At 51.5% G+C, this 70,007-nt stretch overlaps 3 protein-coding genes across 3 annotated transcripts in view; all 3 read left to right on the top strand.

Moving 5' to 3' along the window:
• Positions 1-232, top strand: part of LOC115640702 (collagen alpha-1(III) chain-like) — a 6,389-nt gene extending 6,157 nt beyond the window's left edge. Inside the window, exon 5 of the mRNA XM_030543577.1 lies at positions 168-232. The gene's annotated coding sequence lies outside the window, so the exon portion shown is untranslated. The remainder of the gene's footprint in view (positions 1-167) is intronic.
• Positions 233-2,594: 2,362 nt separating this feature from the next.
• Positions 2,595-7,147, top strand: LOC115640871 (killer cell lectin-like receptor subfamily B member 1). Its single transcript, XM_030543949.1, has 6 exons — positions 2,595-2,679; positions 3,556-3,645; positions 4,388-4,537; positions 5,415-5,569; positions 6,234-6,346; positions 7,024-7,147. The coding sequence occupies exons 1-6, from the start codon at positions 2,595-2,597 to the stop codon at positions 7,145-7,147; spliced, it is 717 nt and encodes a 238-aa protein (XP_030399809.1).
• Positions 7,148-34,953: 27,806 nt separating this feature from the next.
• Positions 34,954-46,696, top strand: LOC115640768 (L-amino-acid oxidase-like). The gene is made up of 7 exons (XM_030543750.1): positions 34,954-34,983; positions 37,847-38,070; positions 40,660-40,766; positions 41,392-41,593; positions 42,392-42,445; positions 44,821-44,951; positions 45,848-46,696. Exons 1-7 carry the CDS (start codon positions 34,971-34,973, stop codon positions 46,659-46,661), a joined length of 1,545 nt encoding a protein of 514 aa, XP_030399610.1. The 5' UTR covers positions 34,954-34,970; the 3' UTR covers positions 46,662-46,696.
• The last annotated feature ends 23,311 nt before the right edge of the window (positions 46,697-70,007 follow it).

Here is a 70,007-nt window from a genome sequence, read left to right as displayed (position 1 = left end):
GCTGCAGAGAGACGGGGGCCGGATGGGGATGGATGGATGGATAGAAGGGTGTCTATGGGGAATAGTTGCATGGATAGATGGGTGTGTATGGGGATAGATGAATGGGGATGGATACTGAGTGTGTATAGGGATAGTTGAACAGACAGACAGACGTTCTTGTCCTGAAGTTGTTGACAACCTGGATTCACAAGAGAAGAGCCTGACAGCATGTCTGGTCACCGGCTGCCTGTCACACACTCCCTGCAGGAGTTCATAAAGGACCTGACAAAACATTCACATTTGTTCTGGGTCGGACTGTCTGTCTCCTCCCCGGAGAAGGCCTGGACCTGGCTGGACGGTTCCTGGCTGGATCAGACCCAGTGAGTGATTCCTTGAGTCAAACTCTTTCCCCCCATCTGTGGGCAGAAGGGGTCAGTGCCAGGGATGGAGGAGGTTTAGGGAGAAGGTCGGGAGTTCAGGGGGAGCCGTGTTCAGTGCCAGACGATGCTGAGACCCCAGGAGGGCGGCTGGGGAGCCCGGCTGAGAGAGGGACTGGGTGGGAGCAGACAGGGCCATGGGGCAGGGAGAGATTTGCGCATCCCCCAGCACAGAGATGGTGGCTGGAGCCCTGGGGGTGGGGGAGGTGGCCCAGAGTCGGGGTGTGGAGGGAGAAGAGCAAAGGGGCCAGGCCAGAGCCCTGGGGATCCCCCAGACAATGGGGCAGGGGGGAGGGGGAGACACAGAGCAGCCAGAGACTGGAGGGGACCAGGAGGGGGCAGCGTCGGCCCAGCCCGGTGGGGAGGAGACACGGAGCAGGGGAGGGAACTGGACAGGGTCTAGCCCGCAGGGAGGAGGAGGCTGGAGCAGGTCCCTGGGATCTGGGCAGGGAAAGGCCGTTCGAGACCCTGGCCAGGGCCCTGACAGTGGGGAGAGGGGGCAGCCCCCAGGGCAGAGCTGGAGGAGACGACGGCTGCGGATCCTGTTGGAACAGCAAAGAGCTGCAACCGACTGCGTGTGATGGACCCACACGTGCTGACGGGCCTTCTCCTTCATCCCGCAGGTTTCTGGTGTCAGATCCGGTTGAGAACAGCTGTGGGGCGGTGTGGGGGAAATGGATTCATTCTGATGCCTGCAGCTCTGGACTTCACTGGATTTGCCGGAGAGACGCCGTCCCGCTCTGAACGGGGCATCCAGGGCTCTTTACTAACGGGAAGGAACCTTTCATCAATAAAACCATCATGAATGATCTTTAACACTTCATGTGGTGCCTGTCATGTGAAGATCTCAAAGCACATCAGTGCTCAGTGCCTGACTTCATTACTGGGCAAACTGGTTGAAACTACAGAAAAGAACAAAGTGGTCAGACAGGTAGAGGAACACAGTTTGTTGGGAACAGTCAACATGGATTTTGTAGAGGGAAATCACGCCTCACCAATCTACTAGAATTCTTGGAGGGGGTCAGCGAGCATGTGGACAAGGGGGATCCAGTGGATATAGTGTGTTTAGATTTTCAGAAAGCCTTTGACGAGGTCCCTGACCAAAGGCTCTTAAGCAAAGGAAGCAGCCATGGGATACGAGGGAAGGTTGTCTCATGGATCAGTAACTGGGTAAAAGATAGGAAACAAAGGGTAGGAATAAATGATCAGTTTTCAGAATGCAGAGAGGTAAATAATGTTTCCTCTACACCCACCTCGGCCGCCTTTGGCTCCAGCCTGTCAGTTGCTGGCCCATGTGTGCCCAGGAAATCCCAACCTGCAGCGGGGTTTGCAATGCGAGGGGGCTGACAGGAGCTCTCCCAGGGGCTGTGTAAGGGGGACACGGGGAGCTGATGACTTGGCCACGTAGACTGTTCAGGTAGATCCTCAAGACCCCCAGCCCGGTGGTGCATCTGCATCCATTTCCAGCTGCCTGATCGACCCCTCACCCTCAGATCATACCCGGCTCTGCCATTCCTGGGAGCAGCCTGGGAAACCTCCCACAGAGCATCGGTGTCCAGGGGGGTTAGGAGCCTACGTGGGGGGACAATACGGCTGAGACCCAAGGGGATCGAGGGCAAGTATCAGACGTCAATGCAAATTGTCACACCGGAGCCGCACACCCTGTGCTCTCCCCCACCTAGGGGTTCAGCTGGGAACTGTAGGCCCAGCGCAGGGATCGGTCTCACCCCAGCGCTCTGAGCTGTTTCCCTCTGGCTATAAGGGGTTTTCAGGCACTCGCTGGGCCCGATCCCGGCCTGGGGTCGAGCCCTGTGGAAATCTACTCGCTCTCGCACATGCTGGGCCCCATCCCGGGCTGGGTCGATCAGTGGGACTGATTCTGAGCGGCACCTGCTGAGGCTCTGACCCTGTTCACAGAGCTCAGATTTTTGACACTGCGCCCCTCACCCTGGTGTCAGGGCAGCTGAGCCCCACAGGGAGTGGAGGATGCTCACTGGAAGCTTTCATGTGACAGAGCCAACATCTGCCAGAGCAGAGAGAGGAAATTCAGGATGGAGCCTCTGACCGTCGTCCCATTAACCACAAGGCTGCAGCCCAGCGGCTCAGCTTCCTGTGTGATCTCAGACCAGCCACTCACCCCCTGCCCATGCCTTCCCTGCATCCTCTCACTCGGGCACGATGGAGGACGAGGAGGGCTACCCGGCATTGAACCGGGGTCCCAAGCAGGGCGGCTTGGGTGGCACATCCTCAGCCGGGAACCAAGGTAGTGATTTCAACCCCCTTCTCCCACCTACGGGCGCCATGTCCTGGCAGCAGGGGCAGAGCCGGGGATGAGACCCCAGAGATGGGCCAGGGGACGGCAGAGTCTGGTCATGTGGTTATATCACAGGGTGGGGTAGCGCCATGGACAGGGGTAAAGAACGTGGGGGATCCCCCAAGTGACAGAGTGAGAGTGGGGGTGCTCATGGGAAGGTTTCCCCTCTGGAAGCCAAAAAGGTGAGTCAAATGGGGGAAACTGAGGCACAGATCAGGGAAAAAATCTTTCACAAGGACACACCCACTACACCCCATTCTCCTCCCCCAGCTGGAAATATAGCCCAGGTGTCCTGGCTCCCAGCCCCCTGGTGATCTGACCCACTAGACCCCACTGCCCTCCTAGGGTTGAGACTATAATATAGGAGTCCTAGCTCCCAGACACATCCTGCTCTAGCCACTAAACCTCACCCTCTCTCCAGAGCCAGGGATAGAACCCAGGCATCCTGGCCCCCAGTCCTACGCTCCAACCTACTAGACCTCGTTTCCTGCCCATATCTGGTAATAGAAACCAGGGTTTCAGGTGGGGTTTGCAGAGCTTCCAAAATGGAGGTTCTTGCAATTCATGGAGCAGAGCCCTGCTCTCAGAGTGATTGGTGCAGGCTCTCCGCAAACTCGGACAATGTTGTTGTATCAGTAACACCTGGGGGGGGGTCACATTTTCAATATTTTCTCCCCCTCCAGGAGAGCTGAAAACTGCCGTTCTCTTTTAAATGAAAGCTGAGATCCTGGTACAATCACCTGACTCCTGGAGCTGGGGCCTGAGGCCAGAATCTAGAGTGGCTGAGCCTTAATTCAGCCCGGCTCTGCTTGTGTTTTGTTACAGGTTCCCGTCAGTGTCCTGGCTGGCTTCAGGTCGCTCTAGGGGCTGGGAATCTCATCCTGGCAGTGGCTGTGCTGTTGCTGGTGCTTTGTGGTGAGTCACCAAAGGCTGTAGCTTTATCTGTCCGGGTGCGTCAGTCTTCAGTGTGGATGTGACACCGGGGGAGGGACACTGAGAGGCAGCATATTGAAAACCGATGCTTAGTCACAACGAGCCTGTGGAACTCATTGCCACAGGATCTCACCGGGGCCATGAACTTAGCAGGGCTCAGTGAAGGATCAGGACACGTTTATGAGGAAAGAGACCAGGCGGAGGGCCAGGAAATACCCAAGTGTTTTGGCAGGGGCTATAAGCCCTCCTGCTTCAGGGCATCAATCAACCTCTAACTGATGGTCAGGAAGGGTCTGACTTGGGAGACAGGTTCTCATTGTCCCGTAGGGAGTGTCTTGCTCCTTGCTCAGAGGTAGCTGGGTCTGTCCACCCTTGGAGATGGGATAGCGGGTTAGATGGACCCCAGGTCTGACTCAGTCTGGCCAGCCCCTTGCAGCCAGTTTTGGGGGATGATTTGAGAGTGAGAATGGGTTGAGACACGGGCTGGGTTTACAAAGAAACCCAAGGTATTTAGGCACCTAATTCCTAGTGATTTTCAATCTGACACTTTTTCAGACTGTATCCCTTTGGGGCTGCTCCGAAGCTCATTGGAGTCAGCGGCGATGGGGCTGAACAGGCTTTGGGGCAGGCCCTGTGTCCCCGCATGGCTCTGTGCTGGTGCTTTTACCAGCAACTCCCACAACATTGATCGGGCGCCCTCACTCCCACCGACGCTGTTTTGCAGTTTCCCACTTGGTGTCCGAGAAGGGACAGACCCCGGCGGCCCCTGGGAGCGACGGAGCCGGGAGCAGAGACCCCAGCACAGCAGAATGCAGCGCCCGCCTGGAGCGTTTCCAATCCCAGCTGTGCCCCACGGCCCAGCCCGGCCCAGCAGGTAACCCCAGCGCGTGTGTCTCTGAGCCGCCCTCCACCCCGGGCACGGCCAGTGGGAACCCAGCTGCCGTCCCAGCCCCTGGGGATCCTGCAGGGCAGGGACACGCCGCCCCCTGCTGGCTGCACCGATCTGCCACCAGCCCCGCTCGGTGCCAGGCCACGAATGTACCCGCCTCAGCTGGGACCGGGCCTGGGGCAGCGCCATCTAGAGGCTGTTCAGGGTCATACCCAGCCATGAAGATCATAACAATGTCATACAAAGCTGTCTAATTTTTTTCTCTGTGTGTGTGTGTGTGTGTGTGTGTGTGTGTGTGATGTATTGTTAGTGAGATTGTCTTATGGTCCCACCCCCTCCTGTTCCCTGGCATCTGGGCCCCATGTCCCCTCCCAGTCCCCATCACCCTGGGTCCCAGCCTCCCCTCCTGTTCCCAGCTTAACACCAGCCCTTCCCCCAGTTCTTCCAAGACCCCTCTAGGCTGTTCTGGCCCTTTAAAGGGGCCTTAAAGTGAGACTCTCCCCTGTAGTGGGGGGGTGGGGGCTCTCCAGCTGGAGTGGAGCTGGGGTAAGGGCCCTCCCCCACCCTGTTCCCAATCCCCAAAATGGGGGGCAGATTGGCAGTGTGGCTAGAGTGCAGTGCACTATGGGTCTTCTCTGCTCCCCAGAGCCCATATGGGAGCACTGGATAAGGCAGAGCAGCCCCAAGGCTGTTATAACTGAAACCAAGAGCCAGGCAGGACCTGGCCCAGCCCCAGATTTCAGGGAGCACAAAGGGGACTGAAACCCATTTGAACCTCGTTCCTTCCCCAGTCACAGAAAGGGAATAGCCAGGAATGAGGCCCAGAGGGCTCAGAGCATTAATGACGCCTGTCTGTCTGCAGGGGGCTCCAGGTGCAAACTCTGCCCCACGGACTGGCAGCTGCGCGGGGACAAGTGCTACTGGGTCTCCAGAGGCCTTAAAACGTGGAGCGAGAGCCGCACTGATTGCATAGCGAGGGGCTCCCAGCTGCTGGTGATCCGGGACCCTGAGGAGCTGGTAAAGGGGTGATACCTTCCTGCTGGGGCTGCCCCTGCAGGGCTGGGCCCTGGGTGCAGAGTCCAGGGGCTCATAGGCTGCATGGTAGGGCTGGGATTGTCTCAGCTGCCCTGGGGATTTGGACACCTTGTTCCCATTAATTGTTGATAATGGAGTGTCCAAACCCTCTGTGCAGCTTTAACAATCCCAGGCTAACTCACTAGCCCCAGGATCAGAGGCACACAAAGACGGCTTAAAGCCATCAGTGCCTCCCCCTCCTGGGGTGTGCCCGATACAGCTCAGCTAGAGAGAGGGGCTGGGGGTGTGAGGATGGGGGCTACAGAGAGAGGGGGGATGGATAGGGATGGATGGATGGAGAGAGGGGTGTGTATGGGGGATGGATGGATGGGTGTATATGGGGACAGATGTATGGGGCTGGATACTGGGTGTGTATGGGGACAGATGTATAGGGCTGGATACTGGGTGTGTATGGGGACAGATGTATAGGGCTGGATACTGGGTGTGTATGGAGATAGATGAATGGGGATGGATACTGGGTGTGTACAGGGATAGATGAACAGACAGACAGACATTCTGGTCCTGAAGTTGTTGACAACCTGGATTCCCAAGAAAAGAGCCCGACAGCACATCTGGTCACCAGCTGCCTGTCCCACACTCCCTGCAGGAGTCTCTAAAGGACCTGACCCACAGTCCAAATCAGTTCTGGATCGGACTGTCCGTCTCCTCCCCGGAGAAGGCCTGGACCTGGCTGGATGGTTCCCGCTTGGATCAGACCCAGTGAGTGATTCCTTGAGTCAAACAATTTCCCTCCCCTCTGTGGGCAGAGGGGGCCAGGGCCAGGGATGGGGGAGATCGGGGAGAAGGTTGGGAGCTCTGGGGGAGCTGTGGTGTCAGACGATGCTGAGACCCCAGGTGGGTGGCTGGGGAGCCCGGCTGAGAGAGGGGCTGGGTGGGAGCAGACAGGGCCATGGGGCAGGGAGAGATTTGCGCATCCCCCAGCACAGAGATGGTGGCTGGAGCCCTGGGGGTGGGGGAGGTGGCCCAGAGTCGGGGTGTGGAGGGAGAAGAGCAAAGGGGCCAGGCCAGAGCCCTGGGGATCCCCCAGACAATGGGGCAGGGGCGAGGGGGAGACACAGAGCAGCCAGAGACCAGAGGGGACCAGGAGGGGGCAGCGTTGGCCCAGCCCGGTGGGGAGGAGAGGTGGAGCAGGGAAGGGAGCTGGACAGGGTCTAGCCCGGCAGGGCGGAGGAGGTTGGAGTAGGTCCCTGGGGTCTGGGCAGGGAGAGGCCGTTCGAGACCCTGGCCAGGGCCCTGACTGTGGGGAGAGGGGGCAGCCCCCAGGGCAGAGCTGGAGGAGACGACGGCTGCGGATCCTGTTGGAACGTTGAACAGGGAACTGACTGCGTGTGATGGACCCACACGCGCTGACAGGGCCCCTCTCCTTCGTCCCGCAGGTTCATGGTGTCAGGCTGGGATGAGTGGACCCGCTGTGGGAAGCTGTGGGGGAATCAGATTCATTCTGACACCTGCAGTTCTGTACGTAGGTGGATTTGCCAGAGAGACGCCGTCCCGCTCTGAGCGGGGCATTCATGGCCCTTTAATAAAGGCAAGGAGCCTTTCATCAATAAAAGCATCATGAGAGATCTTTGATACATTACCTAGCATCTGTCATGTGAGGCCCTCAAAGCACCTCCCAGCGCTCAGTCAGACTCATCATCCCCATTACATGGATGGGGAAACTGAGGCACCCATTGCAGCTTGACCTGGGTAGGGTTGCGCAGAGAGTCAGTGGCAGAGCTAGGAATTATTCTCCCAACACTGGACTCCCAGTCCCCCTGCTCTAAACCCCCACCCCTTGCGTAGAGCAAGGAGACAACCCATCCCCCCAGCTCTGACTCACTAGACCCCACTCCCCTCCCAGAGCAAGGGATAGACTCCTACTGGAACAATGGGGCAGCTGCCCCCTCTCGGCACAGTTGTCTCAGGCTCTTGGCAAACTCAGGAGCGTTGCTGGGTCAGTTCCGCTCAGGGCAGCTCACACCTGTCAAGGCAACTGGCTCAGGCTCGCCGCAGACTGAGGTGCTAATGGCCTCAGGAGCTGGGGTCCTGGGCTCGGGGGCCACACGGGGGCCCTGGTTACACTCTCCTACCTTTGGAGGTCTGGGCCTTGCTTTCCTGGCCATGTTAACACCCTTCTGGGGGGACCTTGTGGGGGCAGCTGCACTGAGCATGGTCAGGCTTTGGGGGCACCAGCAACCTCAGCTCCACCGTAAGGTGGTTTCTGAAAGGCGCAGGACTCGGAAAGGGCAGATTTCGGGGTGCGGGAGGGCTGCCGTGTGACAATCTGCCTGGGATCAAAGCATGAAATAATCCCTGCTGCTGTGTAAAGGGGACGACGATCCCTCCCTGGGTTGCAGAGGCTCAGGCCATTGCTGTGGGCAGATGGGCTCAGAGGCTCTAGTGATGGACCCCAGATAAGCCCTTAGACAGACTGTGCCCCTCACCCCGGTATCAGGGCGGCTGCAGCTGAAGGGGGGTAGGGTGTCTGTGGCTGGCTGTGAGCGCTGTTGTGGCTGAGCAGCATCCTCCCGAGCAGGGGATGGAGCTGAGGCTGGTGGGGCTGACCGGCCCTCTGCCACCCACACGTGTCCAGGGCAGTGACTCAGTTTCCTGTGCAATCTCACACCTGGGCCCCTCTCAGAGGTGTGGGCGCTTCTGCTCCAGCAGGAAGGCAGCCCTGCCCCACCTCCGCTGTGGGGGGAGCTCGACTGCTGCTCTGCCTGAGGACGATGCAGGATGAGGAGGGTGACATGGGGCTGGGGACCCACAGCTCCATAAGGGCAGCCTGTTTGCAGCTGGGAACCAAGGTGGTGACTGTAACTCCCTTCCTGCATCTTCCCTCCCCGCCATGGGATCCATGTCCCAGGAGCAGGGGCAGGGCTGGGCTGTCACTCCAATGAGGGGTCGCGGGCGGGGGGGCAGGAGGGTCTGCATGAAGCTGGGATATTATGGGCATAGGAGAGACTACCGGGTTTGCGCCTACTGATCCCTGCTCCCCTCTGAGTACCAGATTCCCAGCTCTCCCTGCTCTAACCCACTGCACTCCACTCCTCCCTCAGAGGTGGGATAAAATCCAGCCCCCTTGGACCCCCCCAATTCTACCCACTAGATCCCACTTCTACCACCAGCTCTCTATTGAAATTAGCAGGATCACTCCCAGGAGTCAGGGCTCCAGGATCAGCCCCTAAAGGTGCAGGGACCCGGCAGAGGTGTGAGACTAGGGGTGCCGTTTGTAGGGAATGCAGAACTAGCCTGAGTTCATGGCCAATGAGCAGCTGTGTGTGTGGAAGGGAAGATTAGTGGTCAGAACACCAGGCTGGGACTTATGGGTCCTTCCCTGGCTGAGCCACACACCCCGGGTGACTTGGGCCAAGTCTCTTCATTTCTCGAGGCTGCAGCTCCACATCTGTAAAATGGGGGTATAGATCCTTCCTTCATCTAGCCAGTTTGTGCGTGGCCAGGGGCAGGGTACTGTCTCTCACTGTCTGTCTGTGCAGCGCCCAGCACAATGGGGCCCTGATCTCAGCTGGGGCAGGGACTGTCTGTCTGTGCAGCGCCTGGCACAATGGGACCCTGATCACAGCTGGGGCAGGGACTGTCTCTCGCTGCGTGTCTGTGCAGCACCTGGCACAATGAGGCCCTGAGCTCAGCTGGGGCAAGGACTGTCTCTCCCTGTGTGTCTGTGCAGCACCTGGCACTGCTGGGCCCTGGTCTCAGCTGGGGTCTCTCACTGTTGTAATAATGAAATTTGTTTCCCCCCTTCAATTTAAAAGAGCTAGATCTGCAAGTGGTGTAAATCAGGATAAATTCTTTTGAAGTCAATGCACTGAGAGTATTTCTCACACCTGGGATCTGGCCCCATGGACTGCAGTGGGGCTACAGCTGGCTGACAGCAACTGGGATCTGGCAAGGAGCGTTTAAGGCTAGAAAATGTGTATCTGTGGAGCATGGTTGGTTGATAGCAGCTGAGGATCTGCCTCTAATGCTAGCAGTGAAATAATCCACCATGATCCTTCCCCCGCAGCTGCTGAGCCTGCCTCCATGACTCTCACTGTTCCAGCTCCCTGCAGGCACAGACACTGCTTAGTGGTGCTGGGTGCCAGGCGGGTCACTCTGACCTTGGCTGTGATCGTGCTGAGCCCATGTGGGTAAGTGCCTGGGAACAGACTCCCTGCGTCCCGGTCTCTGGGACAAGAGATTACCTCAGATCCGGTGTGCCCCATGCCCCCTGCCTTGAGCTCTGCCTGAGGAACACAGGATCGGGCCTTGCATGTTCTTTACTCCCCCAGCGTCCCCTGTAGTCACTGGCCTCACGCCCCCGTCACGGCTTGGGGAAGTGTCCCATACACTGGATCCAGCCATCAGCTCTGGTGAGAGACTCAGAGCATCCAGGTGTGAGATCTTTCGCTCTGACAGGGGCATGTTCCACATACTTCACTTCTCAGGCTGTTAATGAAGTAACCAGCAGGACTTGGTGTTGGTGCTCTATGGTTTACATGTTTCCAGGAAAAAAGTATTTGAATAGAAAAATGGCCTGTTTTCTAAACTGAAAATTTTGGCAAAACTTTTTATCAAAATATTTTTGGAAATTTTTCTTTTATTGTTTATCACTTTTTCCTAATTTTCCTTTTTAATATAATTTCTCAATACCCTTCCCCCCTTTTTTAAAAATCCCTGTTTCTTTTTGGAAATGACATGCAAAAAAGGAAAGCTAGGGAACAAAATACATAGGAAAAAAGAAAAACAAAAGCACCAAAATAAAATATGGCAAATTTAAATAAAACCACAAAAGCCCTTTAAAAACACTTTCAAATTAATAGAATGAAAAACAAAACAAAAACCTCCAAGCAACTCCTCCACAAAACACAAATCAACCCTCTCTCAAAAAATTAAGTAAAAAAACAAACAAAAAACCCTTGAGCCTCTCCAAATCTCCCCCGAAATATCTAAAAACAAAGGAGAAAAAATTAACCAACCAAAAAAAAATGAGTAACAAAAAATCCCAAAAGACAGAAAACCCCAGTGAACACAAAGGAAGACCTTTGCCCCTCAGCCCCCCAAGAAACTACAAGGAAGAAACTTTTAATAAAAACTTGAAAATTGGATCCATTTTATACTCTGCAAAAATGGAAACAATTTCAGATTTTTTGCCCAGCTCTGTTACTTTGCTATTCCACATCCAGGCAGCAGGTGAGCCCAAGCTAACTAAGGGCTTGTCTATCACAGAGGAGCAAACTTCCCTGCTCTTCACAACAACCCTCTTGCGGGAGGTGGCTGCTACATCCAGGAACGATTCCTGGCTATCGGGGCAGGTTTGCCTGAGCAGTGACGATGCTTCCACTGGAGCTGGTGGCCCGTTTTGTCAGTGACAGCAATCGGAGCAGGACGGGGACGTGGGCGCAGAATTTGCCTGCAATAGAAAAGATTGAATGTTAAAATATGGTATCCCTGCCCTTCACAGGGCAGCGCTCCGCTCACAGCAGGCTGCAGCATGAGGTTCCCCCCTACCCCCCCGTTCCTTTCCAGCTGGTAGTGGCCAAGGGAAAGCTGGGAAATGTAATTCTTTCCCTGCTCCAGGGTTGGCCCTATAGGCAGGGAGCTAACCAAGGAACTACAGCTCTCATGCCGCTCAAGCAGGCGCTTGCTTTGCTGGTGCCTAGGGCCGCCCCTGCCCGCCCCGCCCCTGTGCAGATCAGCTATCTCCCTCCTGCTGGGAGACGCAGCTGATCGGCCAGGTATGCTGCTAAGCCGGAAAGGCCTCTCCGAGTCCTTCCCCTCCCCTCCTCTCCCTGCCTGGTGATCAGCTGTCTCCCTCCTGCTGGGAGACACAGCTGATCAGCGGGGGCGGGGTATGATGAGGCAGGCTGGGGGAAGCCGGCCAGGCCGTTCAGAGCGGAGCACGTGAGGTGCCGCTTTTTTTAAAATGTGGGGAAGGGAAGCAGCTGCTTCTCATGCATCCCACTAGCTACGCTACTGCCATGAACCCCACCCATTCCCAGTAAGCAAAGGATGAATCCTTACTGTGGCTGGCAGAGATGGGGGGAGCCAGCCCCCTGAGCACCCGGACAGCAGCTTACAACAGAAGATCAGCACAGCCGCTGCTAACCCAGCCCCCCAAGGCAGGCAGTTAGAACGGAAAAAGGAACTGTTCCATGGGCACCTCTGTCGCAGTGCCATGTCCCTCCAGGGTCCCTTCCCCCAGGGACAATCCAGCAGCTCCTTGCCAATACTCCAGACAGAGCTCTGATTTGTGTCTGTGGTCTCACGAGGGCCTTTCTGCAGCATCCTCCTTCCATCCCACATGTATTTGCCCCACTCTGCCCCACATCATGTCACTGCCGCTCCCACCCCATCCATAGCATTCCCCATCTCCTTGTGCAGCTCTCTGCTAGCTACATCCTGTCCCTCCAGCTCAGAGGTGTCAAACCCATTCAGAGGAGAGGGCTGGGTTCACAGAACCATAGGGTTAGACAGGACCACAAGGGTCACCCACTCTAACCCTCTGCCAAGATGCAGGATTTGTTATGTCTAAACCATCCAGGACAGATGGCTCCAGCCTCCTTTCGAAGACCTCCAGCGAAGGAGCTTCCACCACCTCCCAAGGTGTCTGTTCCATTGCCCTGCTGTTCTTCCAGTTAGGAAGTTTTTCCTGAGATTTAATCTAGACCTGCCATGCTGCTGTTTGAACCCATTGCCTCTTGTTCTGCCTCTGTGGCAAGACAGAGCAACTTTTCTCCATCTTTTTTATGGCAGCCTTTCAAGTACTTGAAGTCTGCTCTCAGATGCCCCCTTCTATCGTCTTTTCCAAACTAAACATACCCAGTTCCGTCAGCCTTTGCTCACAGGGCTTGTGTTCCATCCCTTGGGTCATCTTTGTCCTTTGCCTCTGGATTCCTTCCAATTTCTCTACATCCTTTCTACACATCGGTGACCAAAACCGGACACAGCCCTCCAGATGCCACTGTGCTGCCTTGGCCTCACCCCTTTTCCCCACCCCTCTTCATTGGAGAGCAAATTTGGGGCAAAAACTGAACATGCTTCAGCTTTCATCTGATTTTGTTTTCTTTTGGTGTACAGCGGTTTTTTAGGGGGAAAATCAATATCAAATAAAAATCAGTTTTCTGTTGCCAACCTAAAAAACAAAACATGGTGGGTTTTTCACAAAACATCAATTTTTTCCCCTTGAAAATTTTGACAAAAATTATTTTTCCCTGCAGTTTCATGGGAGTTTTCCCCAGAAGAGGAAAGATTTCCTGCTAGCCCTAGCTGCAAGCTAAAGTTGTGTGTGTAAGAATTAAATTAAATCATTGTCAGTGTTGCCAACTCTCACAATTCTATCACAAGCCTCACAATATTTGGTGCTTTTCTTAAAGCGCCAGCTCCTGGAGTCATGTGATTACACAAGAATCTAAGCATTCCTTATATAAAGCCAATTCCTTGCTGTAGTGAGGCAGCCTGGCTCCCAGCTGCCCCAGAGAGGGATGAGCCCCTCCAGATGCCAAAGTGGGCAGAGCCACTGGAGCCTGCGCCCACCCCCCCAGAGCTCAAAGCGTAGGACTGGAAGTACAAAAGCCCAACCCCAGGGCTCAGAAGCTGCCAGGCTGCCAGAGAGGCCAGACGCTGGTGGTCTGGCTCCCGCCGGGCAGACTCCTGCACCTGTGACCAACCCAAGGACTGGCCATGCCAGTCAAGGCCAGATGCCGACCAGACGCCGGAGAAGCTGGTAAGCCTACCTGGGAGAAGCGACCCCAAATTGCTGCCAAACCTGCTTGCAGAGTACCTTGAGGAGCCCATAGTGCTTGATGCCGTGGAAGACGCCGACCAGACGCAGGTACTGCTAGAGGAGGAGGTAGGAAGTAGCCCGGGGGCGGCCGACTCTAGCCTGGCTGTGGCACACCCAGAGCCGATGTCAGTGTGTTGCGGCCAGGATCCTCACTGACCCAGCAGCAGGCCGCTGTTAGGGCCCCGGGCTGGGAAGCAGTGGAGTGGGTGGACCTGCGTCCCCTCTACCACCCCACTCAAGGGTGGCATCTCCCCCTCGCCCCAGATACTATTGCCTAGGAACCTGGGTTTTCTTCCTGAACTATTTGCCCAGCCCCTGCCTGAGGGTCTGAGCCCTTGACTGTTCCCCGCGCCCCCCCCCCCAGGCTAATTCCCCGACGCATCGGACCTAAATAGTGAGGCGGCCTGGCTCCCAGTCACCCCAGAGAGGGGCAACCCCCAGCCGAACCCCTCTACACTCGCCTGTTTAGTTCCATAGGATAGCTTGAAAACATGACCAGAGTGGGCCCTAAATGCTCAGAAACCATACGTCAATTAAAATACCCTCTGAAATTTATTTAAAAAAAACCCTCAAACTTTTGAAGCCAATGTCATTATCTGGGGACCTGATCCATGATTTTTAAACACTTGGGGTTGACAATACTGATTATGGGCTGCATCAATATGTGGTCTGGTTACCTTCAATCTGTACTATAGCAGTGCAATCAGTCTGAGCATGAAGCCAGCTCCCACAGGACAATATAACGAGATTTCAAAGCCCGACATCATGTTTGCTTAGCAATGGGGATTCCCATCCTCCGCTCTCTGCACTGGCTCCCTAGAGAATATGAGATCAAGCCTAAGATCTCCCAACGCACTTCACAAATTGGGCCCAGGGCAGCGAAAAGCTCAACTCCACATCTGTGCTGCAACAAAGCTCCCTGAAACACAGGTTCCGAATATACAGCTGGGTGAAATTTTTCACACAAACCATTTTTCCCCTGAGATAAATGCAGATCCAGTGAGACCAGAATATTTGGCAAATTCATCTCGGTTTTGCCAAGTTATCTCAGTACAAATAACAAACCAAAACTAACTTCAAAAAAGTCAAAATGTTTCATTTTTTGACCTTTTTACAACAAAATGTTTGGAAGGTTCAAAGTGACTTGTAGCTTCAAAAACTTCCTTTCGTTTTATTGAGCAAATGCTTAAAATGCTCAGAAGAAAAAACACCACGGTTCATTTTGAATCCAACAAAATATTTAATTCGACCCCAAATTATTTTTTTCAATTTTTTGATTCACCAAAACTTTCAAAGATTTTCATTTTTCAGTTCAACCCAAAATAAATGTTGGTATTTTTCAGATGGCCAGCGCACCAAACCAAATCCATTATTTCCCAGCTTTATCTGCACCTCTCTGTGCAGAAGATAGAGGTTTCTTGGGGTAGGTTTGCAGTGCAAAAAAATCCTGCAAAGCCCTGCAGCCACGAGTCTCAGTCCCTGGGTCTACAGACTGAGGTTTGTGGGCCTTGGGCCACGTAGACATTCCCACTCAAGCTCTGAAACCCAGCTCGGGGCAGCTCTCAGACCCTGAGCTCCAGCCCAAGCGGGAATGTCTGCACAGCTATTTTTAGCCCTGTAGTGTGAGCTGGAAACTTGCTACCACGTTTGGGTTTTTGCAGTGTAGACGCACCCTTGGGGGCCAGACAGGGCTGTGGAACGAAGTCCAGCAGGCTCTACGAGCCTCCCCAGGCTCAGCACTCGGGGGGGACTTTGACCTGCCTTCACTAACGCAAACGGAAGCCCGGCTGGTAGAAATCACCCTGGAAAGTTCCCCTCTCCGGCAGTAGGGGGCAGCGTGCGTCCATGCGGTGCCCGTTCACACCCCTAAAAGCGATGCAGAGGGTGCTGAGCGTTGGCAATAGCCGGACTCTCTTAACTCCCTGAGATGCCCCGTGAGCCAGGTGATAACTTTCCCCAGCGGCAGATGACCCGATAGCTGCAGGGACGGCCCCTTCCTCGGAAGCAGCTGGCGCCGGCCACCGGCAGAGACAGGATACTGGATGAGGGGGACGTCGGGTCTGATCCAGCCTGGCGGTCCCTGGGAAGCCAGAGGTTACCTGCCACTAAGTGATTTGTGTTCTCTGGCTGAATCTCCTCTGCCCCGACCCCCACTCCCAGCCCCCCAACGGCAAGAATTACAGGCTGTGCCTGGAGTGAGTGAGCAGCTGAGACACGGGGTCATTCTACAGGGCCTGGGGGATTTCCCATGTCTGAACGAGCTCTCCCCTGACATCCAGCGATGAGCTGGGGAGAAGATCTCAGCACCGGACGGTATTTGCATAGACTCACCCACTAGCGCAGGTTGTCAGCAGATGCAGCTGGGTCGCCAAAGTGATCGGTTCCGGCTGGTGCTGGGTTACAAACCCCTTTAGTGCTGAGTGCGGGAGCACTGTGAGTGCGATCGTAGGCTGCGATCCCTCATTGGGACTGATTCTGAGCGGCACCTGCTGAGGCTCTGACCCTCTCAGATTTTTGACACCGTTCCCCTCACCAGGGCCGCCTGGAGGATTCAGGGGGCCTGGGGCAGGGCTGGGTCTTTGGTGGCAATTCAGCAGCGGGTCCCTCTCGGAGGGAAGGGCCCGCCGCCGAAGTGCCATCGAAAACCTGGAGCGGCTCGTGGGGCCCCTGCAGGGCCCGGGGCCTGGGGCAAATTGCTCCACTTGCCCCCCCCCGGGCGGCCCTGCCCCTCACCCTGGTGTCAGGGCAGCCGAGCCCCCTCAGGGAGTGGAGGATGGGGGGTGTCCAGGGCTGGCTGGGAGCTTTTGCTTGACAGAGCCAATATCTGCCAGAGCAGAGAGAGGAGATTCAGGCCGGAGCCTCTGACTGTCGTCCCATCAACCACAGGGCTGCAGCCGGAAACCCCAGCTCAGGTGTCTCTGAGCCGCCCTCCGCCCCGGGCATGGCCAGTGAGAACCCAGCTGCCATCCCAGCCCCTGGGGATCTAACCACACGGCTCAGCACGATCACAGCCACGGTCACAGTGACCCGCCCAGCGCCACTAAGCAGCGTCTGTGCCTGCAGGGAGCTGGAACAGTGAGAGGTGGGGACGCAGGGTCAGCAGCCGCCCCTGAAATTTTGCTGCCCCAAGCACGTGCTTGGTTTGCTGGTGCCTAGAGCCGGCCCTGCTTGTAGGTACAGAGACCAGAGCCCCTCAGTCAGGTCCATCTTGGGGAGCAGGGAGGCCAGAGCCCCATCTGGGCCTCCCTCCATTTCCCCAGCCAGCTCCAAACTGAAAGCCCCTCCAGCCTCTCCTCTGCCTTTGTCTCTTTCTCGGGCCAGGAGGCCACTTGATCTCTTTGTTCTCCAACACCTTCAGTTGGCACCTTGCAGGGAAGGGGCCCAGGCCATCAGTTGCCAGGAGACAGGGCGTCGGCCATTCTCTGCGCAGACAGGATCACACTGGCCCTCTAGGGTTCTGCAGCAATCACACTCCCTTATCCCACCACCTAGATACTTAAGAACTGCATAGGGGAAACTGAGGCACCCACAGAGTATTCAGAGAAAACATTAAGAACTGTTCCACTTTGTCACATATTTGTATTATAATAGGCCCTACAGGAGATCAGGGTCACATTGTGCTGGCCGCTGCACAGACACACAGTGAGGGACAGCCCCTGCCCCAGCTGAGATCAGGGTCCCGTTGTGCCAGGCGCTGCACAGACACACAGCGAGAGACAGTCCCTGCCCCAGCTGAGATCAGGGCCCCGTTGTGCCGGGTGCTGCACAGACACACAGCGAGAGACAGTCCCTGCCCCAGTTGAGATCAGGGCCCCATTGTGCCGGGCGCTGCACAGACACACAGGGAGAGACAGGCCCTGTCCCAGCTGAGATCAGGGCCCTGTTGTGCCGGGCGCTGCACAGAAACAGTGAGAGACAGTCCCTGTCCCAGCTGAGAACAGGGCCCCGTTGTGCCAGGTGCTGCACAGACACACAGGGAGAGACAGTCCCTGCCCCAGCTGAGATCAGGGCCCCGTTGTGCCAGGCACTGCACAAACACACAGCGAGAGACAGTCCCTGCCCCAGCTGAGATCAGAGCCCCTTTGTGACGGGCACTGCACAGACACACAGGGAGAAACAGTCCCTGCTCCACCTGAGATCAGGGCCCTGTTGTGCCGGGCGCTGCACAGGACCACAATAAGAGACAGTCCCTGCCCCTAAATGTTCGCAATTTAAGGTCCTTATAAAAGCCAGTGAAGCGAAGACAACGCCAGGTTGATTTCAATGAGCTTTGGGTCAGGGCCTAAATCGACAAGGCCGAGGGCGGGTGGCAGGTGTGTAGATTGAGGAACTGAGACACAGAGACAGCTTGGCATGTGCAAGGTCCCATAGGGAGTCTGGGGCCCTGAATCTACCTCTCCGGAGTTGAAAGGAAACATGGGCCTTTATATAGACACTTGTCTCTGCCCCTAAACCCCCTACACTGAGTAATGGGAGCAGGGCTGGTTGGGAACGAAGACACTTCGGTGCTGCAGCCATGGGGTGAGCTGGGGCAAGTTGCTAGGGGACAGGCAGAGATCCTGCTACGTTCTCACCCCGCCTGTGCCACCAGTGGTGAAGTGTGAGTTGGCCAGTGCCGCTGTCCCTCCAATGGGAGCTGCGTCACCCGAGGCCAAGCTTGACATTGCCAAAGGCCTCGTCCCTCAGCTGCTGTTTGTCCGTCTGCAGGAGCTGGGCAGGGGCGGGAAGTATCAGGTTTAGAAGTTGACATTACTTCCAAACGGGATCGAAACATGAAGAGTTTCACCCTTCTCAAAGCCAATCGCTTTGACTTTTTCTAAATGAAACTGCATCGGAGTTGGTCTGTTCCTGCAGAACATTTTGATTTTGTCCAACCAGCATTTTCCCATGAAAAATTGCTCCATGGGGAAATTTTCAACCAGCTCTACTTAATAGCTCTTGTGCATGTGCAAAGTGCGTTGTGCTGCGAATGGGAACAGACTCCCATGGGCACAAAGCAGCATTTCCTTTGTTGTGTTTTAGTTTTGCAATTGTTCACTGTTTCAATCCATTCATCTATATGTAGAAATATCTTCGGCCACCCTTGCTTTGTGCAAGGCCACGCCGCTTAGCAAACGTGAAACCACCAGTTCTGCACCAGTTAACCATGTTTCTTTGCAACAACACCAGCTCAGTCTCCAGATAACAACCTACTTCTGCAAACTGCTTTCCATGACCACACTAGGAGGTCACTTCATGGTTTTCGAGCACCAGGCCAGTTTCTTAGCTCCAAATCCTGCTCTCCTGAGCCCAGAGCAATGGGTGTATTTCAGCTCAGCGCTATAATGGGACTGTCTGGCCTTGGTTCTCTTCTATGCCATTGGCCTGGGCTGTCGCTTCACGCACACTCAGAGCAGGGGGGCGTCACTGCAGTGATGACGTCAGACTGTGACTGGGAGATGTAAGATCCAGCCTTGGCCACAGTTACTCTGCTGCTGGCTGGGAGACAGACCCGGCTCTTCCTCCGTGCTCCTGAGGAATTAGCCATTGCTCCAGAGACAGCCCTGCCCTGGTGGTGCTGGGGGATGTGATCAGCTCCTCCTCAAAACTGGTTTTGCTGCTGTGTTTGCATGTGAACAGGACCAGGGATTTTGCACACAGGGGAGGTCTGGCGTCCGTAGAGCAGGGAAATGTTGCAATAACCATGCAGATGTTTCTCCATTGTGAAGCTGGACTCTCCAGCCCAGCTGCAGGGTTCGTTCTAGGTCTCAAGTCATTTGAAATTGTTTGTTAGTTAGGTTTGCAATGGCCCTTGACAAACTAGCAAACAACAGGCCAGGTCATCAGCAAGTGTAAATTGGACCTACTGTCCATTGATGCCAGTGGAGCTACGGCCGATTGACACAAAGTGGGGATCTGGCCTGGGGCTGGTTTGAGATCAGGACCAAGGAAGTGTAGAAAAGAACATTCGTTGTCCCTGCGGCTTTGCCCACACTAGGAAATGTGCACATGCCGGATAAGGAGTCTGAGCAATGCAGGCAGTTGCATCTGTCACCATCAACGGGTGAATTTCCCAGAACAATCAAGGCACCTAGTGAGAGGGTCTTAGCTGAACAGACGGAAAACAAGGGCAGCTAGTTGTGGAGATACAGTGTAGCCAACTCCCCATGATTAACACTGCTTATTACAGTCTCCCCCCCTCAGAGGAAGCACATGGGGCCTGGCTCTTGGTCACACAGTTCCTGAGGTTGGGAATCAATACGATGCATTCAATCAATAAGGAAGGTTCAACAAATGAAGAGGTTGCGCCTGTGCTCCCCGTGTTCTGGGGGTCTGCATGGGGCCTTCAGCAGAATTTAGAGCAGCCTGAGGGCTGCTCTAATTTACATTCTGCTCCCCATAGGCCCTGGCCTGCCTGGGCTAGCCATAGGGCAGTGTGCTCTGGGCCCCCCCTCCAAATTAACCCCCTATTCGGGGGGCCTGAGAGCAGGGTGTTTGCAAGGTCTTTATAACAGCTCCACACCAGCCACAGAGATCCCTAGCATAAGGGTTTCCAGGGGGCTGTTTGCATCCCTTGTAAGGTGCATTTATGCTTCCAGAGCAGAACAAAGTGACCGGATTGTGATGGAGAATCAGGCCTCAGTGACACCTGTGCACAGAGGGGGAGGGGAGATTCTGCTTTGGGAATGTCTCAGTCTCACTTTGCACAAGTGTAAGTGGCTTTGACAAGGCGGAGAGCAGGGAAGACAGACCCCAAGTGTCAGCACGAATGATCCAGCTACCCTGGAAGGGGCTGGTGGGCTGAGAAAGGCTCTGCAGTGACCAAAACCGCAGGTTTCCACAGGTTCTTAGAATGTGTTCAAACCCCCTGGGCTAGAGAAAATTCTCACTGCCCTAACATGGGGGGTGCGGTTCTGCACAGATCCCAGGTGAAGGACACACAGGGGAAGGTTGGTCTTGTGATTGAGCTAACGGGCTGGGGATCAGGAGATCGCATTTCAATTCACGGCTCTGCCACTGAGTCCTTGGGTGACCTGGGACAAGAATTTGTGCCTCAGTTTCCCCAGCTGTAAAATAGGAACAAGGCACCTTCCTTTGTCTGTTTTCTCTGCGTCAGCTAAACTCTTCAAGGCAGTGTCTGTTCCTGTCTACACATAACAATATTCTCGCTTATGCCAGGAGATCCAGCGAATGTGTGTGTGTGTGCATGTGTGTGTGTGTGGAATCAATGGAGTGTGTTCCATACCCTGACATTTCCCCTGCATCAGAGGCAGAAGGAGCAGACTATCGGCATAGTAACCCAGCACCTCCTGCTTTACACCACCAGGACAATTCTCCGCTGGTCATTTCCGGCCAGAATCCAGATCCTTTGTGCCACCCGAGTGGAGCGACGGGGACAGACGGACCCTAACCGAGAATCCAGCGCAGCATCTCCATGCCCATGGATGTCCCACATGCTCTGAGACAGCTCAGCTGGGGAGGGAACAGACTTCAGGTTCCAGGTGGTGGTTCGCCACCCACAGTAAGTGGTCACTCAGCTTCTCACTTGAGCAATGAGAGAGCTGGGGGCCAGCGTCCCCAAACAGGGACCCCCGAATTGTTATGTGTAGCTGAGATCAGGGATAGCTGCTCTACAAGCTTCTAGTCCCGCAGTCTAGAGGTTTCCACAACCACATGTGTGCCAGTGAGCAGTAGCGGCCGTCTGGCATAGGGGTGGCAGGTCGCCCAGCACAGGAGGCGCCAGCAGACTAGACTCTGATGTTAGGACTGGAGTGGGTAGAAAGGTTTTGAAATTCAAAATGTTGATGAACATTTTTAAATGAAAACTTTGATGCATTAGAAGGGACGAATTTTGGGGCACATTTTTCAGCCTGCTCCGATGTAAACCTTACAAAGGAATGTAGATTTCTAACAAACCTTATAATGCACAGGAGGCAGAACAAGATTCAGGACATTGACACTAAGTTACTGTAAAATGTTCCGGAGCTTTCACGCCTCCCTTGCTAATAATGGACGTCTGTTTTGTATCTGACGTTGAGCTAACTGAGAACGGAAAGCACCTGAAATCCTTGCTCCTGGTAGCGCTCTGACATAAGCCAGAAACCACAGCAGGTAACTGCACAGATATTCCCAGTGTGAAACTGAATGTATCGGGCAAGGTGACAAATTTGAAGCCACTCAGGACGAATGGCCTTCGGTACCACGGGACATCCTCTGACTCAGAACTGTCTGGGATCATTTAGGAGCCTAGGGGCTAGTCTGCACCAGAAGCTCTCCCACCAGTGGTGTAACATTCATTCACGGGGATGCAGTGGGTCCCACCCTGGAGCAATGTACCCAGTTATACCGAAGTAAGTGGCAGTTAGACAAGGTCTCTCTGTGACAGAGCTGACAATAGGACAGTTCTAAAAAATCTTCATGGATTTATTTTACCTACATGGGTAAATGTCACACCCAGGTCTTTATTACATGCCACTAACGTACTCCCATGCTTGGAACTTTTCCATGTGTGGAGAGATGGGATATCGTAGCAATAGTATATTTATTATTATTATTGTCCCTTTCAGGGCCGCCTGGGGAGGGGGGAAGTGGGGTAATTTGCCCCAGGCCCTGGGCCCCACAGGGGCCTCCATGAGAGTTTTTTGGGGCCCCTGAAGCAGGGTCTTTCACTTGCTCTGGGGGCCCTGGCAAACTCTCGCGAGGCCCAGGTCCCCGGAGCTTCTTCCGTTCTGGGTCTTCAGTGGCAATTCGGCGGGGGGGGGGGGTGTCCTTCTGCTTCTGATCCCGCCGCCGAAGTGCCCCAAAGACATGCGTCGGGGGGTCCTTCCACCCGGGGACCCGCCGCTGAAGTGTCAGGTCTTCGGTGGCAATTCCCTGCCGCCGAAGACCCCAGGCCCCCTGAATCCTCTGGGCAGCCCTAGCCCCTTTGGCCTGAGAGTTTTGCTGGTATTGAGGGCCTTGCAGGGTTGTTTCCATTAGAATGAGAAATCGGTGACATGAGTCAGGTCTGTTCTTGGTGTAATCTCGTGTATTTCAGAAGAACGTCCACAGAGTCCTTGTTTCCATAAACACAACAGAAAGAAACAACCAGAGGCCTTGTACTTGCTCCTGTTAGACGGGCTGGAAAAAGCATCCACAAAACAGTTATGCCAACCTGACTGAAGTCTGGCTAACCGGGGTTTCTGGGTAGCCCCTGAGTGGAAAAATACCAAGGTGTATGCTCACAGAGAGCGGGAACAAGTAAGAGAAAGAGCTTTAAGCTGCATTCTTGTGTGCACTGTGCTAACAGTTTCTTTAAAGAACTTTAAGGAGTCTCTCTGTTCTCATTCCCTGGTTCTGCTCTCTGTCTGTCCTACACTCCCTCGTCCTTAACATCTGGTGCTTGACGCCATACCGATATGAGGTTTGTTAAGATGTCATTAATTGCTTAATGTTGTAGAATGTAGGAAAGTAGGTATGCGTGTATATAAAAGGTTTTAGTTACAAGGGGATGGGAGGAGTTGTATAAATGCATAATCTATGCCGCGATGGAATTGTCTATACAAACTCACATTAGTTGTAAAGAGTATGCTGGTTCTCTCTGGAGACGGGCTGCTCTCTATTGTTGTGCATCCTTTAATAAAGAGCTTTTGATCGGACCTTGCTGGTGTTGCCTTTCTCTCTGCGGTCAGACAACAAACCTCGCCGTCTGGGTTTGAGTCCCCGACAACTTTGGTGACTCCGCCGGGACCCGTCTGACTCTCCAGCGTGAGGCCGGACTCCGAGGCAACGCAGCGCGCACCCTCCGGTTTAGAGGGGCCTTGCCTGGTGATCTGATCCCTGCGTCGGCGATAAGGCGTGTTCTGTGAACCAGCTGAAGCTTGTAGAAATCCAGCAACGTCCACCTACCCATTGAGTAGGGTCCAGGTTGTCTGGGTTTGAGTCCCAGCCTGGATTTGAATCCCAGGGTTGCGCAGGATCCAGGTAGTCTGAGTTTGAGTCCCAGTCCAGGTGTTCGAGTCCATGGAAAGGTAAGCAAGCGCTCGACACGGGGAGGTGAGGTTAGAGTCCCCTTATTAAAATGGGACAATTTGGCAGTAAGTGCCCGGGGGATGCCCCGTGGTCTCTGATACTTAGAGATTGGAAGGGAATCGATGGGACAGCTGGCTTGGCTAAATCTAAAATGAGAAATTTATGTCAAATTCAATGGCCTTCCTTCACCGCTCATTTGTCCTCGACTGGAGATGGGCCAAGCTGCGGAACTCTTTCCACAGACAGGATGAATTCCCTGGGGGATATTCTGGTTGATCTCAGACCGGGACAAATGGACTATTTATTTGTGTGGTATAATTATAAGCCAAAAGAGGGACGTACAGCTTTTGAAGCAGTATGTTTAGAAGAGTCTGTTAAAACTCCTCCATCCTATGCCCCGGAAGCTCAGTTAGAAGAAGAAGATGGAGTATATCCCAATGACAATCCCCTTGCGGCAAAGCCCCAGAGAAATGGCAAAGGGGGACAAGACAGGAGTGGAGGGGGATGTCCGAGGAGCGGGTCTTCCTGGATCCTTGAGAGAATTCTCTGGAGGTTTTGTGGCACCTTTTGGTTCCCCTGCAAGTGCAGAAATAATCCAAGCCCCTTTGTGAGCTTATCCTGTGCTTCAGAATAATGGGCAGCCTGAGAGGGTGCTTACACACACGCCGTTTACAACTGCAGATGTACTGAATTGGCAGCGTTCTGTGCCATGTCTTCGGGACAATCTTGAGGCTGTGGAAAGAATGTTCCAGACTATTTTTTCTATTCATTTACCAACGTGGGCAGATGTGATTCAGTTGCTAGATACCCTCCTAACCGAAGATGAGTGTCAAAAGGTTAAGGAAAAGGCTGCTGCATATTATGGGACTCAAACTTGGGGAGCCATGCCCACTGCTGAGCCAAACTGGGATCCGAATGTGACTAGAGACAAGGAAGAATTCAGTCAATATTGACAGGCTGTTTTGCATGGGCTGAAGGCAGCAGGAGAGGCTCCCCCAAACTGGAGTAAGGTTACTGCATATGTCCAACTTCCTAACGAGCACCCTTCCGATTCCTGTACTCGGTTAACGAAGGAGGTGAGAAAACACAGTCATTTGGGCTTAGAATCGGACTCTGGAAAAGAAACGATTAAGCTGGTGTTTATGGCACAGTGTGCAGAAGATACTGCAAAAGGGTTTAGGGAACATCCGGATGAGATGCAAGGAAAAAGTTTACCCGAAGTGCCTAGTATTGATACTCGAGTTTATAATGGGAGAGAAGAATTAAAAGAAAAAGAGAGAAAGAAAGAAAAACAAAAGGATCTGAAAGATCAGATATTGCTGTTGGCCGTGGCCATATCGGGAGGCAGAGGAAGAGGCTGTGGCTGGAATTGTGGTTCCAGGGAAGGACGAGGAGGTGGATTAAGAAGGGGATATGGACGGGGGTGGGTGGGTGTAAGTCCCAGTTATAATGGAGGCCACTATTGTGGTGAGGAGGGACATTGGCAAAGAGAATGCCCCCGCAGGCTAAAACCTGGCTATAAACCTGAGGTAGTGGGTCAGTTTTCCGTGGAACAAGAATGAAGGGAGGCGCCACTCCCTTGGGGTCCTGAGGTTTATGAAGCTGGAATGATACAGTTTAAGTGTGATGCACTATTTCCAGTGGTTCCCCTGAAATTAGGACAAAAAACTTTTCAATTACTAGTGGACCCAGGGGCCACTCATTCGGCTATACCTGAGGGAGCGGCACCAAAGGGCAGACCTGAAAAATGTGTGATGGGAGTTACTGGGAAGCCTGAACGACATTTCATGGCAAATCGTTGCATGACTACTCTAGGTCCTATTTCAGTTCAGCATTCCTTTCTGTTAATGAATGGCCCAGTGAATCTACTGGGGAGGGAGGGATTTGTTATGTAAACTGCATGCCCGAATCTTCTGTACTCCTGAAAGTATTTCCCTCTGAGGCCCGGTCCACACTACACTGTTAAACCGATTTTAACAGCGTTAAATCGATTTAACGCTGCACCCGTCCACACTACACTGCTCTTTATATCGATTTAAAGGGATCTTTACATCGATTTCTGTACTCCTACAAAACGAGAGGAGTAACACTAAAATCGATATTACTATATCGATTTAGGGTTAGTGTGGATGCAAATCGATGTTATTGGCCTCATTCTTTTACAGTAGCTACCCACAGTGCACCGCTCCAGAAATTGACGCTAGCCTCAGACCACGGACGCCCCCCACCGAATTAATGTGCTTAGTGTGGACGCGCACAATCGACTTTATAATATCTGTTTTATAAAATCGGTTTAAGCTCATTCGAATTTATCCTGTAGTGTAGACGTACCCTGATTTCCGGTGGAAAAAGCTTACCTGCTAACGCAGTTAACTGATAGCAGTTGTGAAGTGTTTCCCCTCCGAGTCCAGCATGAAGTTAGCTCTATAGTGTGGGGAGGAAAGCATGATGTGGGTCTGGTGAAATCAGCCTCGCCTCTAAATCCGGTAATAAAGGCTAATATGCCTCCCCCAGCTCAGAGACAATATCCCCTTAAAATCGAGGCCATACATGGACTTGAGCCCTTGTGCAAAATTTCAAGAACAAAGGAATTTTAGTGCCGTGTGTCTCGCCCTGTAACACCCCCATTCTGGCTGTAAGGAAGCCACAGCCTGGCCCTGATGGAAAACCTGTGTATAGAATGGTGCAGGACTTAAGACTCATTAATCAGTATGTGATGCCAGAACATCCTGTGGTGCCAAACCCAAGTACTATTTTGGCAATGGTGCCACCTGAAGTGGAATGGTTTACATGTATGGACTTGGTAAATGCTTTTTTCTCTGTACCAGTGGCCCCAGAAAAACAGTACCTCTTTGCATTTACTTGGGGGGGGGGGTCCCTGGCACAGCGGGAAAAGGGGATAAAAGGTTTGGACGCCTGGGACAACTCACTTGGACCAGAATGCCTCAAGGTTATATGGAAACCCCGGGCGTGTTTGCCAGGGTTTTAGCAGAGGACTTAAAAGATGTCCAGTTGCCAGCTGCCTCTGGTCACCCTGGTGACGTATGTTGATGCTATTTTGGTGGCTTCCAGGACTCGAGAGGATAATGAAGTTGACTCTGTCTATTTACTCAATCAATTGGCATCGAAAGGACATAAGGTCAGCCCTACAAAGTTGCAATGGGCTGGGCAGGAGGTAAAGTACCTCGGGTATAAATCGGGTCCTGGAATACGTAGTCTGGATCCCCAACGAATTGCAGCTATTGTTAACATTTCATTTCTTACCACTAAGCGCGGCATGTGGGGTTTTATCGGCACGATCAGATTTTGTTGCCCTTGGATTATTTCAGATGGAGCCTGGCTAAAGCCTCTATCAAGTATAATTCCCAAATCTGGACCTTAGCGTCCAGGATCTGGGTACTAGCATAAAGTCCTCTAAGCTTAATTACCAGCTTAGATTCTGTAGCGCTGCCACCAATCAGGAATTTTTAGGGCCTGATACCCTCTGGTCCCCCCAAAACCTTCCCAGGGGACCCGAAGACCCTTGAGTCTCACAACAAAGGGAAATAAACCATTCCCTTCCCCCTCCCTTCTTCCTCCCAGCTCCTTCCCGCCCTGGGAACACTAGGAGATCGCCTGATTCAACTTCTTGAATCACCACACCAAGAGGAGTGTTACCTTCCCGCTCACCCAAAGGCACTACAGATTCAAGCTGTGTGAATCTAACACAAAGAGAAAATTTATCCTTCCCTTCTCCCCACCAATTCCCTTGAACCTTAACTAGGAGAAAAAAATTAACAGGTCTTACAAGCAAAACTTTTAATAAAAAAGAAAGAAAAAAAAGTAAAAGGTTTATCTCTGCACTTTAGATGGCAAACAGTTACAGGGTCTTTCAACTTATAAACAATAGAAAGAAACTTTCTCCAGCAGAAACACAATTTAAGCTACTTCCAGCAAGTACACATATGTAAATGAAAAAAAAAACAAATTAAAAGACTCTGACCGCCTTTTCTTACTCACAATTCTGAATAGATAAGAGACTGTAGCAGGGAGATTGGCAGAAACCTGGCTGCACCTCTAGTCCCGTCCAGGACCCAGAGAGAACAAAGCCAAACCCAAAACCCACAAACAAAGGCTTCCCTTCACGAGATTTGAAAGTAGCTTTTCTTCTGATTGGTCCTCTGGTCAGGTGTTTGCAGGTCACTGTTTGTTAACCCTTTATAAGTGAAAGAAACATTAACCCTTAGCTATCTGTTTATGACAGCCTATACATAAGCTAACTAAGGAAGAGGCTGAAGAGCCCCTACATCCAAACCCTGAGCAAATAAAAGCCTTTAAAGCACTAAAAGAATCCGTCATTCAAGCTCCTGCGTTAGGGCTACCCAATTACAGTGAGCCTTTTGATTTATACGTACATGAAGTCAAGGGAGTAGCATGGGGAGTACTAACGCAGTCATTTGGAAATGCTCCCAGGCCTGTGGCATACCTTTCGGGACAGCTGGATCCAGTGGCTAAGGGACACCCTGGCTGCCTTAGGAATGTGGCAGCGGAGGCACTGTTAGTAGAAAAGGCTCAAGAGATCATGTTGGGGCATCCTTTAACAGTACCCACTCCCCACGCAGTAGCAAGCCTGCTAAACTCACAGCAGCACAAACATCTAACTAATCAAAGACTGTGGAAATAGGAGGTGACTCAGTTAATGACTCCTGGAGTTACCCTAAAGAGGCGTGCAGGTTTAAATCCGGCTTCCTTGCTACCTCATGAAGATGGTCAGGAAACAGTATGTGACCGTTTGCAGGTTTTAGATCAGGTCTCTACTCCGCGACCTGATCTAGCTGATATTCCTCTACTAAATCCAGAGTGAGAGCTGTTTGTAGATGGTTCTGCCTTTGTGAGAGATGGTGTTAGACGTTCTGGGTATGCAGTTACGGATGGTCGTACAGTATTGATAGGTAAACCTTCGTCACCAGCGACAAGCGCCCAGTCGGCTGAATTTCAGGCTTTAACTGCTGCCGGTTTGTATGCTAGAGGAAAAAGGGTTAATATTTATACTGACTCTAAATATGCCTTCGGGGTGTGTTATGCTACTGAAGCCATTTGGAAGGAGAGAGGATTCATTACTTCCTCAGGGTCACAGATTGCTCATGGAAAAGAAATAGCTGAGTTGTTGCAAGCTATCCAAGCTCCTAAAGAGATTGGTATGAGCCCTGCAGTGAATAACTGTAAACAGACTGATCCTGTGTCAGTAGGAAACTGGTTCGCAGATGAAGCTGCTAAGACAGCTGCCCTACAAAACACTCAGTTGAATGTGGGTTTCCCTCTTTTAATCTGGCAACAGCATGCCCCAGAGGGTGAAAAAACAATCTGGGAGAAGTGGGGAGCTAAGCCCAACGTGGCAGGACTTTGGGAGTGCGATGGTCTTTATGTGTTGCCTAAAAGATACCAGAGTGAGGTGGTGCAACAGATTCACAATAATACACACTTGGGGGCAAATAAAATGGCCTAGATTATTCTAAGACAGTTAGTTTCTCCAGGACTTTATGAGGTAGCCAGGAGAATAGTAGAGAAGTGTGCTCTGTGTCAGCAACGTAATCCAAAGGGTGTGAACAAACAAGCACCGTCGGGGGGGGCGCAGATGGGCTCACAGGCCTATGCAACATTTACAGATTGATTTTACTGACTTACCTCCTTCCAAGGGGAAGCGGCATTTGTTAGTTATGGTCAACCAGCTACTGCAGCTAAAGGCTGTAAAATTTTACTTAATGAAGTGATCCCAAGATTTGGCCCTCCTGAAGTAATTGATTCTGATCAAGGTTCCTCATTTCACAGCGCGGATTTGTAAAGAACTTACTGAAGCCGTAGGGACAAAGTGGGCCTTTCATGCTCCCTGGCACCCCCAGAGCTCAGGCCAGGTGGAGCGTATGAATGGAACCTTGAAAAATCTCTTGACAAAATTGTGCCAAGAGCTCAAGTTGAAACAGACTAAGGGTCCGCCTCTTGCACGCTATACAATCCAAACAGCTCCTAATGCTAGGACTAGGCTGGCTCCCTACGAACTCTTGTTTGGACCTGTGCCTCCAACTTTCGCCCCTTTGATATCGATTCCCAGTGATTCTGATATAACAAATGAAACAGGTACAGCGCCATCTGGTGACATTACAGCAGTACTCTGCATTTTCCCAATTCTTACCACCGCGGGAAGCAGGTCATTCTTTTTTACCAGGTGATTCTGTGTGGGTAAAAACATACAAGAAGAATCTGCTCCAACCACAGTGGCTAGGACCCTTCAAAATCCTTCTGGTGAGCCCTACCGCCGTCTGAGTGAAGGAGCTACCTACCTGGATCCATCATACCAGAATCAAGAGCACCGCTCGGGACCCTGATTGGTAAAGGGCTCCCCAGAAGCAGACGACATCGGACTTCAAGGGTGCCACGCACGTTCACCCCACCGGGAACTGGGTGAACCAGAAACAGACGACATCCGTGCCCCAGACAGATGGACTGTTACCCCTGTGGGCGACCTGAAGCTTTGGCTACAACTGAAGAAACCGTAATTTGGTGTTCCTTTTCGAAAGGATGGTCCCGCTTTGTAGCATGGGTTCTTGCATTTTTATTGTGTTTATTGTTTGTTATCCTTCTTTCCTGGGGGTTTGGCAAATTGAAGCTATGGAATCCCATAGTTCCAACACATTTATACGCCTTACCCATGAAATGACAGCTCGCACGCCAGCTTTACATAATACTTCACGCTGGGTGTGCTCGTGAACGCCAGCAGATAGTCAGAAAGGTCTCCCCATGGTTCCTATCCCCCTTAGTGCTATGAACATGACATGGACCCCATCTTGGAAGGACGTATCAGGTGATTTAAATATTACCTGGGCTGACACTGGTATTTCCGAAAACAGGTACCTCATTGTCTGGAAAAGAGTTGGCCAGTGATGCATTCTAAGGGAAGGAAAAATAGCACTAGGTAATAGTGAGTGCAAGGCCTATTACAACGGCACTCATTATGGGACTAAACGTGGTCCTAACATATCCCTCTTGGACGGGGCAATGTCTTGCTCCTTTGCCTGGTACAACTTTCCTGGTAATAAGTGTAATATACATGGAGAGGAACACGTTCTGTATGAAGGTGACAAATTAGTAGAACATTATGTTATTAATTGCACGCTCAAGTATAGCCTATCGAACTATACCATGTGTTTGTGTACCACCCATTCTTCCTCAGCTAAATTCTCCCTTCTCCCAGCTTGGACCGGATGGTACAAAATAACGAACCGTTCCTGGTCCAAAGTTCTCCCCACTCTTTTTGGAGTATACTGCGTATGCAGTAACAAGGCATATGTAGCCCTCCCTCCTTTGTGGAGTGGATCCTGCTATCTGGCCTGGTTGGAACCCCCTATAGTTTACTGTGCCCATCTACCAAAAGGAAAAATCCGGAATGTAAGGGGGGGCGGAGTCGGATGTTAAAGAATCTCCTCCCCTTACTTGGCGAACTCTAAATGATTGGACAGGTGCCTGTGCAGGATTTGTTTTTGCTTGTGGGGGGGGGGGGGCCTTGGCAAATTGGAGAAGGAATGATGAGACTTCAGGGAGTTTTAGAACTGATGGCAAATACTACTGTTGACACCCTGGTGGATTTGGCAACCGAGCAAAGAAAGCTGAGACAGATGGCTCTCCAGAATCGCTTAGCATTAGATATCTTGCTTGCCTCCCAGGGAGGCACATGTGCATTAATTAAACAGGAACGTTGTGTCTATGTTCCCGATGTGTATAACGCCACTTGGGAGAGGGCAAATCACCTCATACAAGTGGCAAGGATCATGGGGGAGAGTGGGTTGATTCTTGGTGGAGCAACCTGTTTAACTGGTTTCCAGACGTAGGTGGATGGCTTCACAACCTGCTCCGCAGCACTGTTGTGATAATTTGTGGTCTAGTAGGTGGATGCCTTCACAATCTGCTCTGCACCGCTGTTGTGATAATTTGTGGTCTGGTAGTCTTATATGTCATGTTCCGATGCAGGTGTTGGATGGGTACCCGGTTATGCCTGCCCAAAAGTAAGTAACTTGTTGTCCCAAGAGTCCCATGAAGGTCCTCTAGGGACAAAGAGGGGACTGTTAGATGGGCTGGAAAGAGCATCCACAAAACAGTTATGCCAACCTGACTGAAGTCTGGCTAACTGGGGTTTCTGGGTAGTCCCTGAGTGGAAAAATACCAAGGAGTATACTCACAGAGAGCTGGAACAAGTAAGATAAAAGAGCTTTAAGCTGCATTCTTGTGTGCACTCTGCTGTGTTAACGAACAGTTTGTTTACAGAACTTTAAGGAGTCTCCCTGTTCTCATTCCTTGGTTCTGCTCTCTGTCTGTCCTACAATCCCTCATTCTTAACATCTGGTGCTTGACGCCATACTGATATGAGGTTTGTTAAGATGTCATTAATCACTTAATGTTGTAGAATGTAGGTATGCATGTATACAAAAGGTTTTAGTTACAAGGGGATGGGAGGGGTTGTATAAATGAATAATCTATGAGGAGACGGAACTGTCTATATAAACTCATGTTAGTTGTAAAGAGTATGCTGGTTCTCTCTGGAGACGGGCTGCTCGGACCTTGCTGGTGTTGCCTGTCTCTCTGCGGTCAGACAACTAACCTTGCTATCTGGGTACTGCTCCCCGACACTCAGAAATCCCTAAGTCTGACCCTCCATTGAGCTCTGTGCCCAAAAAGCACAGTCTCTCTGCTTCCTCTCAGGGCCATGCTCACAATTGCTTCCCCTGGCTTCCTGCCTCTAACTCACACCAATTGCAAACCAGTCTCCTAGCCCCAGCATTTGCAATCAAGGAAACCCCTCGGCCCACGTGGCTTAGCTCTGCCCTGCCATGTGCCTTGGATGGTCCCTCCATTATCTCCAGCTGCCTTTACTACAGAACAGGGGTTTAATGGCTCCTTCCATTGGGTTGGACAGCGAGTGCTTAGCCACCCATGGACCCCGCCAAGGTCTGCGGCTGTCGTAGGAGCAAAGACTCACTTGATGGCTTCCATCATCATCTCCCAGCATAGTGGTATTTTTGTGCAGCATCTAGCACAGTGGGGCTCAATCTAGAGGCTTTTGTTGCTTTGATGCTTTGTTTAGTAATAATAATTTCCCTGTGGAAGGATTTAAAGAAGAGTTGGGAATGATTTAGGCAGCAGTACATCCAAACTGAAGAAGAGAAATGTCCCATCTGGCTGACTGATGTTTTTTTCATTCATTAGGGTCATGGGGTAGTCAAATGCAATTTTCTCAGTGTAAACTGAGACAGGGCAGGGTTGAACTGAAGCCCCAGGGGTCTGGAGGCCTCAGCAGTTGCCACAGAGAGGAATTGCTTCATGGGTCATTGCCCAATCACATTGGCAGGGGAAGCTGCTCAACTGAAGAGGTGGTTGCTTTAGCTCTCAATCCAGACGTTTCATAACTCAGGAATCACTGCAGAGCAGAGCTGGTCAACATTTTTCATTGCAAGACAGGTGTTTCTGCGAGAAAATTTCACCTTTGACAAGATTTTGGGGGAGTTGCATCAGAAACCAAAAATGTTTCCATTTTCAGCAACCAAACTCCTTTTTTCTTTAAGTTATAAAGCAACTGAAAAATTTCAACCAATCTGGTAAAAATTCTCAACACCACCAAAACATTTTGGCCAAAAATTTCATCTGGGCGTACCAGCCAATCCTCACAGGGGTGTTTATGAGTATAACTAGATTCATGATTGTGAGGTGCTCAGATGCTATGCTGATGAGGCCATATAAGGAGACCGTGGACATCTTTGTTAATGTGGATCAGGAGGAATTCATTTATTAACAAGCTGCTCTGGGATCTGCATCAACAACAGAGGCTACATTCCAGGACATGAACTCCCAGAGTTCTTTGTCTTTCCATTGCTAGAAATGACCAGAATGTGTTGTCACAGAAAGGTGGGTCTTTCACACAGTGGCAGAGGAGAATCCCATTGAAAAACATAGCGAACGGCTGTAAAATGACAGAAAATGAGATGTGCATTCAAAAGCAGGAATAGGGACTGACATTGGTTCTCTCTCATATTGCAATAACCACTGTTACTTACACCTTGTCAGCTGTCTGAGATGGGCTGTCCGGATTATCACTACAAAAGTTTTTTTCCCCCTTTTGCTGATAATAGCCCACCTGAATCGATTGGTCTGGCAACCTCCATTTTTTCCATGTTCTCTGTATGTGTTGTGACAGACCCAGACCAGTGGTGTATAGGAGTCTGGTAGAGGGCAAATATACTGGTCACTGGGTGAGTAGTTTTCTGTTCCCTGAGTGACCAGAGCAGGGGCTGCACTAGAGTAATCGGGAACCTGCTAGAACCAATTAAGGCAGACAGGCTGATTAGAACACCTGCAGCCAATCAAGGCAGGCTAATCAGGGCACCTGGGTTTAAAAAGGAGCTCACTCCAGTCAGGGAGGGGAGAGCCAGAGGAGCGGAAGTGTGTGTGAGGAGCTGGGAGCAAGAGGCACAAGGAGCAGAGAGGGAGAGGCTGTGCTGCTGGAGGACTAAGGAGTACAAGCGTTATCAGACACCAGGAGGAAGGTCCTGTGGTGAGGATAAAGAAGGTGTTTGGAGGAGGCCATGGGGAAGTAGCCCAGGGAGTTGTAGCTGTCATATAGCTGTTACAGGAGGCACTCTAGACAGCTGCAAACCACAGGGCCCTGGGCTGGAACCCGGAGTAGAGGATGGGCCCGGGTTCCCCCCCAACCTCCCAACTCCTGATCAGACACAGGAGAAGTTGACCCAGACTGTGGGGAAGATCACTGAGGTGAGCAAATCTGCCAAATAAGCGCAGGACCCACCAAGGTAGAGGAGGAACTTTGTCACAGTATATATATCTTCCTACTGTATTTTCCACTACATGCATCTGATGAAGTGGGCTGTAGCCCCTGAAAGCTTACGCTCAAATAAATTTGTTAGTCTCTAAGGTGCCACAAGTACTTTCTACAAACTTTCTCATTCTTTCTACAAATAAAATAAAATTTCAAATATTTTGAAACCCAGATTTCAACGTGTGCCTCTGAAACAAAGCACCCACTGTGGCTAACTATTGAAAGAACCATTGGGCCAGAGAAAAAACAAGCCAGAGAATGACTCCATTTCCTAGTGGTTAAAGCAATGACGTGGGAGACCCAGCATCCAGTCCCTCTGTGCCAATGACTTTTTAAATTATCTTTTTTCCCCCCACAGGGGAACAGCTTCAACTGGAGAGAGAATATGGGCTCATGAGGATATGGAGGAAGTTTTGGGGTGGTTTCCAGGAAAGAATAGGAGATTCAGCAGGGTGTGGAAGAAGATAGACTCTGTCCCATCTAGCACCACAATCTTTTGTTCCCAGGTCCTATGTGCCTGGATGTAGCTGACTCAACTCAGAGTCACCTGCAGGCTGTGAGCACATCACAGGAGGAGGTCCTACAAGCCCACGTGACAGTTTCACTAGACACAGAGTCAGCAGTTCCTGCTAGGATATTTATCAGTAGGTCTATATAAAAGGTGGGTATAAAATAAGAGGGTAACTGGATGACTCCGCCCACCATCCGAAATGGACAGGTTCTGTGAGTGAAACGTCTCTTTGAGCTTTCTCAGAGTGATGGAATTCGTTGTTCCTTTGGGCACATCTTACTGTAGCAACGGGCTTTCGTGTTTCACATCTTTCCACTCTCTCTTACCGGCTTTCTCTTTTTGTCGTTTTCTTCCTCATTTTCAATTGAGGTTCTCCCAGAATCATCTACTCTTTCAGCGTGAATGTAGGAGGAAACAGCCAGCAGTGTGGTATTTTCGGTTGCACTTGGCGTCAGTGACACAGTAAATCAATTTTACTGTGGGACGCAGGCGTAGCAGTTCTGCACTTTCCGCGGCTGTGGCTTGGTGATTAGATTCGGTTAAAGTTTTAAAAGAACAAATGATCTGTTCACCAAGTGAAGGGCAGGGCTGCCCGGGGTGGGGGGGAAGGGGATGCAAGTGGGACAATTTGCCCCAGGCCCTGCAGGGGTCCCCATGAGAATATAGTATTCTATAGTATTGCAACTTTTTTTTTAATGAAAGGGGCCCCCAAAATTGCTTTGCCCCAGGCGCCCTGAATCCTCTGGGCAGCCTTGGTGAAGGGACACCAGTGTTGTAAGTCAGCGCTGAACGTATTTATTTCAATACGCCAGAAAAGCCTTTGAGATTTTAAATACATTTACTCAAAAATCAAAGCACTGACGCTGCTAAGGTCTTGCAGGGGCTCTTAGGAATCATTCCCTTGACTTACCATGGCCAGGGTGCTCCCAGTTGCAGGCTGTTTTTCCCTCACTGCACATGTTAGATGCCCTGTTTATTTCTTGCCCCAGTGTCCATTTGGACATGCGGATGGAAGAGAAATGAAGATTTGATGATGATGATTTATGAATTATACCTTGGCTGACTGTTTTCACTTGCAACTGTTACAGTTACATTGTATGGTGTATTTCACAGTCCTGAACTAACCTGCATTTAAAGGTCTAGAAAACATGACCTATAAAGGAAGATTGAAAACATTGGGTTTGTTTAGTCTGGAGAAGCGAAGACTAAGAGGGGACACGACATAACAGTTTTCAAGTACAAAAAAGGCTGTTACAAGGAGGAGGGAGAAAAAATGTCTTTCTAAGCTGACAAGAAGCAATGGGCTTAAATTGCAAGAAGGGTGGTTTAGGTTGGACATTAGGAAACACTTCCTAACTGTCACGGTGGTTAGACACGGGAATAAATTGCCGAGGGAGGTTGCCAAGGCAGCAGGTCAAGTGGGTGTGCATCTGACAAAGTGGGTATTCACCCACGAAAGCTCATGCTCCAAAACGTCCATTAGTCTATAAGGTGCCACAGGACTCTTTGCGGCTTTTACAGATCCAGGCTAACATGGCTGCCCCTCTGATACTTGATTCTTTTTGTTTGTTTTAAACCTGCTGCCTATTAATTTCATTTGATGACCCTTAGTTCTTGTGTTATTAAAAAGAGTAACAGGATTTGTGACAGGATGTAGCCCTGTGTCCATACCCTCCACACTATGGTAATAATTTTTGTACCAAATATGTTTTGTAAGGTATCAACTGAAAACTCATAATCTGATGATTAATATTGTTCTGATAACATACGTGTGGCAACATTGCCATGCAGTTATAAGATTCCACTGTATGGTGTTATTAACTCATGTCCCAAACTGAGATTGGCAAAGGGGTTTGTCTCAAACAGAGGATTGGGTGCGCTGCTTAATTTGCATTGAAGCAATCAACAGAATCAAGCAGGAAAGGGAGATAAAGGACTCTCAAAAAGGGTGAGAAAAAAAGCAGCAGGGATCATCCTTCCATGTAGATCTTTCGTCTCCTGGCGGGGCTGGACACCATTAGAAACTCAATATAGGGGTTTGGTTAGGTCTAAGAGTGCTGATGGATGCTCAGGATGGAGTTATAGCCTAGATTAATATATCCTTTCATCTGCTTTTGCTGAGCAGAGTCACCATTGCTGTGAAATGTGGGACCTCCATGGCTTTGTCACCTTCAGTTTAGACCAGTCAGAAACTGATTCTAGTGGAAAATGTGGGTGTGCATTTAGAAGGAGTGTTCCACTGAGAACACCATAATAATCTTGCTTTGAAAGCTGCACTGGCCACCTGTGAACTTCCAGACAGAGATTCGAGTTTTGATTTGAATTTTAAAGCTTTAAGGAGTTAGGGGACTGGGGACCTCATGCACCACATATTTCTTGGTGTGATCCTTCCGTAACCACACTCCACAGGACACAGAGCTCCTTCATGGTCATCGAGAGAGGGAATCACAGCTTTCCATTGTGAAAAACAAAAAGCTTATCTTGCATTGCGGAAAGCAAAAGCAGAACTGAGGGTTTTTTTAATGGAATAACGCAGAGACTCTGGTTAGATTCCTCAATTCACCTCATGAAGTTAAATCTTGAAGACCTTGTTCAGTCACATTGTCCACGATAGATGAATTTCTCCTGCACCATTCCCTCAGGTGATGGCTGGCCCCCAGATCATCACATCCCTGTGACATGCACAGATCTAAGTGACTCTGTGGGGCCCAGGACCCTCAGTGGTAGACTGGGCGATGGGCCACGTGTGGTACCAGCCACTGACAGAAGACAGGATACTGGGCTGGAGGGACTATTGGTCTGAACCAGTATGGCTGGTCTTATATTTTACCATTTATAAGAATGCATGAACTGTGAGAGGATTTGAGAACTGACTTCCCTTCTCTGGGTTTATACGTGGCTTGTATTGGATGGTAATAACATTCCTGGTTTGTTAATATAACAGAGCTCTGCTTTTGTGGTTGTTAGCCCCTTCCTAGAGATGAGGAGTAGCAGGTCAGTGATGTTACTGAGCTGCATGGTCTCAGAGCGCGAGTTTGCTTCAATGTGGGTGTTTTCTTTGCATCTCTGTTCTAGCCTTTCTTCAGCTCTTCCTCCTCGTAGCAGTCCTGAGCTTGGAGGGGCTCCCGCGCAAACCGAAGGAGTGGGAAAAATGCTTTATTGACTCTGACTACGAAGAACTGGTGGACATTGCCAAAAATGGGTTGGAAGAAGAATGTTATTCAAAGAAGGTGGTGATTGTCGGGGCAGGAATCAGTGGCCTCACTGCTGCCATACTGCTGAAAGAAGCTGGTTGCAAGGTAATTAATGGACTGAGAGGCACCTGAGACAGGCCAGGGAGGCAGCGCTCCTCTGAAATAGTCTCATCATTCCTTTTCGATAGAGTGGCGGGGGGGGGAGGATTTTTGGGCTGAGGGCCACATCTGGGTGGGAAAATTGTATTCAGGGGTGGGGCGGGGAGTTGGGGTGCGGGAGGGAGTGCGGGAGGGGGTGCAGTGTGCAGGAAGGGGCTCAGGGCAAGGGACTGGGGCAGAGGAGGGTTGCGGGGTGTATGAGGGAGCTCAGGGAAGGGGGATGGGGTGCAGGAGGGGTGTGCAGTGCAGGAGAGGGCTCAGGGCAGGGAGTTGGGGTGAAGGAGGAGTGCAGGATGTATGAGGGGCCCAGGGCAGGGAGTTGGGGCACAGGGTGCAGGCAGGGAGCTCAGGGCAGGGGGTTAGGGTGCAAGAGGGGGCAGGGGCTTTGGGCAGGGAGTTGGGAGGCAGGAGGCGTGTGAGGTGCAGGCAGGGGCTTAGGGCAGCAAGCTGGGTGGCGGGTGCAGGTGGGAGGGCAGAGGACTCCACGTGCGCTGCCCTTGCCGTGCCTCCAGGCACCTCCCCCAAAGTTCCCATTGGCCACCGTTCCCAGTTAATGGGAGCTGCAGGGGGTGGTGCCTGGAGGCAAGGGCAACGCACAGAGCCCTCTGCGCCCCTGCCTAGGGGCTGCAGTGATGTGGCACCAGCTGCTTCTGAGAGCAGCATGGGGCCTGCAGGGCCATGGGGGGCAAGCCCACGGGCTAGATCCAAAGCCCTGAGGGGCCGGATCTGGCCTGCGGGCCATAGTTTGCTCCTTCCTGTGACAGAGTAAACAATGCTGAAGAACAAAACAATGTGAACTTAAGTAAACTGGGTGACTCTGAAAGAAAGAAATCTATTATTCTGATTTCCAGATATGTTCATTGCCTTGAAGTTAAGGTCGTTAGTGAAATAGCACAGCTGTACGAAAAATAATGCTGCAGCTAAAAAAATTCGAATCTCTGCCTTTTATGGAAATGGTGATTAGATAAGAGTCACTGTTCCAAAAGACCAGTTTGCACATTTCTGACAAAATTCTCTACCTGTGAAAACCGATATTAACGATCCCATAACAACTTTAACTTTCACCCTCACTCGTTCGCTTGTGGTTTGTTTTCTTTTTCCATAGAAAGAGCGACTGTCTTGGGCCATGGGAAAGACCAAAATCCATTATCCCTATAGATTGCCTCAACATCCTCTACTCCCCCTTCTCAAAACCACCCAAGAACTACAGCCCCTGAGTCTGGAAATGTCAACAGACATAGCTTGTGTATTTACAGTTGAAGTGCTTAGTTAACGTTGTTGGTTTAAAACCTCCCTGTAGACGTGCGGACTCACCCATGTGGTGCCTCCTGCTGATCCATTCTGGGAATTCTCATTCCAGCTCCGGAGCGCCCTCTGCAGGCCAGTGATTCGCCTGTCCTCTTGGCCCCCCACGTCCCTCCCAGGACCCAGTGCCCCTTTATCTGGGGTGCTGCCCCTTGGCAGTAACCCCTTTCTCTTTGGGTCTCCCCTCCCCAAGGAACCCCCACCCACTAACCCCACCTTGCCTCAGTATAAGGCCACTGCCAGTCACCATCTAGCCCCACTCCCTGGGGCAGACTGCAGTGTACAAGCCACTCATAACTAGCAAGGTTGGGTTTGGACCTGCTGCCTTGGCCTACCCCTGGGCTGCCCCCTGCAACACCCAGTACCTGTTGGTCTTGTGCTAGGCTGCAGCCTGGGGCTTTCCAGGCTGGAGTTCCCCAGCTCCTCTGCCTTTCTCCAGCCCTGCTCCACTCCGGTACCTTGTCTCCAGCTCCCTGCAGCCAGGCTCTTCTCCCTCTACAGCCAGAGGGAGACTGATCCTTCTGGCTTCCCAGGCCTTCTTATAAGGCCCTGCTGCTCAATTTGGGGCATGGCCCCAGCTGCAGCCACTTTCCCCAATCAGCCAGGGTTTTACCTTGCCCAGCCCCAGCCCTCTGCAGGGCTTTTCCAAATGTTCTGGGCTGGAGCGGCTGGTCACCCCGCTACACTCCCTCACTGAAAATCTGGCATTAATTATGAATGGAAAAATCGCTATTACTATGAAAACTTCCATACTGGAATGTGTTCCTTGAGTACCCAGAGCAGGAATACAGCCCGATTCTGGAAGCATGCGTCAGAACGTGCTTAACTTTAAGCCTATGCTTAAGTCTTATGAAGTTGAAATTCAAGTTGTCAAGCTCAGTGGTCTGTGCATTGACCTGCTAAACCCAGGGTTGGGAGTTCATTCCTTGAGGGGGCCATTTAGGGAAGTGGGGCAAAAATCTGTCTGGGGAGTGGCCCTGCTTTGAGCAGGGAGTTGGACTAGGTTACCTCCTGAGGTCCCCTCCAACCCTGGTATTTCATATGGGAACCTGCTTTCCTGAATCCAGGCCTGTTTGCTTACATAGCAGCTGAAATGACTTTGATAAAGCATGAATGTTCTTTCTTTGATGGCCATTTACAAAAGAAAGGATGTGGGATAATTCAAGCCCTACCTACAGCTACTAGGTACCAGCAAGGGATTGAAAACCATGACCTGCATTTTGCCCCTAGGTCCTGATTCTGGAAGCCAGTAACCGTGTGGGAGGACGTATCTTGACCCATCGAGAAGGAGATTGGTACGCGGAGCTGGGAGCCATGCGTTTGCCAAGAAACGATAGGTAATACACAGTTCGCCCTCCTCACCCGCCAACCTTGTTCAGACCCGCGGAAGCCCCATTTCAAAAACTTTTATGAAAATGCCAAGAAAAAAAAATCTTTGAAGCCTTAAATTTGAGTAGGTTAAAATCTCCCCTTGCTTCCTTATGTGGACGACTTGCATTGCATCAAATAGTCAGTCTGTGTGCATGGACTCAAATCTCTATGGAGCTGTAACTCTTCCTGTGTAGATGGGATGGGACTGGGTGGGTGGAAGTGCAGAGTGGGCTGAGTTATGACAATCTACTCCACCGGCCAAAATGCCAAATGGCATTTTTCCAAAAGTAAATTGCTCGGTGCATTTTTTGGTTTCAGTTTTAGCAACATGTTTCATGACACATTTAACTAAAATGTTTATTATGAACAGATTTATAATCATTATTGAAAGAGTTGTCCACATTTTTCAGCTACTGCAAAACAGAGTTGAATGTGGATTTGGTGAAATATGGATTTGGGGTCATATGACACACAAATAATGTAATTTACCTAGGTAGGATTGGGCCATTCATGCTCAGGACCATATATGAGCATATAACATTCTTTCTCATTTTGGAATATTTCTTATTTTACTGCTTTTCTTTTCTTTAGGATTGTGCGTGAATTTATTACCAGATTCGGACTTAAACTGAACCCATTCTATAATACTAATGACAATGCCTGGTATTTGACTAACAACGTCAGGGCAAAATCTGGAAATGTTGACCGAAACCCTGATATCTTGCAATACCCTGTGCTTCCCACAGAGAGGGGGAAATCTGCCAGTGAACTTTATGACCAGACACTGGATAAGGTATGTGAGTTGTGGAATGGATTCATGTACTGTAGGTAGGTTTTCACTTCAAAGTTAGATTTTGGTCCTAAACCTCATCTCATCCACACGCAAAACCATCTTGCTCAACTTAAGTGGTCCTTTCAACCCAGGCTAGCTGGCATGGCTTGAGGGCACAGGTCACCGGCTTCCTCCTTTCCCTGGGTGTGCTCAAACCCAGCTCAACCCCTTCCCCCAATGTCCCATTCCTGCTCCGCCATAGGCTCCACTCCCACCCCACCTCATCCTGCCCCCACTCCACCCCTACCCCACCTCTTCTGCACCTCTTCCCACCCAGTTCTGGCCCCTCTCCCAAGTGCCTCCTGCCCACCGGCGGCCCCGCTGATCAACTTTTCCCCCTCCCTACCAGCGCCTCCCACCTGCCTCGAACAGGTGTTCTGCGGCATGCAGGAGGCTCCTGGAGGGAGGGGGAGGAGTGGCGATGGGGCACACTCAGGAGAGGGGGTGGAAAGTGGTGAGGCAGGGATGGGAAGAGGCGGGGCAGTGGCAGGGGCTTGGTGGAAGGGGTGGAGTGGGGATGAGGCCTGTGGCGGGGGGGGCAAGCACCCCCCAGCTAAGGAGAAGTCCGCACCTATGTCCCCATTAAAAAGACCTCGTTAACAGCTTTTTCACCTCAGCAGTCATTTCATGTCCTCTCCTTGGGCATACGCACTAGGATACCATCCGTAAGCACATGATCGCAAACAGGGAAAATAACCAATCTGCAAAGGCAGAGGTGTGACTGTGAAACTAGTGACTGTTTTCTTGGTTGCTCCCCAGGTGACAACAGACTGCAGAGCTTTGAAAGAGAAATATGACTCATTTTCCATCAAGGTAATTGAAGATGGCATTCCAGTATCTTGTGCCTGGTTTCCTAAAGCTTTCCTCACACCAGCTAAAGCAATTCCTTGTGGGATAGATTGTGCCATGTTCACACAGTCCATGGCAGGAGGTATTACATCTGAATCCTCCTATGCCTCCTGGCTATATGTGGAGGAAACACGCTTGCCTCATGGGGCCTTGCAAGCTTTCCCATGTGGTCCTCCAGGTTTTCCTTTGTGGAAGGGGGAGGGCAGGGCCAGGGATCCACATCTTCTTTGCCTCTCCCTACCCAAGACATCGGTCTGTAGAAAGCAAATGGTCTCTGTGCTCCCACCTGCCCTGTGTTTGTGTAGCGAAGACAGGACCCTCCTCCATTCCTATGTAACCGACTTTGCATCGCTTCTTCTCACCCTGGGTCTCGGAGTGGCATCCAGCTATGTGTCCTCATCCGTGGTTATTTCAATGAGGTACCTTTCCTCTGTGTACCTGCCCACCAGGGTGACCAGACAGCAAATGTGAAAAATCAGGATGGGGGTGGAGGTAATAGGAGCCTATATAAGAAAAGGATCCCAAAATTGGGACTGTCCCTATAAAATCAGGACATCTGGCCACCATTATTTTTACTCCGTACTCCCATCAACGTAGCTTCTGCCTCTTGGTGAGGTGGAACCCTGAAGTCGACAGGAGAGCGCTCTCCCATTGACTTATCACGTCTTCACCAGGCCTGCTACATCAACGCTGCTGTATCAATGGCAGCAGCACCGACTGAGTGCGGTGGTGAAGATAAGGCCTAAGTCACTTTGTTTCTCCCGGGCTCCAGCTCGAGGAAGTCTTTGTCCTGGTAGCTGGGTGGCCACTCTCTGACACCACCAGCCTTTCAGCCACTCAAGCTCCCTCCTCTGGGCTCGGCCAGTTGTAGCTTTGCCTTGCAGGCGCTTAACGGTACGTGAACCCCAATCCCCGAGACTCATTCCTCTGTGGTATCCAGTCCTTGCCGCCGGCTATTCACAAATCCCAGCTCCTCTGCAGTGTACCTCAGTTTACCAGTTTTACTTTAAACCACCACTCCTGTAAACCACATAGCCCTCGTGAGCATTTAGAACAGAACGAACGAAGGTTTGTTTGAGAAAGAAGAAGCATTTAACTAGAATTGAGAGAACGTGATAGAAGCAAATGGCTAGAATAAAAGCATGCTTATAAAAGCGTAAAACACAAAGCTGGGTGTCCCCTGCTCAATAGTTACCTTTCCAATATACTCACGTAGGCTTCCTCTGCAAAGCTCAGTCTGTTGCAAAGTTTGCTGTGTTCACCAGAGCCAGCATCAAAATGTTCATGAAAGGCCCCTGCTCCTTAAGGCAGTGATCCCCAAACTTTTGATGTCATGCTCCCCCTTACCCATAGTGTAATCTGTCTGCATCCCCCCAGGAGCCAGGGCTGAGAGCAGGGCCAGAGGTTCTGAGCTGAGGCCAGGGCCAGGAGTGGAGCCACCGCCAGACCTGGGACCATGGTTGGGAGCCGAGCTGCAGCCAGGAGCCGGGCTGTGGTCAGTGGCTGAGGCCAGGGCAGGGCCATGGCTGGGGGCTGGAAGCCGAAGCCAGGGCCTCAGCTGGGGTTGGGGGTGGCCTGGAGCAGAGATGGGGGCAGAGTGGGGCTGGATGGTACTCCTTCCCTGTCCCCAATGGGGGCTGGCCTGGGCCCCATCAAGCTCCCCAAATGTTCCTCCATGCCCCGCTGGGGGGGCATGCCGCACAGTTTAGGGACTACTGCCGTAAGGGGTTTTCTTAGCGAATGAATCCAGAATGCCTTCCCTGTCACTCTATTTATACCGAAACAGTCTTTTGCCTTGATTCATAGCCAGGGCTATCTCTTGCCTGTTATAATGGTCTTTTTTGATCATTTGTTCTGGGATGTGGCCAGGGTAGGAAAAGAACCTTGCATTACCTCCTGGCCGACTGGGGAAGGGGAACAAGTCCCTCTGGTTTAAATGAGTTGTCACCTAGACACGAGACCCCTGGTGACTAATTTTTACCCCAAGTCCATCAAGCATAAATACTTTACTCCTTAAATATTACCCATACATACATCACGCCACGATTATTAATCTTGACAAGTTGTGAGCTTTCTGCAGATACCTTACACGTTACTCTTCATAGATAAATAGCTTGTAAGATGTGTTTGGTGTCGTCAGTTTGTCAGGTCTGAGCTAAGAGATGTTTGCAAAGAACAGGGGACTGTTTGCCAAGAGAGTCTCTGTGTCTCTATGGTTGTGACCTTTGGCTAACCCTTACGGGTACCAAATAATTCCTGTGTTCATCTCTTCAGCTGCCATGTTTCAAGGTGGATGTGATATGCGTGCACTTTCTGCCCTTCCTCTCTTCCCCAACTAGGAATATTTGATCAAAGAAGGAAAATTAAGTAGAGGAGCCATTGACATGATTGGTGACGTGCTGAATCTAGATGCTAGTTTCCACCTGTCTTTTCTGTATTCTGTCATGGACGATATTGTGTTCAAAGACGGGTAAGAAGAAGAGTATCTTTAATTACTTGCTTTATATGGAGAAGAACATGTATCTATGGTAGGATCTGTCTATCTATCCATCCATCTTCTGATACAATGAGGTTGATAAGCAGATAGATGGATCTTCTTTCAAGTAGGCACCGATAGTCTGAACTGTCACCGAGGGCAGATGTTCATTACTGTATTTCTCTAGCCATACAAGGCAGGGGACACTTTCACAAGGGATGAGACGAACATTACTGAAAGTGTCTATCTCTGGCTTCTCATGGGGAGAGTTCCTGTGGAATTCAGTAATTAACTTCTGACTAAGTGTACCTGTAATAATGATATTGGAGCATCACTCTGCTGTACCAAGGGAACCCTTTGGTCAAATGACCCCAAATGAGGATTATTAATCCTATCCCGTCCCCATGAGGCACACCTAATTCTAAGGCAATCTTAGTAATCATGCAGAATTTAGATCACGTAGAAGAATGAAACTTTAACCAGAAAGCTGGTCTTAGCCTGAACTACCACAGACCTGGCGCCTGCCTCTAATGAAAGAAGCTGGAATTGAAGTAGTCAGGGGGGAGGAGGGAAAGGAATTATATCTTCAGCTAAGAAGCTCCTTACATGGGGGAGGGATAACTCAGCGGCTTGAGCATTGGCCTGCTAAACCCTGGGTAGTAAGTTCATCCTTGAGGGGGTCATTTTGGGATCTGGGGCAAAAGTCTGTTTGGGAATTGGGCCTGCTTTGAGCAAGGGGTTGGACTAGATGACTTCTCAAGGTCCCTTCCAGCCCTGATATTCTACAGACCCACTTATTATTTTTGTGATATTCACTCAGAGGGCTATTGACAGAAGCTGTCATTCTTCTACTATCATCCCCTTTCCCCACCCCACTGCCTTTCTTTCAGTCTTGATGAGATCACGGGGGGATTCGATCAGCTACCAGAGGCCTTCTACAAGTCTATGCCTAGGGATATTCTATTTCAGTCCACAGTGGTGAAGATACTACAACACAATGAAAAAGTGAGAGTTTCTTATCGCAGGCCACTCACATTGTCCCTCTCCTCAGTGGCGGCCGACTACGTCCTTGTCGCAACCACAGCAAAAGCCGCAAGGTTCATTAAATTTTCTCCACCTCTTTCCTCCAACAAGACCCATGCCCTGCGCTCCCTCCGCTACTCAAGGGACGTGAAGATTTTTTTGGCCTGCAGGGAAAAGTTTTGGGAGAAGGATGGAATCTATCATGGGAGGTCAATCACTGATCGCCCATCCAGGTTCATCTACTACCCCGGCCACAATTTCTCCAGTGGAGTGGGGGTGATCCTGGCTTCCTACACTTGGGATGATGAGGCTGAATTCTTCACTCCCCTCAGTGATGAAAAGTGTGTTGATGTGGTACAGGAGGACCTGGCAGAAATCCACCAACTGCCCAAGACTTATATCCAGAAAGTCTGTGATAAACATGTGATCAAGAAATGGGGCCTGGACAAATATGCGATGGGAGCATATGTTTCATTAACCCCGTATCAGTTAGTTGACTATTCCAAAGCTTTGTTTCAGAACGAAGGGAGGGTCTATTTTGCAGGAGAATACACCGCTCACCCTCACGCCTGGATCGAGACGGCTATGAAAGCTGCTGTGAGAGCAGCCAGGAGCATCAATGACGCTGTCAGTGCATTGCCCAGGTGGCAACAGCAAGAGCTGAAGGAAAATGAACTGTAATGGATTTATGAGTATTTGGTGAAGGTACAAACCCACGGGGAGTCTGACGGGGGAATTAAAAATTGCACTGCTAATCATCGAGTGTCCTTATTGTTGGGGTTGTGCTGGTGGTAGCGCCTCGCATAGGTGCTGACTTTGTGGGTGCTCTGGGGCTGAAGCACCCAAGAGGAAAAATTGGTGGGTGCTGAGCACCCACCAGCAGCTCCCCGTGGCCCCGCCCCCCTACCCCAGGTCACCTCTACCTCCTCCCCTGAGCATGCTGCCGCGTCCTGCTTCTCCCCCTTCCCTCCCAGGCTTGCGCTACCAAACAGCTGATTGACGCAAGCCTGAGAGGGAGGGGGGAGGAGGAGGAATGTGGCATGCTTGGGGAAGAGGTGGGGCCAGGGCAGGGATTTGGGGAGGGATCCAATGAGGCAGGGAGGGGGCGGAGTTGGGGCCGGGCCAGGGTAGAGTTGGGGCGCTGGGGGGCAGCGAACACCCACCAGCTCCAACAAAAGTTGGCGCCTGTGGTGTCTCAGTGTCCTGCAGTGTAGGTCACTCCAAAAACACAGAACACAAAAGAGAGAGAGTGTCTGCCTATCCTATGAGGAGGTGCCCAAACCCCACACTGGGTAACAAGGAGCCAAGGGACTATTTTGGGCTCAGCCAGCCCCGCCCTGCCACACCTGCAGCAAATGCTCCATCTGCTGGAGGCATTCAAAGGCAGGGAATTAGCTCCCTTGGGTGGCAGAGCTGGAGGTGAGCAGACCTGCAGCCCACAGCTCCAGCAGCACGGAGCAAAGGGAAGCCAAAGACTCTGCCACAGCTGCCCACAGTGAGGCAGCTTGGGCCAGACCCGTCGAAAGGACAACGTCTGCCTCAGCCGGGTCACAGTCACTTTGCTCTGCCTTCTGGTTTCTCCGCTGGTTTGCTGCAGGTCCAGGGTCACTTCCTGGAGCAGCCTGAGCTGGCAATATCCTTGTGGTTCAGAAAAGCACATGGTCCTTCTCCCGCTATTGGAAACCTGCAAGAGCAACAAATCATAGTAAAAACCCGACACAGCTGTTACAGCAGCTTCAAGTAGCTGTGAAAATCCAGCCCCGAGCAAGTCACCCCAGGTCTCTCTATGGGAGAGCCAGGCACTGAACCCCAACTTCCCAAGTCAGCCCAGGGCCTGAACCACGAGGCTGGCGTCCTGTTTCGCATGTGCATTGCAGCATTTACTGAGTTCACAGAAGCAAAAGGGACCCACCACTTGTTGAATTCGGTGCTGTTAGTCCACATCCAGGGTTGGTCCAGTTCCCTCCGGAGGTGATCCAGTGGTCAAGGCGTCCTTTATAGTGCATCTGTGGGCAAAAAACCCAGCGCCCCTTCCCTGAGGCCTCACCCCACTCACTCCATCCCCTTCCCTACCCAGCCGCCATACCATTTCACAATCCTGCTGTGGCCCTCGGCCCAAAAAGTTTGCCCACCCCTGCACTAGAGACTAAGAGATTTCACCCCCTGCCCACCCCCCCGCTATGCCAATGATGAGTGTGGCTAAAACAGACTGAGACTTGCCCCTGAAATAAAGAGGTTAGACTGGGGTGGGCAAACTTTTTGGCCCGAGGGCCACATCAGTGTTCCCAAACTGTATGGAGGGCCTCCCCAAACAGCCTGACCCCCGCCCCATCTGCACCCTTCCACTTCCCACCTCCTGACTGCCCCCCTCAGAACCACTGACCCATCCAACCCCGCTTCTCCTTGTCCCCTGACCACCCCCTCCCAGGACCAGCCCCTGCCTCCATCCAACCCTAACCCCATCCCCTGACTGCCCTGACCCCTATCTGCCCCCTTCCACCTCCCACCCCCTGACTGCCCCCTTCAGAACCTCTGAGCCATCCAACCCCCCTTCTCCTTGTCCCCTGACCACCTCCTCCCAGGACCAGCTCCTGCCCCCTATCCAATCCTACCCCCAATCCCCTGACTGCCCTGACCCCTATCCACATCCTCGTCCCCTGACAGCCCCCTGGGACCACACCCCTATACAACCCCCCCACTCCCCATCCCCTGACCGCCCCCCACCCTGAACTTCCACCTCATCCAACCCCTCCCTGTCCCCTGACTGTCCCCCCCTGGGACCCCACCCCCTATCCAACCCCCCTGCTCCCTGTCCTCTGGCTGCCCCCAGGACCCCCTTATCCAACCCCCCCCACTCCCTGCCCCCTTACCATGCCGCTCAGAGCGGCAGGACTGACTTAGTGGAAAGCCTGGGAGGTGGGCAGGCACAAACCACACAGCCCGGCAGGAGCAGTGGGTCAGAGCACTCCTCACGTGGCTGTGAGGGAGGGGAATAGCAGGCAGGGGCGACTCCTGGCACCAGCACGCCAAGCGCGTGCTTGGGGTGGCAAGCCACTGGGGGCGCTCTACCGGTCGCTGCAAGGGTGGCAGGCAGGCTGCCTTCGGTGGCATGCCTGCAGAGGGTCCGCTGGTGTCTCGGCTTCGGCGGACCTCCCGCAGGCCAGCCGCGGGACCAGCGGACCCTCTGCAGGCACGCCTGTGGGAGGTCCGCCGAAGCCGCGGGACCAACGGACCCTCTGCAGGCACGCCTGTGGGAGGTCCGCCGAAGCCGCGGGACCAGCGGACCCTCTGCAGGCACGCCTTTGGGAGGTCCGCCGAAGCCGCGGGACCAGCGGACCCTCTGCAGGCACGCCTGTGGGAGGTCCGCCGAAGCCGCGGGACCAGCGGACCCTCTGCAGGCACGCCTGTGGGAGGTCCGCCGAAGCCGCGGGACCAGCGGACCCTCTGCAGGCACGCCTGTGGGAGGTCCGCCGAAGCCGCGGGACCAGTGGACCCTCTGCAGGCACGCCCGTGGGAGATCCGCCGAAGCCGCGGGACCAGCGGACCCTCTGCAGGCACGCCCGTGGGAGGTCCGCCGAAGCCGCGGGACCAGCGGACCCTCTGCAGGCACGCCTGTGGGAGGTCCGCCGAAGCCGCGGGACCAGCGGACTCTCTGCAGGCACGCCTGTGGGAGGTCCGCCGAAGCCGCGGGACCAGCGGACCCTCTGCAGGCACGCCTGTGGGAGGTCCGCCGAAGCCGCGGGACCAGCGGACCCTCTGCAGGCACGCCTGTGGGAGGTCCGCCGAAGCCGCGGGACCAGCGGACCCTCTGCAGGCACGCCTGTGGGAGGTCCGCCGAAGCCGCGGGACCAGTGGACCCTCTGCAGGCACGCCTGTGGGAGATCCGCCGAAGCCGCGGGACCAGCGGACCCTCTGCAGGCACGCCCGTGGGAGGTCCGCCGAAGCCGCGGGACCAGCGGACCCTCTGCAGGCACGCCTGTGGGAGGTCCGCCGAAGCCGCGGGACCAGCGGACTCTCTGCAGGCACGCCTGTGGGAGGTCCGCCGAAGCCGCGGGACCAGCGGACCCTCTGCAGGCACGCCTGTGGGAGGTCCGCCGAAGCCGCGGGACCAGCGGACCCTCTGCAGGCACGCCTGTGGGAGGTCCGCCGAAGCCGCGGGACCAGCGGACCCTCTGCAGGCACGCCTGTGGGAAGTCCGCCGAAGCCGCGGGACCAGCGGACCCTCTGCAGGCACGCCTGTGGGAGGTCCGCCGAAGCCGCGGGACCAGCGGACCCAGGGCCGGCTTTAGGAAGCGCGGGGCCCAATTTGAACAGTTTCAATGGGGCCCCGGCAGGGATGACAAAAACAAAAAAAAACAGCCAACCAACACTCACCAGGAGGTGCTCCAAGTCTTCAGTGGTACTTCGGTGGTGGGTCCTTCACTTGCTTCAGGTCTTCGGTGGCACTGAAGGACTCGCTGCCGAAGTGCCACCGAAGACCCAGAGCAAGCGAAGGACCCACCCCTGAAGTGCCGCCGAAGATCCGGAGCGCCGCCAGGTGAGTAAAAATTAAAAAGGCGCCTCTAGCCAGGGAAGAGATTCTCACTGGGCGCGGGGCCCTCTTAGGCGCGGGGATCTATTCGGGGGAATTGGTGGAATTGGCCTAAAGCCGGCCCTGAGCGGACCATCCGCAGGCACGCCGCCAAAGGTGTGCTTGGGGTGGCAAAATGCCTAGAGCCGCCCCTGACAGCAGGGGAGGGGCCGGGGGCTCGCCTCCCTGGCTGGGAGCTCGGGCCAGGCAGGACAATCCCACAGGCTGGATGTGGCCCACGGGCTGTAGTTTGCCCACCTCTGCTCTGTTGGCCTCTCCAGATGTGGAGGCAACAGACCAGATTTCTTAACTCAGTCTCTCCCCCTCTAGCAGAGGTTCACCTCCCTCTGACTTCTGGGGCCCAAAGGGGCTGTTCCCCAGGCAGGGCTCTCCCTGCCCCTCTCCTCTGTACCTGGGGGGTTCCCTCCTGGTACCATACAGCATCTCTGCCACTCTCCAGCAGCACATCCTCCCGCCCGCCACTCCTGGCATGCCCTAGACTGACTAAAGGGAGGCTTTTAACCAGGTCCAGCTAGTCCTTGAGTGGCTCCAGGTGTCCCTATCGAACCTAACTGTCTCCATAGGTTCTAGGTTGCCTCCAGGTGTCTTAATTAACCCAGGGTAAACCTTGTTTGGTTACCAGGGAAACAGGGACTTGTTTAATATACTGCTTTTTTGCTACTTTCTTGTAGCCATCTGGCCCAACCTCACAGTATCTAACTTTCCAGTTCTAAATATATTTACGATCTTATTTCCTGCTTAAACACAGGTTTAATGTGCAAACACCCTACTCCATGGATATGAACAGTGAGGGCTCCTCCTGGTGGTGAATCTGTTCATTGCCCTGACATGATCATATGCCCATTTCTACAGAGAAATTACAGAAGGGAAAAACTCTTTTGAGTGCAGGGTTAGCCCACAGACATGTATCTCATTCTGAGCGAATCTAGCCTGGGCCTTCTGCCATGTGTGAGCAGATCCCGTGACTGCAATGGGGTGAATCACGTGCACAAAGGTAACACAGGCCGGGTTTGGGGCCTAACCCTAACCCTTCCCTGCCTTATTCCAGCCCAGCTCCTCCTGGCTGCCTCCGCACAATAATTACAGCCCAGGGTTTTTGGAGCTACTAGTGATTTTGGCCCCCATGGTTTTTGGGTCCCGGCTGAAGGTGCTTTGAAAGGGGCTGGTTTGCAGAGGGCAGGTGCATGGGTGACAATCAGGCCCCTTTAAGGCAGCGCAAGTTGGGCTCCCCATATCCCCGATCCCTTCGGAAATTCTCAGCCCCAGTTCCTGCCAGGTCAAGTTGCTATTGGCCCCCCACTGCTACACTCCAGCGCAGGGACATTACAGCCAGCAAACGGTGCCCCAGCTCAGGCCTCTCCACATAACAGGATGGAGCCATTCAGCATCCTAGGAACAGACAGCTCAGAAAGCGAAGCCACATGTTTCTGAAGGCTCGGGAAAGCCACAGGGGTGCGCAGCGTTATAACAGTAAACATCAAAACCCATCAGGAGTTTGGACGGGGTCGGTCCCTCCTGCTTCGGGACATGAGCCCTGACCTCTAACTCCGTGGTGGAGGGTGGGGGGAGGAGACTCATCCCCAAGGGGCAAATTCTTTCACAACTGTCTCATGCAGTGTTAATGACACCTTGCTTTGGAGGGGCTGGTGCGAGCCATTGCTGGAGGCAGGATACAGGGGTAGATGAGCCCTTGGTCTGATCCAGTCTGGCAGTTCCTGTCTTCTTATCTGTCCTGGCCCCTCAGTCAGGATCCTGATCCCATTGTGCTGGGAGCTGTACATACACATAGTTCACAGACAGTCCCTCCCCCACACAGCTGACAATTTAAATACCATGAGGGGGATGATAACTAGAGACGATCAAAATGTGTCAACTGAAAATTTGTCTTCACTCGCCAAAAATCAGGTTTCATCAAAACTGAGATTTTTCGTAGTACAATGTTGATTTGATTTTTTTAATCAATTTTTCCATGGGAAAATTTAAAGTGAACATTTTCATTTTGATTGTATTGTTATTTATTATTTCCATCTTTCAGTTATGTGTTTTGAGGTCCCCTGCTCTTTTATGGCAGAAAATGGAGAAAACTCACTTTTCAGAAAGTTGACATTTTTTCAATAGGGTAAGAAAATGGAGACTTTTTAAACTTCCAACTTCTTCTCTGTTAAGAGAATACAATATATTTAGATACTGAACTCCAGTTTGCCAGAAGCTGGGAATGGGCACCAGGGGATGGATCACTTGCTGATTCCCTGTTCTGTTCATTCCCTCTGCGTCACCTGCCACCAGCCATTGTTGGAAGACAGGACACTGGGCTGGGTGGACCTTTGGGCTGACCCAGTCTGGCTGTTCTTATGTTCCAGGTCGGGTTGCGAAATCCCTGCAAAAAAATGAAAAAATGAAAAAAGTTGAGAGAAAACAAGTGCTACTTTCTACCCAGGGGCGGCTCCAGGCACCAGCACGCCAAGCGCGTGCTTGGGGTGGCAAGCTGCGGGAGGCTGCAAGGGCGGCAGGCAGGTTGCCTTCGGCAGTATGCCTGCGGAGGGTCCGCTGGTCCCACGGCTTCGGCGGTCCTCCCGCAGGCTGCCGCCGAATCCGCCGGACCGAGGACCTCCCACAGGCAAGCCGCCGAAGGCAGCCTGCCTGCCTTGCTTGGGGTGGCAAAATACCTAGAGCCGCCCCTGTTTCTACCACATTTTAAACTCTTTATTTTTTTTAAAAAAATCATACATTGCCAGTTATACTCTGAAACATTGGCATGAAACCAGATGTTTTGCTCTTGGGGCAAACCTTTCCGAATGCAGCTCATGTGCACAACACACGTTCTCAGAAAAGCTACCGGGGAGAGGACTGCAACTCGTGGTGTTTGGCTGCCACGTGTTAGACACAACATGTCAGCCACATACTTACTCTGGTGGCAAGTGGCCTGCAAGCCCTACTGTGCTAGGTGCTGTACAAATTCAGAACCAAAAGACCCCCAAACATTCCTGCCCCCAGACATCTACCCTTCTACCTCTAACAATGCCGGCTGCATTTCAAAGTTTATTCATTTACAGATCTTCCTAACCATTGAATTGCTAGTGCTGTAACCAGCCACTAGCTGGCACTGCTGGTGCATAAACGAACCCCAGCCCCACCCCCTGGGCGGGCCTGGGAGGAGCATTTTTGGGAGTTTTTTTCCACTGCAACAACCCCGAGATCAGAAGGTGAGACAGTCCCACCAGCAGGCAGTTACCCTCTGCGAAGTAGATTCATCCCCGTCTCCAGAGCACAGAGATGGGCAGGGGACAATCTCCCACCCCTGGGGGCTCTGTGGATTTCGCTGAGTGGATTCCCCTGGCCGGAGCGCTGGATATGAGCACACCGGGAAATGATGCTAAAGAGGGGACTGGAGCTGGGTCTGCAGGCGGAGCCCCTGCCCCACATATGGGGCGTGAATGGGCTGGAGAGGAGGGAGCACAGGTAAGGGGCAGTGCGGATTCATTGCAATAGACCAGGCGTGGCATGAGAAACAGGGATGGGACGGTGCCGGGGCTAAGCCCCAGGAAGAGCCCGGAAAAGCCACATTGCTGCTAGCGAGAGTTAAATAATTTGGTGGTTAGAGCAGAGAAGTCTGGGATCCAGGACTCCTGGGTTCCATCCCCAGCTCAGAGGGAGTGGGGTCTAGTGGTTAGAACAGGGGGTTGGGAGCCAGGACTGCATCTTGGGGTTCTCTCCCCAGCTCTAGGAGGGGAATAGGGTCTAGTGGATAGAGCAGGAGGGGGCTGGGAGCCAGGACTCCTGGGTTCTAGCCCCAGTTCTGGGAGGGAAGTAGGATCTAGTGGTTAGGATCAGATGGGGATTGGTTGTCAGGAGGATTGAAGGATGAGAAAGAATCACACCTGACGTGGGGGGAGACAGCAGAGATCATCCTGCTGCAGAGTCACCCACCATTGCTGCAGGACAGACACTAATGATAGCCCAGACCCAGGATATCAAACTCCAGACGGAACACGTGACCCCCACCCTGGCTGGCTGCCACCCGCCCCGACAGAGCCCTTAGGGGTTGGATTCCTTGAGCACCTGCCTAGTGCATCCTGCCAGCGTGGACTCTTGGCAGTGAAGTGGGGTCTGGCTGGACTCATTCATTCTCCTCTTCCTCATGTGTGTGAGGCTCATGATGTGCTTTGAGATCCTCCAGTGGGAGGCGCTAGCGAAAAGCACAGGATTATTGCAGCTGTGTTTGGATCACTCCTGTAGTGCCCTGGGTCGTAGTGTCTGCAGACTTTGCTGGGGAGCTTTGCCCAGAATGGAAATTCACTGCCAGGGCGTAACACAGAGGGATTGTCGGTACTTTCTGAACTGCTCCGAAGAGAGCCTGGATCACGTCCCCCTGGGATCCCGCTGATCTGCACATGGAGGGTCACCCTGGCCTGGATTCTCCCCTGGTCCGTGCAGGATCCAGGCTGCACAGCTGGAGCTGGGTGAGACTGTGATAGTTCGGGTCACTGGAGGTTCCAGAGAAATGAGGGGAAATAGTTTTGGGTTGAAGGAAACGTTTCATTTCAGTTCTGGGCTTGGGTGTTGTGTTTTTTATAATTTTTTTTTGAACAAAATAAAACGGAAGGAAATTTCTAAAGGAAAGCTCTCGTGAGTTGAAAACGGAAGCGTTTCAGCTTGAACTTTTCCCCTCGGATTTTTTATCCCCATCCATAAAATGAAGAGGTCAACCAGCATCTGCAGATTTTGGCTGCCAAAAAGTTTCACACTGTAAATTTTGCGCATCTCTAGCTCAGCCTCGGCCCCACTCCAGGCCATGTGGAATTGTCTCTGTGCCAGCCAGAGTTGGCAAGGATGGGGGCTGGAAGTGTACATGTCTTCCAGCCTCCTGGGACTTACATGCAGAATGGATCCTGCCCCAGGCTGGCTTCTGGGTCCATAGTTTCCTGTCTCCATGTTTATTCTCTGCCCATCCCCATGCCCTGGTAATAGATCAGCCTCCGGTAGGCTGTGTCTGAGTGCACAGACCTGCAGGTTCCTCTGGCCTTCTGCTCTCACAGTCCCCCACGTTCAGACAGGAAGCGACTGCACCACAAGCCGCCCTGTAGCCTTTTTTACCTGTTAGAGGCTGCAGTCACCCCTGGGTCACCCAGCAGTGGACTCACAGAATCACAGAACTGGAAGGGACCTCGAGAGGTCGTCCAGTCCCGTCCCCTGCCCTCATGGCAGGAGTAACCCTTATCTAGACCGTCCCTGACAGGTGTTTGTCCAACCTGCTCTTAAAAACCTCCAATCACCGTAAATCTAGAGCAGGGAATTGGGACTCCGGGGTGGGACCTGATCATCCGAGAGGTGCAAGTGTTACAGGCTGAGTCTCACACTCGTTTTGCACGCCTGCTGGAGGCACATTGTTCCATGGAGAGCAAGGGAAGCAGCTGGAAAGACAATGAACCAAGTGGGCCTGTTAAAGCGTTGGGGGGGATCGGATCTCAGTCACGCTGGGATCAATCCAGACTGACCTCACTACAGTCAATGGAGTCTCGGCTGGGTTTGGCTCTCAGGACCTTGGGGTAAATCCAGAGTAACTCCAGTCATGTCAATAGAGTCAGGACTGGATTCGGATCTCAGACCCCACTGTAAATCCAGAGCAGCCCCATAGCAGCCAGTAGAGCTGCATCAGTGTAAACCCAATGTGAGGTGAGAACCCTTCTCGAATATTTATGGTACACCCTCCACTTAGCTATGTTCTGCTACATCCCCCTCCAGCTGCTCTGTAAGTTACGCTGCTTAGCAAACTCCTTGACAGGGCTATAATTTGCCAGCTACTGTTTAATATGAAGTCATTCACTGCCTGTTTACAGAGACAGGGCTGTCCTCACAGCAGCAGGGCCAGAGGTTCTGGGGGGCAGAAAGTAGGGGCTGAAATGTAGCCCTTTGTTGTCCACTTGGAGTGTAAATTGAATTTGTACAGCACCTTGCACAATGGGGCATTGGTCAGTGCTTGGTGCTGCTCTGGGCTAGGGCCACAGGAATAATACAGACTAGTTAGGTTTAATTCCAGGGGAGATAGAGAGGTATTAATGCCACTGTACACGGCACTGGTCAGACCCCATCTGCCATCCTGCGAACAGTCCCAGTCACTTGTGTTCAGACAGATGAATTCAGACAAGCCCAGGTGCAGAGAAGGGCTGCTGGAGTGATCGGGGGATGGGGGCTGATTGCCCCAGGGGAGACTCAAAGAGCTTGGGGAGTTGGCCTAGAACTGCAAGGCTGAGGGGATGTAATTGCTCTGTAACTACACCGGGGGGGGGGGGGGGGGGAAGAAGAGCTACTGATGCTAAAGGACAACGTTGGTTGACACCAGAACAAACAAGGAGACACTGCCCCTAAACACATCTCAGCTGGACATTAGCAGAAGGTTTCTACCCATCAGAGGGGAAAGACTCTGGAACAGCCTCCCACTAGGTGCAGAGGTGGGAGAGGCAAACACTCTAGTTTGAAGACGGAGCTTGGTCAGTTTATGGATGGGACAATACGAGGGGGTGGGACTGACTGATCCTGAGCTCCCTGCCAGTCCATGTCCTACTCTGTGGTGGCACAGGAAGGTGGGCGTGGGGTGACTAGGAAGAGGGGAAGTGGAGCAGGTAAAGAGAGGACAGGACCAGCAATACCTGGCTATTGGGAATCACAGTGAAAGTTATCTTAGAAATCCATGAGAGATGGTTGGAAGGATACAAGGATGGATGGAAAGAGTGAAGTTTGGATGGCTACAAGAATGGATGGATGGAGAGAAGGTTGGATGGATTCACAGATGGAGGGACAGAGAGAAGTTTGGATGGATACATGGATGGTTGGAGAGAGAGAAGGTTGGATGGATACACGGATGGATGGATGGATGGATGGAGAGCTAGACAGACTCTGTATATACAGATGAGTTAGGGATGGAGCAGAACATATATAAATCACTGTCCAGGAGTTGTGGTGGAGCTCCTTCTCCTCCCCGTGCCGGATGCTGTGCCTCTAGCGAGAGGTAGACTGAGAATTTTACCTTCTCCTGGGGTAAAAAACCAGCAACTTCCAGTTTTAACCACTTGCCTCAGTGGCTCACTACAGTTCTCGGTCCGGTCCCTTTACTTCAGGGCTCACCGCAGTCTGATTCAGCCACGCTCAGCATTGGCCAGCAGGGGAAAGGGACCCCTAGTCTCTGTTGCCCCTCTGGGTGTGGTGGGAACAGATCAGACCCTTTCCCCAATTAGTCTTCCCCCCTGAGGGGTGGGTCTCTGTTCAGGTCACTCCACCCCAGTGACTAATGAGGGAAGGGGGGAGCCCAGGCCCACCCTCTACTCCAGGCTCTACCCAGGGACCCTGTGGATAGCAGCTGTCGGTAACTGTCTCTTCAGATAACGGCAGAGCTGCTAGGATTCCCTGGGCCACTTCCCCTGGCCCCCGACACCTCCCTCACATTAACTGCCAGGCTCTTCCCCCGATGCCTGATGGCGTTTGTACCTCCCAGGCCTTTGGCTGCTGCACATCCTTGCACAGCTCCTCTGGCAGCACAACTCCCACCACACTCCTTGGGTGCAGCTGAACACACTGGGGGGGAGGCTTTTACCCACTTCCAGCCAGACCTTGCTTGGCTCCAGGTGTCCCAATCAATCCAGCTGCTTCTACTACTGTCTAGAGGGGTCTTAATTGACTCCAGGTGTTCTAATTAGCCTGGAGAAACTGCTCGTTTGGTTTCCATGGCAACAGGGCTTTGTTTAGCCTGGGGCTAACAGACCTGTTCCTTATCCTTTCCTCCTGCCCTCGGGTCCTGCCCCGCCACAGAACCTAGCAATTGCCAGGCTGGGTCAGAGCCAAGGTCCCTGTCGTCCAGTGTCCCGTCTCTGGCAGTGGCCAGTGTCAGCTGCGTCAGAGAGATCCCTGGCAGTGTCAGACGTGGGTTAATCTCTCAGGGGCAGGGATTGGCTGTTTTCTCTATGTTCGTACAGCACCTAGCGCAGTGGGGTCCCAGTCCATGACTAGGGCTCTCCCACGCTGCTGCCATGCACATGATTCCTTATGATCATTGTTCTATTCATCGTTATCTGTTCTCGTTAGGTTTCAGTCTGGTCTCAGACAGGAAGCTCCAGAACTCATTCCCCTCTGTGCTGCCTGGGAAGCTCAGGCAGCGGCAGCTGGGGTGGGGGAGCTGCCAGATTCCCCAGAGGAGGGAAGTGGCTGGGGAAGCGGCTGGAGGATCTCTCAGGGCCCAGGAAGGAGGGTTACACTGAACGCTGTGCACAGGGATACACTGGGCACCCAAGGGACAGAGCACAGACATCGGAGGCCAGGGCTGAGACACACAGAGCGCAGGGAGGGGGAACCGTGCCCAGTGTGAGACTCAGATGGAAGAGACTCGCATTTGGAGTTATTTTATATTTAACAAACCAGCCCCCAAGAAGGGAGGTTGTTATTGGACTCCAGACTCCGTGGATGACTCCTGGGAACCTGGAATGAGGAAACTGAGGCAGGGTGTTGCAAGCTACCTCGGCCACAAGATGGCACTCTGGAGGCTGCCGACTTGCTTACAGGAGTTAAGGGGAAAACAACACATCATCTGGGAAATATTTCCACTTGTGGCTTTTTGGTTCTTTCCCCCACTTTTTCTTCCGTTTTTACTGTAAAAAAATATGTCAGAAGGTGGGGGAAACCCCAGCTCAGCTCATGTTTCTATGTTTCCTCGCACTGGAAACAGGATGCTTATTTTAGAATGTAGAGGAGGTTTTTCCCCACACTTAAGAACAAAATCAATTGGCAAAGTGTGAATTTAAAAAAAAAAGTTTACAAAGTGAGAAAAAGTAGCACTTCCTTGCTTTTAACTTCCCCTTCTTTTCCATTTGAAAAAAAGTTTCATCTTTTGTAGCAATCTCACAACCGTTTGGAAATATATTTTATTATATGAAGGGGAAAAAAAATTGGACATCGAAATAAAAATCAAATGTTCCACTTCTGTAGCCAGTTGAAAAAAATTCAGCTTTTGAGAATTGAGTTTTTCTCTGTCGGAGTTTGCATTTGGCCAGATAGGTGCAAGGAACAGATTCACCACCAGGAGGAGCCCTCTCTGTTCATATCCGTGGAGTAGGATGTGGGCACTTCAAATATTTGTTTAGGAGATAAAATTGTAAATACATGGGGAGTTGGAAAGATTAGAAACTCATTGGTAAATGTTGATTTCACCACACACACACAAAGTGATGGAAATATTTTCCATCACGATAGCAGACGTGTAGCCAGGCAAAGTAAGAAGAATGGTGCTTGAGAACTGTATTAGAGTTCAATTAAGGGCTTGGCTACACTGGAGAGTTGCAGCACTGGTGGTGGGTTTACAGCGCTGCAACTTAGTAACTGTCCACACCTGCAAGGCACATCCAGCGCTGCAACTCCCTGGCTGCGGCGCTGGCTGTACACCTGGTCTGCTTGGGATGTAACGATTGCAGCGCTGGTGATGCAGTGCTGCTCATCAAGTGTAACCACCGAAAGCGCTGTTATTGGCCTCCAGGGTATTAGGATGCCTGTCCACAACAAACCGGAAGAATGGCTGAACTCCGAGCTCCCCTGAGCTGCTTATCTGAAAAAGAAACACAGCTCCTGTTTGCTCCAGCCAGAATGGCAGGCAGGGGAATTGCTCTGGAAGGTTCACAGCTGTTTGCTTGAAGAGAGAAGTCACATGGCAGAGGGAGGGGGAGTCCCTGTTGAGCAGCTGCTTATGTGGTCTGAAGGCTATTTAGGAGTGCATAATTTGCATTTAGTGAATAAGAGAGGGGTGGGGGAAGGGCTTGAAACTTTAAAATTGATTGCAGGTTGGTGATGTGTGTGTTCCAGTCCTTAGAACTTGCAAGGCAGGGAGCTGACAGATCCAAAAATCCTCTCTCTCTCTCTCTCTCTCTCTCCCCCATATTCCCCCTCACCTCCCTCTTTTGAAAAGCACGTTGCAGCCATTTGAACACTGGGATAGCTGCCCACAATGCACCACTCCCAACAGCGCTGCAAATGCTGCAAATGTGGCCACACTGCAGCGCTGGTAGCTGTCAGCGTGGCCACACCACAGCGCTTTCCCTACACAGCTGTACGAAGACAGCTGTAACTCCCAGCGCTGTACAACTGTAAGTGTAGCCAGACCCTAAGACTAAAATTGCAACGTAGGATGTTGACAGCGTATGCTGTAACTTTTGTGTTTTAGCCTTAACTTTCTGAATCTCAATATCTAGTGTCATTAAATAGTTACTGTCTGGCACCCCATTGTCTGACTGCTCAGAATTTTCCACAACTGTGTACATTTAAATCAATATACCTAATAAAAATGTTTTAAATCCAACATTTTCTGCAACAGTGAAAATGAATAAAATAGGAAAAAATGCTTAAAATGAACATCGATGCGATCCCTCAAAATTATAAAAAAAAAATCAAATTCTTCCAAACCTAAATATACTTCAGTGGTTTACAGGAAAAGGACTCAGAAGTGTAAATAACAGTCCCTGCTGAGTGTTTACGGCACGGCTTGGTTTTGAAAGTGGATCTAAACTTGAGCATCTTTGTTAATATTCCAGCAAAATGGAAACTTCTGTAGTGTAAATAACTGTTGCAAATATTGGCACAAGCAAATGCCACGTTAGTACACTGGAGTGTTCTATATTTCTCCTCTTGGTTTGTTACACAAATCAGGGGACAGATCATGTCTGAGCATCACGTTTCTTTTGAAGCTCTAAGTCATAATCCCAAACTAGAATTGAGGCCAAGAGTTTAGCAGGATTGAAGAAAGGCCTGGGAATGTATATGGCGAATGAGACTCTCCACAGTTAGAATAGTAAATGCTGAAAAAAACCCAAGCGGTTTGTAAGAGATCTAACCTCTCCTGATTCACAGTGTACATCTCTTATGTCTGCACTGCAATCCTGTGTCTGTCTGTCTGGCTGTCTGTAACACATATAGACATACTGCAGCTGGCTTTGATCCAGCTAGCTGGAAAACCAATAGCGGAGAAGCCAGGACATTAGGGGCTACCCACTTGTGCACATACCCTGAGTCCTGGTGTTTTTGCATAGCTGGCATGTGTCCCTGGGGATGGTTATCCCATAACTGACTCCTGTAGGGTTTCTTGTCCTTTGCGCTGAAGCAGCTGGTGGTGGCCACTGGGGGAGACAGGTCACTGGGATAGACGGGAGTCAGATCTGATCCACTCTGACAATGCCTATTTCACTACATTTTATTCCGCTGATGGCTGGTTTTGCCTGCATAGCCTAAATCTGCACTGCACAGCCAGGGTGTTTACACTGAGATAGATAAATGCAGACAGCAATCCTGCTGTAAAACCTGAGCAGAGACAAGATTCAGCTGGTTTTTACTTTGAAGTAGCCAGTCAAAGTCAACCTTATCCCTTGACTAGCTGAAATGACGTAAAAACTACAGTGAAGAGAACATGGGATTTTTTTGTAAATTTTTTATGAGTAACATGTGTGCCTCAGTTTCCCCACCCACTCTGTATTGCTATCCACTGGGATGGGTAAAAGGGAGGGGTGGATGTTACATGTGCCAGTCAGGGCTGGACCCAAGTGCACCATAAAGAACTGAATGAAATGGACAGAGAGGAATGAATGCAAGACCCGCCTGCCGACCAGCAGCCAAGAGCAAGCGATTTCCACCAGCTCTGTGCAGATGAACAGAGTGGAAAGTCCCAAGCAGGAGGCCAAAGAGGTGTGGGGGTGGTTTAAGTGTGCTGCTGCAGGCACAAAGGAAGTCAGAGGCGCAAAGCAAGAGCGAGAGGATGGATTCTAGGTCACACTATATCACGGCAGGGGCTTTTGCCAATGTTGACTCTGGCTCAGGCTTGGCTTTCCTATGCTGACCGAAGGGCTCGCAGACTAAGAAGTGCTGCCTTGTTCTAAACAGGTGGCCCCCTGGCACTGAAAATGCTCAGTGGGTCCATGGCTGGCTGAAGGGCCCGCAGTCCCCACGGGGATCTGAACTCACCGCAGTCCCTCTGAGAGCACATGGGGAGAAGCTGGGGCTGCTGGAGCTGGGAGTCCCAGTGGCGGAGCTGTGGGGCTGTGCGCCCCACCCTGGGGAAAAGCTCAGCTCCAGTCCTCGGCGTGCTCCCAAAGGGGCTGGAGGAAGGTCAGGGCACAACAGAACCCTGTGGATCTGCACCGCCGTGCTTGCACTCAGGGTTTGTCTCCACTTCCAGCTCTGCACTGGTGCAGCCACGCCGCTTAGCACTCAATGAAGACGCTCCCTAGGCTGCTGGGAGAGCTCCTCCCCTCGGCGCGGGGACGCCACCTCCCCGAGAGGCAGGAGGTGTGTCCATGGGAGACGCCCTCCCATCAACATGCGCTGCTGACACCGGGGCCAGGTCGGTGTCAGTATATCGCTCAGGGGGGCAGATTTTCACACCCCTGGGTGACACAGTGATGCCAATATAAGTTTGTAATGTAGACCTGGCTGTAGATTGTACAGACAGAATCAGACACAACAGCTCAATTAGATGTCTTCACATGAGGGTTTTACTGTGAGAGCGTCGTCTGTATGTAAAACTCACACTGCTTTCTGCAGTGAAAACCGAGCCCTCCTTATGAGTCTTCTCTGCATGGGTGAGGCTGTGAAAACAGACAGGAATGTCTTTATAGCCCCCGCACTCCCTCCATGCCAATGAATGGCTCAGCTCCTCCTCAGATCAACAGAGAAACCCACTTGTGGGATTTCCATTCCGGCTCACTTTGGAGTTACACGGCCCCTAACACACACTCATTTTCCCACCTCTCTCGTCTTACAAAAACACCCAGTTTGGTCGGCCTGTTACTGAAGTATAAAGCTCTCCTCTGGGGGGAGATGACGCACGCAGAGGGGAGCTAAAGGCAGTATTACATTTCATGAAGATGAGACCAGCTTAATTAAAGTCAGATATAGTGAAAACCAACGTGTTTACCCTTTATATATTGTACTCTACAATAAAAGCCTAAAGGAAATGAATCAAACCAATAAAGTCCAAATTAAATATTTTTACTTTATTGAAACAACGTTTTATCTTTATACAATTTATATAACTCAACAATATAAAAAAGAGAATTTTTTTTGACCTTTAGTTTGGCAGAAAACATTCACATTTTGACTTTTTTTTCAATTCAGAACAAAAACAAAAACCAGTTTCACAGTGTCAGAATGGAAATTCTGTTTTCCCACCAGCTTAGCTAAAAACATCCTCTGTTTTAAAATGAAAGATGAGATTTTACCTAATCACAGGACTCCAGGAGCTGGGGCTTTAAGAAACACACCACATATTGTGTGTTGCCAACACTGCACACCCTCGACTGTATTAATTGTGTCTCTTAAAATGAACAGAACACCTCCCCGTCTCCATCAACAGCTAGTCTTGCTGGCTCACGTGTAGCACAGGTGCTCCCATTGTCTGCTCCTCCCCACTTCTTCCAGGCCACTCCCCACCCAGCTGTTCCAGATGTGCTGTAGCATGGGCTGTCCCGGGGCATGGAAGGGGATTCCTCACTCTGCCCTACAGCCCTGCATGGCTGTGTTACACCAGGGTGCGGCCCAGCCTTGTACATGTTGGGTGAACGGTGCTCGTGGGAAGGGGAGATGTTTATTACTAAGGAATCGTCGAACAGATGAAATCCCTGTGCAGTTACTGTCTGACTTTGCAAGGCCTTTTTTTCTGATTACATGAGGCAACAGAAACTGCAAGGGTTTTTTTAGGGGGGAAAGGCGGTGAAGTAATATCTTTTATTGGACTAACTTCTGATGGTGAGAGAGACAAGCTTTTGTGCTTGTTATTTTTACTAGCTTATCACTAGCACCAGTAACGCTTTCTGTGTACATTTTTTTTCCATTGGTCACACACACAATACTAAACGTTACTCATCCATTTGTCACTTTCCGGTCCAGACACCAAACAGGCTTCATATTTGTGACTTTGGAAATGTTCAGGGGCGAGTATCACATCTATTTTGTACTTATCACTCCTGCTTCTTGTCCTCTGTGCTTGTTTCATGGGCAGGTTTGTGGTGCAGGCTTGACTCACTGCAAAGTTTAAATTCCACACTGTGCATTTGTGTGGGCAGTGTAGTTGTAGTCATGTTGGTCCCAGGATATTACAAAGACAAGGCGGGGGAGAGGGATATCTTTTACTGGACCAATTTCCTTTGGTGAGAGAGACCAGCTTTCAGGCTGCACAAGACCTGAAGCAGAGCTGTGTGTGGCTTGTGTCTCTCTCACCAACGGCAGCAGGTGCAATAACAGCTATCACCTCCCCCGCCTTGTCACACTCTGCTCAGTCTCCATTCTTAGCTAACACACTTCACTTAATCCTGTCACTGCTACTCTGTGCATTATGGGAGCTGGGCTCAGGCCCCCATGTGCTGATTGTTGCACGTACACCTAACAGGAGACAGCCCTAAGCAGCTCACAGTCTCAGGGACTGATCCAAAGCCCCTAAAATGAGCGGAGGGTCGGTGCTGATTGCAATGGGCATTGGAGCAGACCTGCCATTGTAAGCTCTCTGGGGCAGGGACCGTCCCTTCCTCTGCGTCAGCAAGACAGATTGAGGTGGCAGGGAGGAGCAGTGTTATCCCATTGGACAGATGGGCAACTGAGGCCTAGAGAGGTAAAGTGCCTAGCCCAAGGTCACCCAGAGAATCAGTGGCGGAGCAAGAGATGGAGCCGGATCTACTGAATCCCAGCCCTGTGCCGTCAGCAGGAGACCAGCCTGAGTCAGGGACTATGGACACAGGGAACATTCAAATCCTCACACAGCAACTTACTCCATGTCCTGTGTATCTGAAAGAAGACGTAAAATAATCACTGATACCGTTTGCAGATAACACAAAAACCGGGGGTGAGAAGGGTGCTAACCATGGAAGGCGATGGGTCACTGATTCAGAGCGATCCGGATCATTCGGTAAACAGGGCACAAGCCAACAATGTATGTTTCAATACAGCTAAATGTACAAATGCAGAACAAAGACCACAGGTCATACGTACAGGCTGGGGGCTCTCTCCTGGAAAGCAGCGACGCTCACAAAGATTTGGGGGACAGGGGGCATACTCAGCTGAACACGAGCTCCAAGGGGCTATGAACTGCCAGGCCCAGAGGTGCCAGGACTTTGAACTGCCAGGCCCAGAGGTGCTGGGGCTCAGTCCTGGCAAGCCCTGGCACAAATTAAGCACTGATCAGAGGTTATTTTACCTCCATATTTGGCGTTGGTGTGACCACTGCTGGAATCCTGTGTCCAGTTCTGGTGCCCACAGTTCAAGAAGGATGTTGATAAATTGGAGAGGGGTCAGAGTTGAGCTATGAAAACAATTAAAGGGTTAGAAAACCTGCCTTGTTGCGTTGGACTCGAAGAGTTCAATCTATTTAGCTTAACAACGAGAAGGTTAAGGCATGACTTCATCACAGTTTATAAATATCTATGTGAAAAACAAATATTTACCACTTCAGTCTAGCAGAGAAAGGTCTAATGCAGTAGTTCCCAAACTGGGGTTCCCAAACTGTTACAGGGGGTTCTCGGGAAAAAATTCCCTAATGGTGCACAGAGCTGTCCCTAGGGACCCTGGGCAGCATGGGGCCGGCAGCCTGGAGCCCCTGGACTTCCAAGAGCTAAGCAGATCTATCACACTGGGGAGATTTAAACTTCAAGACTCCTTAGAAGAAATGAAAAGGGAGGTGGATATTTTTTTGCTGTTTTTAAAATTAAATAGGCAGCTAGTGCTGTTTTAAATTATTATGAAGAACAAGTATAAGCTTTGTGGTAATGTGCGTTGTTTGCCTGGACTGCTCAAGACCTGAATGCTTGTGTAGGAGGAGATCTTTGAATTGGCTTCTTAAATACCTTCCTGCTGTTTCCCATCTGATAGTCCTTGGTGAAACCTAGGAGCCTTGTCTTAGAACAGGCTTAATCAAATACAATCAATACAAGCTACGAAAGTGAGATCTGGGAAGAGTGTCGCCGTTTTTACAATGTAATAAAAATACTGTAATGAAATAATATTAATAAATAGTGTGTAATAAGCATGTCATAAAACCAACTTTTATATTTCCAAGATCACTGCTTTTATAATTTATGCTCAGGTCAGGGAGAAAATCCCTGGAAATATTCACTTTTAGGAGGGCGATCGCGAGACTTGACATTTTAGTTAAAGGGGTTCGCGGGTTGTTAAAGTTTGGGAACCACTGGCCTCATGCAACCCAATGGCTGGAAGCTGATGCTGGACAAATTCAGACAGGAAATAAGGTATTCGTTTTTAACAGGGAAAGGAATTAACCAATGGAATAATTCATCAAGGGCCATGGTGGATTCTCCATTACTGACAATGTTTAAAATCCAGATTGGTTGTTTTTCTAACAGGCCGGCTCAAGGGATTATTCAGGGCAGGTTTCTGGCCTGGGCTATCCAGGGGGTCAGACGAGACAATCACCGTGGTCCCTTCTGGGCTTGGAATCTGTGAATCTCTGGGCTGGGGTTTGTGTCCTGGCTCCCAGAGTGGGAGGTAGTGGGTTTCCAGCAGGAACTATTGACATCAGGGGCTGATTAATGCAAATCCCGAGGTAGGTAAACAAGGCTGGAGAAGTCTCACTGCTGGGGGAATTGGCGTAGAATGGTTTGATCTGGTGACAGTGGCCTAGCAATCCAAGTGCTGAAAACTGTACAAAGCGACCAGCTGTCCACAGGGCGGGAGCGCCCCCTCCTCACTCTGAGTCAGACACGGACCAGAGGGACAGGCCCTGAGAGAGGACCAGAGCTGCTCTGAGCCCTACCATGATGTCAGGACACAGCCCGGGGGGCGGCTGAGGCTGGGGTAGGGCCAGGATCTGGAACAGGCTGGGGCCATCTGTCAGAGCTACAGGCAGTGGCTTGGCACTCTCCGGAGAAGTAGCAACAGTGAGCAAACTGGAGCCTGCTTCCATTAGGAGCCTATATACTTGTCTTGGGGGGGGGTCACATGGTTAGGTAATCGCTTGTGGATTGGCTGGGCCCTGGTTGATTAGCATGGGCCTGTCACAGGACTCAAATTAATGACCTCATTGGCTCCTCATCTCCGGCATGACTCATCACGCAGGATCTCCATGTCATCCGTGATCTAAGCCAGGCCTGACTGTCAGCTGTTCATTGTTCACTGATGAAAAGTCAAAATGTTCTGCAGACACTTTTGGTGAAAGTCTTTTTGTATTTTTTCTCCCAAAACTCAATTTTCCATCAAAACAGCTTTGACAGACAATTTTCAACCAGCTCTCCCCTAAGCCCTGCCAAAAACCCTTACTAACATGCCCTGTCCCTCTGGTGCGGAGAGATTCCCGTTCTAAATGCTTCCCACCCCCAACACCCCTTTTTCTCTTTGGTTTGGATAGGTGGGATCATGGAACCTGGGAGTTTAACTAAAAACCCAAGAGGAGTGAATAGTCGATTCCTAGGCTGTTTTGTGAATATCTGTTCAGCTGGAACGTTCGCTTAGCCCTGGAGATTTTGTTAATTTCCCAGAAAACATCAGACTCCCTTAGTGCCAATATTGACCTCAAATATTTGCCAGAGCGATCATCAGAGGATATATTAGAAGCAGAACTTGCTGTTTGCGCTCTTTGTCAATTACATAAATAATGCAATAAGGGGAAAGAACATGTGCTTCCATTACAGCGTGTCAGCTGCTCATGTTTGTTTTCCACACAGCGTCAGCTGTTTGTGTGGCCAAGAGCCTTTAAAATAGGTCTTAATGACCAAATTTTCCCTCTAGCACTAGTAAAGAGCCCAAAGCTTGTTACCATCAATAGATCAAGGCAAATGAGCAATTTCCAGCTCAGATCACATTGAAGTCACGCTGCTCCCCAGAACAATCTCTCATTTTTCTAACTCCCCTATCTTGAAAACACCCAGTGAGATTCACATTGAATGTAGGCTGAAAGTTCCCCTGCGGCAGAGGAGACATAACCCACTGGTCAGCCTGTCTCATAACTTTCCCCATGTGCCTGGAACTGAGCAGATTCACAGAGTTTAGGACCAGAAGGGAACATAAGAACGGCCGTAGTGGGTCAGACCAACGGTCCATCTAGCCCAGTATCTCATCTTCTGACAGTGGCCAGTGCCAGGTGCCTCAGAGAGAATGAACAGAACCATCAAGTGTTCAAGGGACCACATCATCTAGTCCGGTCTCCTGGGTATTAACCTTGTTATCCCCTTCCAATGAATGAGAATGTGCCCAGCACCCACTGGCTTTAAAGAGGTCTGTGATTGTCTTTGGATCTAAGACTTCTGCGCCTCCCCCTTATGGCAGACCCTGGCACCTTTCAGCATACCGGTTGCATTGTAGGATTGCAGCTGTAGGACTGTTTCTTTCAATATGGAGACATGGACATCCACGCTCGCACTTGTAGGAGAGACCGAGCCCGAAGCACCAGGCCTGGTATAAGAGCTGGGGCATGAACCAGAGACTGTCACCCCAAATTAGACCACGAATTAAAACAGATGTTTACAAGTTCATTGTATGATATTGGTAGAAGTATTGTTAGTGTGGCTAAAATGCAGGCCCCCCTCAGAATGAACAAAGACGTGACAGACGCTGGGGGTTTGAGTGAAAACACACTCCACATGATTAGCCCAAGGACATCCTGAGCTAACCCCAGAAAGGAGGAGGTTTTACCCCAGACACTTGTAGCGTGATAGGAAGGGAACTCACATGCATGAAACACAAAAGGGGGTACGAGAATTGTTTGGATCAGTGTGTAAATATCACTTTAACCCTTTGTGCAGCCGAGGGGATGGCAGAAATTCCCGCAGCTGACTGAGCCATTCCTTGCTGCTGGATGTTTGTGTGTTAGTGTACTGGTAACCACGGAACTAGTGCGCTAGGACTGGGTCTGGTCTGGTCGATCCCCTTTGCCACTGAACCGTGCTGGTGGTCTTGTTCTTAATGAATCACAGCGAGGGCTGTGGAAGTAGCAAGCTGCAGTTCCTGCTGATGTTGATCACAGGGGCTTTCTCAAGACAGAGACATGGAGCCACTGGAATCGCTCAGAGCAGGCCCTGGCCTGAGTTACCACAGCGACATCCTTCTAGCCTTCTCTGCACTGCGCAGCAGCACCTGGCCAGCCGAGCTCCCCTGGGAGGGAATGAAGATGCTCTGCAGGGGGAGATAATGCTGCTGGGAACGCTGGAGAACAGGAGACAAAATGAGGCACGGATGCAGGACAGGCTGTGGGGAAAGAGGCAAGTTTTTCTGGTGCAACTTTCTAGCCTGTACCAGGCCGGAGCCTGTTACAGCCTCAGCAACAGAGGCTGCTTCCTTAGCTCCATCTGTAGCCATTTATGTTGATGGCTCTGGTGCTGTCCAGTTCACTCCCCAGTACTGGCCAAGCTAGCAGCTATCATGGGGAACCAGTGATGGAGTGGTTAAGGATGAGATCAGGTCTGTTGGGGTTAGAT

The sequence above is a fragment of the Gopherus evgoodei genome, unplaced genomic scaffold, assembly GCF_007399415.2.
Source record: "Gopherus evgoodei ecotype Sinaloan lineage unplaced genomic scaffold, rGopEvg1_v1.p scaffold_32_arrow_ctg1, whole genome shotgun sequence".
NCBI classification, from domain to species: domain Eukaryota; kingdom Metazoa; phylum Chordata; order Testudines; family Testudinidae; genus Gopherus; species Gopherus evgoodei.
The sequence above is the reverse complement of the archived record's forward strand: the minus strand, read 5'-3'. Positions and strand labels throughout refer to the sequence as shown.

Bases quoted from the DNA above. Each gene is read 5' to 3' on its own strand.
- LOC115640871 (XM_030543949.1), top strand. From the start codon at position 2,595: ATGGAGGACGAGGAGGGCTACCCGGCATTGAACCGGGGTCCCAAGCAG. The intron at 2,680-3,555 runs GTAGTGATTTCA...GTTTTGTTACAG, and splicing joins ATCCTCAGCCGGGAACCAAG to GTTCCCGTCAGTGTCCTGGC. The intron at 5,570-6,233 runs GTAAAGGGGTGA...CACTCCCTGCAG, and splicing joins TCCGGGACCCTGAGGAGCTG to GAGTCTCTAAAGGACCTGAC.
- LOC115640768 (XM_030543750.1), top strand. The intron at 38,071-40,659 runs GTAATTAATGGA...TTTTGCCCCTAG, and splicing joins TGAAAGAAGCTGGTTGCAAG to GTCCTGATTCTGGAAGCCAG. The intron at 41,594-42,391 runs GTATGTGAGTTG...GTTGCTCCCCAG, and splicing joins ATGACCAGACACTGGATAAG to GTGACAACAGACTGCAGAGC.